Source organism: Ctenocephalides felis, unplaced genomic scaffold (assembly GCF_003426905.1).
Source record: "Ctenocephalides felis isolate EL2017-DRISC unplaced genomic scaffold, ASM342690v1 CF-g0.4_SCAFFOLD_00845, whole genome shotgun sequence".
Classification (NCBI taxonomy): domain Eukaryota; kingdom Metazoa; phylum Arthropoda; class Insecta; order Siphonaptera; family Pulicidae; genus Ctenocephalides; species Ctenocephalides felis.
The window spans coordinates 57,674,539-57,741,697 of record NW_020536999.1 but is presented as its reverse complement, the minus strand read 5'-3'; the positions used below and the strand labels follow the sequence as shown (position 1 = coordinate 57,741,697).

At 29.0% G+C, this 67,159-nt stretch overlaps 1 protein-coding gene across 1 annotated transcript; it reads left to right on the top strand.

Annotated features, from left to right (window-relative positions):
* Positions 1-6,636: 6,636 nt before the first annotated feature.
* LOC113386390 (putative polypeptide N-acetylgalactosaminyltransferase 9) lies at positions 6,637-39,421 on the top strand. Its single transcript, XM_026624173.1, has 3 exons — positions 6,637-7,410; positions 38,128-38,332; positions 39,337-39,421. The coding sequence occupies exons 1-3, from the start codon at positions 7,122-7,124 to the stop codon at positions 39,419-39,421; spliced, it is 579 nt and encodes a 192-aa protein (XP_026479958.1). The 5' UTR covers positions 6,637-7,121.
* The last annotated feature ends 27,738 nt before the right edge of the window (positions 39,422-67,159 follow it).

Genomic DNA, 67,159 nt, shown 5'->3' with positions numbered 1-67,159 from the left:
AATCTTTAACTTATAGATTAATTTTAGTATTATTAATAAAATTAAATATATATTTATAAATTTTTAAATTATTACTAGCTACTAATGATTGTACATTGATTGGGATTACCGAAACGTTAAATTTTATAATTTTCTCTATATAACATTTGTCCAAATTGGAACAATTGTTCCAATTGAATTTAAGGACAATGCTTTGTGGTGTTTGTATACGAGAAAATAAATAACATCACGAGTTAGCTTTTGATGTGATAAGAATAACGTATCGAGAAAACTTCCATAACCCGTATGTGGAAAGGAAAACAGTGCAGATATCTAGGTATGATATAGCAATTGTAGAACACGGCGGAAAACAAGTATTGGATTTTCACGCAGGCTTGCTTTCTGCCAAGACCGCGATGTCATCGAAAAGGATATCTAGCGACAATATTATACTCGTATTGCGAGAGTAGAATATTTCCTATGACAGCGTTATGCAGAAAAGAATGAATACATTGCTGTGCTATATGTAGCACATGGGACGAGGAGAAGACTACACTACGTGCACCTATTACGTATGAGAATTGCCCGTCGGAGGTTTACCTACGAGAATAAAGATGGGGAATATTTTTGAAGGCATTTTAGGCTCCTTAGATAGAAGTATTTGATTGGTATTTTGTCTCAATATCCATATGTCTATCTTGTCATATATTAACCAGTTGAATGTGGCGCGCGCATCAAACAGTAAGTCCTTAGTTATCGTTAGAATTGACCTCATGACGAGTATATTAGTCAATCAAAGAGCAAGTTGCCCTGCTAAGGTATGGGTTCAGTTTACAAAATTGAAAAACTTTATTACTACATTTTACTTGCTCTGTTAACATAAGCATATATTGCATGTCTATTGAACTCAGGTAGGACTAAAGTCATTGAATTATTATGTAGGTAAATCTGCAAATTATTAATAGTTTTAGTAAACAGCAACAACTGTTTTTATAGATATTACGACTATACTCTTCAATACACAAATTTTGCCAATCCTTCATGACGAGTATATTCATTAATCACACAACTGGTTAATACCAAGTAATACTTTCAAAACTGACAATTTGAAATTTATCACTGCTATATAATATTATTATTATTATTTTTAGGAATATTATTAACTCTCATTTTTATTATTACTACTAAAATAACACTATGGTTAGCATGTTGTTGTTGTTGTTAAAATTGTTGTTCATGTTAAATCAGAAGAAAATTAAAAAATATTTTTGAATATCACTAATAATGTTATCACTATTATTGATGTTCAATCCAAAAGTATGTTTATCTTATATTTTACTTTTTTGCTTATAGTTTGGTATTATACATTTGACTTATCAAATGGTTTCATGAGATTGTCTTGTACCTGAGCTTTCAGTTAGTTCACTGTATTTTTTCTCTATGAGTCGTCGACGATGAGTTTTTTCAGTTTCTTTCAATTTTAATGACATATGTTCAAAGCTTTCTTTTTCCAATATAGATCACTGTTTCGCTTTTCAATTAAAATCGTGTCTGATAAAGTTCATTCTTCTACCATTCCATGCATTTTTTTTATAAGTTACAATATCTGCCCCCTTTATCTTTTATATGTTGGTACATTGAATCTTAATACAGTTTGCATGAGCTTTGTCAGACATACATGTTTAATATACGAGATTTGGTAGAAAGAGGAAAAAGTTTCAATATAGCAAAATGTTAGTCATATATGTGTTTCTTCGGCATGTCTTTAACGAAATTATGTAATAAAGTTACCATGACCCATGAGAAAATTTTGCTGACATTATAAGATAAAAAATATAGTACAACTCAAAATAGCCCATTTTTCGGGTACTGTGATGTGAATGGCTATGGAAAATCACTATTCTTCCCCGAATCGATGTTTGTATATATATATATATATATTATATATATATATATATATATATATATATATATATATATATATAGATTCAAATTCAACATTTACAATTTATAATTCAATTCAATACAATTATACTATAATATAACTAAATTAATATCAGTTATGTTTATGAACAACTCTAAGATTATATTATATATATATATATATATATATATAATATAAATCACGATCTGTTACCTTAAGGGGTTTACCTATGGTGTTCGTGGCAACTCGTGCGAAAACACCTCAAAAATTGAAATATCAAAATGTGCCGACATCATGAAATATGTTGCGGATGATGCCGTTTCCTCACACAAAACAAGAACAAACAAAACCAAACTACGATATATTGTATCTGGCGACGGCAACCTTTACCTTAACTAAATTTGTTGTAACTATTTTATCTTTCAACGAAATACACGTCTAAATAAATATGGTTTTTGTAAATAATATTTACTATAAATGACTGTGTTGAATTTGGATTTCAGATAGAAACTGTGAATACCGTACTGCATGTACTATCATCAAAGTGCATATTATTTTGTATTATATGAATGCATATAAAATATGTTTTTATTTATATAATGCATATATTTTAGTATTATGATTTTATACTTATAAAGTTGAACTCTAAAGCGTAATAATATAACCCAGACTGTTAATTAAAAAAAACTCCATTCAAATACTATTCATACACTTTCGAAAAATGCCATTTTTGCAAAGTTGCAATTGAAATGATTAAAAACCATGTATTAATATGTTAATATGAATATGTGCCTTAATAGATATATTTATGTCAACTCTGTTATGAATAGACAGGAAAATTAAGTCCAAAATATATTTCCAAGATAAAGTAGTCATTCCTCGACTGGGCATTGAATATATAATATATATATATATATATATATATATATATATATATGTAGTATCATAAACTTTCAATTTGTAAAGTACACTTATAAATCGTTATTATGAATAGACTAATTTGATTTGATAATACTACTAAAATTTTTTTAATCATAATTTTCTCAATTCAACATCGATTGAAATTCAAAATATTTTATGGTAGTTATTAGATAGATCATAGTAATGTTGCTTACATAAATACATCACGTATCATGAATATATTATGATGAGGATTTAGAACATGAACATATAAACTAAAACTAGAACTGAGAAATTTAACAGTTTTCGTAACAAGAAAGGCCCAAAATATATGATGAGTAGGTAGCCAAGGTGAACCATCCCAAATATACTCGAACGCCATTAAACCGTGTAGAAAATTTTGCTGTTTTTTAAAATGTTTTCATTTTATCTCTAATTAGTCTTCATACTACTTGCAATTTATCTTTACATTATTTTACTTGTTTTTGTTTTAGTTTATTATTCAGTTAGAAAACTATTATAGAAATCTATCTCAGTATATGAATGAAATAGAAGTCCACTTTGGGGTTTCGTTAAATGCGTATAATTTAGAGCCAGGCGTAAAAGTAAAATACCTGGAGAACTAATATAGTTTAATTATCTATAATACTTCCATTTCACTACATTTTATTGTTGTTTCCCTTTGTTTTTAGTCTTTTTTGTTTATATTATATTAGCTTTAGTAGATACGTCACTGCGGGTATCTACTAATTTGTAAACAACTTGACAGCATTTTCTGCTAAATGTAATTCACGTATATACAGATTGCAAAATTAAATTAATTAAAAAAATAAAATTGAAAAAAATTAGAGCCAGAACAGATTTTTTCCTGCCATTGATCGAACTCACCATATCCACACCATAATCTTATATTGTCCTGATTTGTGGGATGGTCCTCTCTGGTTACCAACTTCTAATTCTTTTTTATTTTCATCATATAATTTACAACTGTCTTTACTCGAAATCCAGTAATTCTAAAAAAAAATCTATTTAAATCATATATGGCAAGAAATTGACAATAGTAGAAAACTAGCCAGTGTTATTTCTACTTAAAATACATATTACATTTGAGTTTTTGACTTCTCACTCATAAATAAATTAATTCAAGTTCTCAAAATTCACAACATCATTGTATTATACCTGCAAAGTGTTATGCAATTAAACTATTTTCAGCACATGATATATCTCATTTCATCCAGGGCAGAACTCGTTAACCAGCAGAGTCTGTAATTAGCTTCCCGTTACTTTTTAAACAAATGAGCATTCTGGAACAATTCGTTATCCGTTTAGTTTACTTCCTAAATAACTTTTGCCGTGTTCAAGAAGTTAATGCTACCAACTACCGGTTATAAGCAACTGCACTACCAGAATCCCCTGGAGTCCAGATTATACATAAAACTTTTAGTTTTACCGTTGTTTGAAAATGGACCTATATGCTTTATGAAAGCCCACACGCTCGGTGAACATATCCTTATTAGATGTTGCTGCCGGGTGCACAATACAACGGACCTTTGTTTATTATTTGCCCATTGTAAAATATCCAGAACAATATGTGCTATTTGATGTCATGTATTTGTTTACTCGTATTCTGTACAAGCTGAACCCTGTCATGCTTTTCGGTTCCATATTAATTTGCACTTATGTAAAATATACTGATGAATTATTATGTTCGCAATTATGTATCTCTTCTGGCTACATTTATTATGCAATCATCAATTTTATTACTAATTACTATACCAACTAGTGGTCCATGGCATCGTGCCTTAAGGCAAATTGCAGAAATCTCCCGTGCCTAATGAAATGTTCGAGAAATATTGCATAATTTCAAATAGATTGTTATAAATATTGTAACTTTCATTATTCGTTTATAGACAAAATATAAATTGAACGATGACGTTAAAATATGTTTATAAAAAAGTAAACATATTTAAACGTTTTAGAATTTTAGCTAAAATTAAAAAAATCAAATCATTTTTGATATTTAAAAAAAATAGATAATTTTTTTTTGAAGTAAAACTTTAGGGTGTTAATCAGAGAACATGCAACGGAAGTGCGTTACGGCTTACTGATTCGTCATTGGTCACGTGTGTGTGTAGTCTTGTACGCCAACCATACGGGTTACGAAATGTCAAATGTCAAATGTCAACCCTACTACTATCATTTAAAGTTATGTTGTCAACATTTAAATTGAATGAAAATCAAAAGCGTAAAATGAATTTATTTTTACTTGAATCGCGGAGCAAAAATCACTTTTTCCTCCTTATCTCTGAAACAGCTGGGCTTGTCTTTGCCAAAACCTAATCACACATCCTTTTGTATTTTGTATCATTTGTATGATTTTTGAATCATTCAAATCAGATGCTCTATTCAGAAACCTCTAAAACGTAAAAATAGCAAAAAATTTCATTTTCGATTTTTGAACGATTACAATAACCTTTAACCTACGGGAAGTTAAATATACATCAATTTTGGTAGAGTGCTGGGGATATATTCAATCAATTGACAAAATCGATTTTTGGACATTTATTTATATATTCAATACATACATTCGATAGGGATTTTTACACCAATATGTACTACAATTGAAAGAAAGTTTAATATTAAGAAAAAATATTTAAATGTGGCTATTATTATTTTGTGCCCGACTTGGTTAACTCATTTATTGCGCACGCATATGTTGCGTGTCAACAGTCAGACGTCAGATGTGTTTGCCTTCTTTGCACTTTAGAGTAGTGTTTTTAGTAAAATAAAATATTTGGTTTGAAATTTTGATATGTAATTATTTTAAATAGTGATATTTTTTCATTTTCTGCTAGGCATAATCCATGCAGATAATATGTTCTAAAATGGTTTTATTAATTTTTTTAAATTTAAATATTAGCACAGGGAAAAGTATAAGCAACACAAGGTTAGGAGTGAATGTGATTTTAATCCCAAAATTTTTCATTTCATTGTTTCTATTACTTCGAAGTACTATGATGTAACAATGATGTATAATTAATTATAATGTATACTGTTAATATTATATTAATTATAATGTAATTACATTATATTAATTGTGATGTAATTCATAATATTTCACATATTAATTAGTAACTGGCAATATGCACTCTACCCATATGAAATTAGGCCAATATCCAAATCCAGCAAGCCATTAATCAGGCCCCAACCAGAAGGCTCAAAAATAGCCAGAAGACCTACTAACTTAATTTAAGCACCGTATTCTTCTACTAACACAGTTCATTATCTGCAAGTAAATCTCCTCATTGGATCATTTCTCTAAATGATAAATTTAATGGATCACATAGGCTCATCGAAATTGGTATTTATAATTGTCTATAATAAATGAATGAAAAATAACTCAAGTTGCTCCATGGCGTAACTGTAAAACGCACTACTTTGTATGAACAAGGTCGTGAGGTCGAACCTCCGCTCCGGACTTGATATCATGCAGTAGTAATTACAATTTCCACTTGTAATTATACATCAATATTTCTAATTGAGCATAGCCTATTTTGGACACTGCGGCATTAAAGGGCAATGGAAAATCTCATACTATTCTTTCTTGAATCGAGTTGGAGTTTAACTCAGCTTACGGACCTGCCTCAGAGCAGTACTCCTCATCATTATTATTATTATATGTTTGCATAACTTTGTTTCTTGTTTTATAAACACATTTTTATGCGAATACACATTTATATATAACTATTACCTATATACTTTAATATAAAAAAATAAAGATTTGCTATATATGAATGACATTTTAATATTTTGTTCCCTTTTGTTTCAGATACACCGATCACATGTCAACGTGAAACATATCAGTATGAAATGACACATATCACAAAACACAAATGATATCAAAAAGAGGATTTTATATGCATTTAAACAGGACAACAACGTCATATTAATGTATTTGAATAAAAACTACCACATATCAATACAAGCAACTTCACATTTCAATGAATTACTCATATCTGTATTAGAAATATCACTCATCAGTATTAGAAGAGTATAAATGATATTGGTAAGCACAAACTTCTTCCCCAGAAAACTCTGGACGTGATTTAAAGTTTGTAAGTGGAACAAATTGCTGCAGAAACTTCAAGGAGTAAATAACAATTTTTAACTCGTTTGCTTCAGTGTGATATGAAATCTAAATGATATTAGTAGAAGTGAAAATATCAACAATATCAAAAGACTATATACAAATTTATCATCGGATCCTTCAAGTGATTAATTAGTAGTGTGTAAATAATAGTTATAAATTTAAATAAAAATGGGTTTCTTACTACGAAGACGTTCAATGCTTCTAAAAGCAGTTGGACTCCTGAGTGCGGCGTGGTTCGTGGTAGCAATTGTAATGTATGCCGATGACCGAGGTTCACATCCAAATGTTGTACATCATCAAGTTATGCCTCAGCAACCTCAACAATTAGTACAAGTGGTTGAACCACCTGCACAATTTGCACCAGTAGTTATGCCTCATCATAATAGAGAAAAAGGACATAGCAAGGAGCTGCCAACGCCTAATAAGAATGATGCCAAGAGGCGAGGACCAGAAGAAGGTAAGATATTGATTATTTTTTATATAATTGTTTACATTGAATTATTGGGCAGTAATTTTGTTTATCAAACTCAGTTTGCAAGGTGTTTGAGTAATCATTTACTATTCCTTAACTATCTCGCATATTGTTATATGCCGGCATCCACTTTCCTAAATTTCATTCCTAATTTAGCAATGGCCAACTATCAAGACTCTTTAATAAAAAGAGTGCACGTAAGGTTCACGCGCGATTGAAGTAAAACTTTTTTGCTTAGTACGAGATGGCATTTAAGTTAAAAATAAATTTAAGTTAAATACAGGATTTTTACACATTTTAGTAACGTTTATTAGTAATATGGTGACACTCGTGATGCACATATTTATTAGTGTCAACCATTATACACATTTATATAATGATAATTTATAAATCATATATTTATAATGGCATTAAAAATATGTATAATATTTTAAAGCAATAATGTAATTAAAGTCATACTTCAAATATGACATGGTCGGTTTGTCATTGTACTGATTACAACCTTCATTAGAGAAATGAAGTAATAGCCGATTAATTAATTCTATAATATTCGTTCACACTGTGGATTATGTTAAACGAGGCTTAAACAAATATTGTTTTCGCAACTTCACTCATCATGTAATTGTGTTTGAAGAACTTCATGTAATTAAAAGTAAAATACATTCATTGACTAATGGTATTTTTTTTACTTTTTCGCTGGCGATATAATCTCATTCTTTGAACAGCTGTAATATCTGTTTTGCCTAAAAAATATTTTCTATTTCAATAACTTCAAAGATTTATAGAAACCACGAATAATATAGAAATTATTTCAACAAACTTAAGTTTCTTACACGGCTTTATTATTTTTATTATAATTATTTACGGGGGACAGGGTAAAATATTTTTTTAAAGCAGGCATTTTTTATTACATCAAGATTTTTGTTACGATGTAGCCATAAAATCCAATGACATTCCTATCTCTTCGTTGATGTACGCCGATGCTCTCACAACGAATGATCTCGGGAGCGAATAACGAAGAGTTCGAGCGTAACGCAACTTCCGTTGCATTTTCAAAGATTTACGCCCGCTTCGCGTCTAAAGAAGTTTTACTTCAATAACTTGTAAATTTGTTTCTGGCTCAAATAGACTATAAAGGTTTGTAGTAAACTTACTCTATCACGAGAAGCTAATGTATTAATACAATTGGATTTTACTATCCTTATACATTTTCACACATATGTCGATTATTAATGAATTAACATTGTTTTTATGTGATGTGATCATATTTTAGTTTTAGATTGCGCAAACATAGTATAGAAAAAATATTAATTGTAATTCACAAAAATCAATTTATGATATGTGCTAGGGAAATTGAACATAAGACCAATTATAAAAAATCAATGCCCACGATATCGTAAAATCAATTTTTCACGAATTGATAAAATTACTTTAGCAACTGAAATTAAAACTTATATATATATATATATATATATATATATATATATGTATATGTATATATATTACATAAATACTGATACATATCTATGACTATATCTGTGTATATATGAGCATGTACAATTTATAAATTGATTATTTATTTAATTATGCTATATAAAATCGGGTTAAAGCATATTTTGTTTATGATATTAATGAAAATGCTAAGTACTTTTCTTCATAAACTGTTTTCATTAAAAAATTGCTTCTCATGATTATTCCAACAAATAAATACAATTATATTTGCATGTTTGAATCATATATATTTTTTCATTATGAATATTTTACAAATTTTAATAAACATTTTACACTATAAAACATTAGTTAAGATAAAAAACAAATAATTTTCAAACCTATATAAAATAGGGCTGAACAGAAATGATATTTTGCAATATTTTGCTCTAAAATTTGAATGTTTCTACTTAATTATAAAGATTATTAAATCAAAATTTCTATAATTTTCGGGGTTAATAAAAAAGTTTTCCATTAATAACATCTGATACATTTTTGTTAACTTACCTTGAATGTTTAGAATCATTTGAATCATTAACTAAAAGATTTGAAGCATTTGTTACATCAATTTGTAATAATTATTTTAATTCAATAATATTTTAAAGATTTGTCATTATTAAAAATATTTATTGTGGAATATCGACTTGCTCGTTAATTAACAGTTTTCACATGTATTAATTTATATCCATTAAACGTTATTTATTTTTAATTATTTGATTCAATCATTTGATATGTGAAAAACTAAATGAAACGATATCGAATCTATGTTATTTTAAATCTAATATTTGTTTTTCCAATAGCTCTAATATTTAATTTTACACCACATTTTCCAATAAATTACCAATTTAAATATCATCATGCCCAAGCATTTTCCGCGAGTATTTTCATTCTTGAAACCAATACTGTAATTCCATGTTTATTCTAGTTTTTCCTCTCGACTAGGTTTTTATTTTTCGTAAAATTCAATATCGTCGAAGAGAAAGACTTACATTAAAGCTGCAGGCAGGCTTTGCGCGTTCTCATCGTAAAACTCTGAAGCAAATAGTAGATTTTCTTTATAATTGGTTATAGTTTTCCCTAGGCCATTGAAGGATAAATTTGTATTTCTTTTCGTTCGAGTAATTACATTTCTTATGCATCAAAGAATATTCAGGAAAATATTCTGCGGTTTGTAATGCGCATCTTTATAGACAGACTTCTTTCTGACATTATTTATGCAAGACGTCAGCTCAAAGTAATAACTTTATGATAAGCATAATGCCACTTTGTAAACAATTATTTTATTTTATAAGTATTCTATATAATAGGATAGGACATGGCACAATTGTCCAATTTGACTCTGTGTAATTATATTGCAAAAACCAAACCAATTATACCATAATAAATAACACAAATCAAACAAACAACTATCTGGCTATGTTCAGTAAAACTCCCAGCTAATCCATCATTGTAGAAATTGTTCTTCGAAATCCTATCGCATCTTTTCTTTTAAAAATCAAAAATAAACATTACATAGTGTTATAAACAATAAGAAACAATAAATGTGAAGTATTTTGCCATTTAGTTAATAATCCTAAAAATAATCTTTGGCGTATCTCTAGTTCTAACTCAAATGCATGAATAAACAAATTTTTATTACCTGGTTTTTTTTTTCTCTATAGACAGGGTAAAATGGCATAGGCAGGAGATAAACAATATAATACAATCTAAATTTTACAAAATATTAGCTAGATTGTTCAACCAATGTAAACTTTACATTTCATAGGTACATTTTTTACAGAGATAATATTTACAGTATATAACCTTGATCTGGTATTTCATCAAAAATATTCATGAGCAGAGTTGGAATAACTATTAATTTGTTTTTGTAAAATTGTTATTTTTTAATTAAATTTGTTTTTATATTTGTATATTTTATCCTTTACACCTTTGCCAGGGTTCAAGTTCAGTTGTTTTTTTTTACCCTACCCACATGTAAGATATTGCAGAGATTATATGAAAACATCTGTTGAATCTAATTTAAAATTTACAGTATAGCTTATAAAACAATTAACAATTAACTTGAAATTTATATTAAGGTCTCGTAGACTAAACAATCAAAAAAACTAATGACCTAAGAAAATACTTATGTAACATAAATTGAATGAATACTACGAGTACTCGTACAATAAGGAGCTTTATTTTTATACTATAATTTCAATAAAACAATGATAATAAGCAAAAATATAAACATTCTATAAAACTGGAAAAAATATGATATAAAATAAGATGAAAGACATCTGAGATCATACTATGTGCTGAAATATAAATTTTTCTCTTTTTATTCTTAACTATAAAATACGATTTTAGCAAAGTTACTCGAATTAAAACGATGGTTGGTCATCCAACTTTTTCCCTTTACTTTCAAATATTGTTGTTAAAAAATTCTTATCCATACTTGTTTCTGAGATATTGGTGGAGAATCTTCTTACCCGCGTGACATGTGAGCTTCTATCTATCCTTGATATTATTTTAAAAATTTCTATTCCTCATTCAAAAAAGTTAATAAAGTTGCTATGGTTCTATTGAATATTTCGGATAATTCACATTCATATGATGTTGAAAAGTTCATATTGACATTCTTCTTTCAATAAAATTACCAATATTCATATTTCCAATTTCAAAACAATTGTAGGGTTCAGTGTACCGGTTTTAAATTGACAATAATCAATGATGATACCCGTTTGATCGTGCTTTGATCTACAATTGCATTGTTTGAATAATTCCTTCATGTCATAGTTAGTTAGCCGGATAATTATTTTCCATGCGTCGCGTTCGAGTAAATGCTCTACATTAATTATTTCCAATAAGCTTGATTTTAATTTATTCTAAACCTAATTTCGATGATATAATATATGATTAATTAATTAGAGTATTACATCTTTTTTATTACTCATCAAATTATTTTTTTAGTAGTAGTGTAGGGCAGGGCACAAAGGTGCAAATTGACTTTCGGTAATTACACTAGAAAAAGCAAAAAACTACATAACAGCACATACTGGACTATGTTCATTAACATTCCTAGTTAATAACATAATTATAAAATTATGTTTGTTACCTATTTTCTAGAAATTAGTCAATTGCCCCATTTCATATTAAAGAAGGGCTAAAAATGAACAGCCAGAGGGCAGCAGATCCAATATCTTATATTTCATTTTAAAGTGATTTTACAAAATAATAGATATGTTATTTAACCAATGCGAAATACTAATCTTTTGGGCATTTTTTTACAAAGATTACATAGTATATAACCTTGATCTGGTATTTTGTTAAAAGAAGGGTAGGGGTAGGGCACAGAGGTCCAATTTGATTTTCAGTAATTATACTGTCTAAATCAATTGAACTCTATCGCAAGATGTAACACATATCAAACAAACAACTATCGAACCATGTTCATTAAAATTCACAGTTAATTATTAATCACAGTATTGTTTTTTTACTATTTGTTCTAAAATTGGTCATCTGTTTCTATTACTCTTAAGGCGATCTAAAAATGGACAGCTAAGGGGCGAACAGATCCAATGTCTTATTTTTCATTTTATAGAGATTTTACGAAATAATAGCTACATTGTTATCCAATGCGAAATATAAATTTTATGAATACATTTTTTTACAAAAATAGTGATATTAGAGATATAAGAGTATTTTATCAGAAAATGGACACAAAAGTCTAACATGATTTTCAGTAATTATACTGTGTAAATCAATTGAATTACATCACAACATATAACGCATATCAAATAGGCAACTATTGAACTATGTTCAGTAAAATGCACAGTTAATTCCTAATTATAAAATTGTGTTTTTTTACTATTTTTCTAAAATCCTCAGTAAAATTTACAGTTAGTTCCTATTATAGAAAATTTGCTAGTTTTTCAACATTTGTCATCTGTTTTTTTTTCACTACATATGTAGGGTCAAGAGGGACTGCCAGGAGTAAACAGATTCAATATTAAATTTTCAAGAAATTTTAAAAATAATAGCTACATTATTTAACCAATATAACCTTGAACTGGTATTTCGCCAGATATATTATATATCATATATCAGTAAAATTGGAATAAATAATATTGTATCTATTGTAAATTTGCTTCTTTAACCTAATTCACTTTATTATTTACTTTTTTCAATTGTTTACACCTTTGCCATGGTAAAGGTTCTGTTTGTCCCTTCTACCGCACCCACGTGTAACCTTTTATAGAAGTTATATAAAAAAAACTGTTGAACTTAGCTTAAAATTAATAATACGTCTTACAAAACAAATAACGCATACTTAAAAAATATATTAACGTCTCGTGAACTAAATAACAACGCTCACAACCAAAAAAACTAACAACGAAAGAAAATTCTTTTGTTATAGATTTTCGAACATTGCCGTTTATTTCTTTATTGCGGCAACGTAAGAATCAAGGTGGTGTCTGGTTACACATCTTTTACCCTCTACTTTCAAATATTGATAAAAAATCATAACTACACTTGTTTTTGAGATATCGTTACCAGTGGACCTTTAAGCCCTGCTCTAACCTATATATATATATATATATATATATATATACTTATATATATACAAATATATATATATATATATATATACATATATAATACACAAATCAATTATATTAAACTAATCGATTACCATACATGACCTTACATATGTGTGAACATTCCACGGTGTTAACGTCACTATGTTTCTATTCTAATTACATTGGATAACGAATGAAAGCGTTATGCAATCTGATCTATGAATAATTGAGAACGCATTTGTTTCCTTGTTAGAACTAACTCTTTATCTAAACACCATTACCTGTTTAACAAACAGAAATCAATTTACGCTTGTGCAATCGCTGCGGTAATTAATGCAAGGGCGAAAACTTACATGAACATCCACCAACGTAACTTGCGTATAGAACACCCTTAACCATAGGCGGCGGGGGTTGAAATTCAATTTAAGAATAATTTTTATTATGTTTTTGCAGATACACATGTAAATTAACTATTGTATCATTGGTATATATTTAAAGTATTGGTATATTGCTATATATTTTTTTGGATAAAATAGTTATGCAACTTGCTGTTATCACTTTGATAACACTTGCGTAAAGTTGATACTAAGTTAATATTATGACGCTTGTTCCATTTGGCGGTTAAGTTTTATGTGTAAAGGTCTCAATTTTGACAGTTCGTATCTACCAATTCTAACAATTATTTACCAAAAGAGACCGGTAACATAACATCTGTTTTATTTATTGCCAGCGTCAAAATATTTTACGGTGTGTTACCCAGATCAAATTAGTAAAACAATGAGAAAATTCGAGTGTTCTAAAAATTTTTTGTAAAGATGAGGTGACGCTTTAACTTAAAAATAAACTATATAAAAACGATGGGCGTAAGACTAACTATATATTTTTTGTCTGATTTTAATATGTGCATGAAATATTCATCTTTTTTCCATAAAGGCAGACCTTAAGTATGGCCACGGTCAAATGGTGTGATGATATGTCTCAATTTCCATAGAAGTGATTGAAGTCTAGATTTTTATTTATATTTACCGATTATTATTTATATACATGTTGTCATAGTTTCAATAGTAAGTTTTCTTTTAAATAGTATCAATAGTAATAGTAATTCTTTTAAAAATAGCAATAAGCCAATATGCATTCATTATATTATATTTATTATATATTATTTTATATTTTTATATTATTTTATTCTGCATTATCTGAAGAATATATTTCTTTATTTCTGAATGCATATTTTTAGCAAAATTTGGTTGAATATTTTTCAAAAATTCCATGATCAATGTAAAATGTGATTGCGTAAATATTTGCTTTATGATGAATTTCAATATACTATATGGAATTTTTTCGAACTTCATTTAAATGTATCAATTTTAATTACAGTATTTTTTTAGTTTTTTTTGGAAATATAAAAAAATACTCATTTTATTCAAGTTCCTATTATTTTACATTTTATAAAACATTTCCGTGCAAATGTAATATTTATAAGCGGTATTCATCATGACAGTTATTTATTATGTTTCACAATAGCAGTTCATAATTTACAATTGAATTTTACCATTAATTTTCCAACGTGCCCAAAAATTTAATCACTTCTTTCTTCGGTAAACAAATGTTAAATGTTTTTTGAATAATTTAAACCAGATACTCCGTTGACTCTAAAACTAAATCGACATTTCTTGCACTTTTGCCTTACCTTTGTCAAAAAACTAACCAGCAAACTAAATATTTGTATAGAAGAAAGAATATCTATAAATTAAATTTATATAACATTCGCAATTCTTATACGATAACCCCTAATATCATGAATTTCTTTTCGCGTATGTGTATCACTTATACCTAAACCATACCTAAACATTACATTTTACGTGGTGGTTATACGCCTTATAACTACTATATCGTACGTTCCTTTACCACACAATTAATTAGAAAATGAACCAAAGAAACAACAGTGTGTGCCATAATATATTTTCAGTGGGGGACCCGATAGAGTAGTGGTTAAGATGCGTGACTGTCACGCAGAGGAACCGGGTTCAATCCCCGGTGTAGGCAATAGATAGGTAGAGATAAAACATAGGGCGTAAGGTAGAAATATAACACATTGATATTAAATAGGTATGTAGGGTGTCTGATATGTATATAAAATATATATATACATATATCTATACATATATATACACATATATACACACACACATATATATATATATATATATATATACGAGATATATATATATATATATATATATATTATATATATATACGAGATATATATATATATATATATATATAAGTTAGCAAATAATAATCTAGATGTAACAGATTATTTGTATGGATAGAGAAATTGATGGCATAGGTATTTTACGGTATAATAGATAATAGTTAAATTATCTATGATATATAATAGTATAGTATAATATAATAGTATAATAATAGTCATTTTCATATCCCAAATTTAGTCTTACATTATAATAAGTTTTATATTATAATAAATAAGCGTAGGTATTAGTATTAGTAGTAAATCAATTTATGTTATTAGTGGATATAAATTATGTACTCAATGATTTCCTTATACTTATAATGTTTTCACAATATTATTGCCCAAAGTCAAATTGGACCTTTGTTCCCCGCCCTACCATACATTTAACTTCCCGTAGGGCAAGTTATAGTAATTGCAAAAAAATCGGAAATGAAAATTTTTATAAATCTTTACGTTTCAAAGGTTTCTGAACATTTTGGCATACCTTACAAAAAATGGATGTGTGTGTGTGTGCAGGAAGTTCCAGCTATTTGCCTTAAGGCACGATGCCATGCGCCCCACTAGTTTTTCATCTTTTTTGCGAATACAGTATGAAATCAAAGAACATTTGCTTCAATAAGCAGTACAAAAACAGCCATTTTACCTAATTAGCTACGGCTAATTTATTTCAGCAAATCATGACTTTCAATTGCAATATTAATATATACTAAATATGATTTTTAGTCGATGGGCTTAGAGATGTGCAAGGTCAACAAGTATTCCATAATACTAGCATGATCATCATATGTATTTTTTATGTGATTTAACCGCCGTCCTTGCACAAGATACCTACTACCACATAATCGTTCCTAAAATCAGAAACGAACGTACACACCTGTGCGTTTGTAGCCGAGTCTTTTAGTTTGTTCCCGAATCGATCGTTCCTCGACCAAGGCCCCTTTTACACCTGCACTTGCGCGCGCTAAACTATAAATCCCGACGCGGCGCGCTAGTTAGAACAAAGCCGCACGGTTAGCAACTAACGCTAAACCCGACGCTGACCGCAAATCTAACCCACTGACACACTCGAACACTTTGCTCATTCGTCTACGTTCTACGTATTCTCAACATCGCAGAACTGGAACGGAAACGCACCAGGATAATTGACAGACACACCTGGTTGGATTAAATTTGGTAAGGATTAGGAGGTAGAGCTAGGAAATTTGGTAATAGAGGTTTTAATAACATCGGGCTTTTAACAGCTCCATTGTTAAGAACTATTTGGTAACATTACCAGAATATGGTGTTTGGTGAAGAGTAGGCGGTATTAGAAATTTGGTAAAAAAGTTTCATCAATATTAAATGCTCAGATTTAGGAATAGATTACTTACTTTGTTGAATGTTGAATTTTGTTTTTCATTGCTCACGCATTAGTAAGAAAAATTTGCGTAAATTAGCAATCATCGACAACACCAAAATGTGGTAATTTGGTAAGGATTAAGAGGTAGAATAGACGAAATTAGAGGTTTTATCAATTTGAGATGTTCAGGTTTAGGAATAGATTTATTAATTTTGATAGAACGATTATAAGGTAGAACAGGAGGAAAAAATGGTAAAAAGGGTTTTACTACCAGTAAACGTTCAGATTTAGGAATAGATTTGCTAACTTTCATAGATCATTCCAGAGATATTACGCATTTGCCAAAAATGGCCATTATCAACATAATGGTAAAGAGAAGGAGATAAAAAAGGAGAAAAAAAACTGGTAGAAAGGGTCCTATTAATTTTAGGTGTTCAGGTTTAGGAATAGATTTCTTCATTTTGATATAACAATCAAGAGATAATGAGCATTTGCATAAAATAGCCATTATCAACATCACCAGAACGTGCTAATTTTATAAAGATTAGGAAATTATCCAGGAGAAGAAATTTGGTGAAAGAAGTTGTTTAATTTTCGATGTTCAGGTTTAGACATCTATTAGTTAAACTTGGAAGATCGAGAAGTAATAAGCATTGGCATAAAATAGCTATTATCAACATCACCAAAACGTGGCTGTATGATGATTAGTAGATAATTCAGGAGAAGAAATTTTTTATTATTCTTGGATGTTCAGGTTTGGGAATAAATTTGTTTATTTTGATATATCAATCAGGAGGTAATAATATCAACACTATCAGAACGTGGTAATTTGGTAAAGTTTAGGAGCTAGATCAGGATGAGGAATTTGGTAAAACAAGTTTTATTAACTTTAGATTAGATTAGAAGGTAGAACAGGAAGAGAAATTTGGTAGAGGAGGTTTTATTATGCATTGGTAAGAACTATTTGCATAAAATAGCCATAATCATCATTACGAGAACGTGGAAATTTTTGGTAAATATTAGAAGATAGAACAATAGGAAAAAGTTCGTAAAAGAGGTTTTATTAATTTTAAATAAATGTGCAGGTTGATAAATAGATTTCAGAATTTTGATATATCAATTAAGTGATGAAAAGCAATCAATATGTTGAATGTGGTAATTTAGTAATGAACAGAAGGAAGTTGAACAGGAGTAGAAAATTGCTAAAAGAGGATTTATTAATTTTGTGTATTCAGGCTTAGAAATGAATTTGTTACTTTGGATTGATTAACCAAGAGCAGAATTCCAATTATAAAAGCTGAATCGATGTCCATCTAAGCAATTTAGTCAACAAAATATACTCAAAAAGTCAGTCCGCCGGACTAAAGTGCAAATTAAGTACTCAACTCATTTAGATACTTTTTTAGTGTTTTTTTCTTCACTATCATCGTTTTCATTACCAGAATTAATGAAATGAAATAAATGCAAAATAATTCTCACACCTTCGTACTCCGACAAATTTTCACCATACCATAGGTATATCTATATATCTATTGCAATAACCATGGCTATTCTTTCCGTGATTTTTCATATTCTGATCTTAATTTAATATATAAGATAAGAATATGCCATCTCATTGTTAAACAATATTTCTGAATTTATTGTGGTCTTATTGCCTATTTATTAGCCAATTAACACACAAAAAATTGATCAGTCATTGCATGTAGCAAGTAATTATGAGCTTTCTCATGTATTTCAAAGTAGCTGTTCTAGATACTGTTTTCTTCTTGCACTCTAATGAGTCTGGGTTAACTTAAGGGTTAATGAGTTTGTCAAGTGGCTGTTATGTTCAATCTTCTTTTGGGTCAAAATTTAATGAGTTAATATTTGAATATGGTCTATTGAGGTAGCGAAATAAATTTTCAACAAGTTTATGTTGAGTTGGAGATTTTTCTGGATCAGCATATTATCTCAGGATTTTAACCTAAAAAATTCAGTTAAAGTATTGGTTTAGCTTCGCGATTTTCTTGTCACAAAATTCCAGCTTTTTGAAAGACAATATGATAATACAGAATATTGATGGAATCTTTGTTATAGTAGTATCTGTATATACAACGACGTTTTGTTGTAGTTTTCTTTTTGTTTTATACAGGTTTTCCTTGCAGGTCAAGTTGCAAATTGCCATTACTGCAGTAATATAATATTATATAATAATACAGACTTACACACTTTTTGGTGATAGTTTTTTTTTCATATAAATTCTTCACAGAAAATATATTCACAAGGAAATATCAACGGAAATTGTGGTATTTACTAGTTGATTTTAAATTGAAATTTTGACTATGATCATCAGTTATATGAGCTAAGTTAATCAGAAATTAGTGCACGTTTTTATTGTCAAAAAAAAGTTACTAGTAAACGATTTGGTCTCTAATATAGAGGTGTGTTCAAAAAGTACCCGGAATTACTAATAATTAAATTTCGCGGGTCTGGAGTGTCTGATTGTCAAAATTCTTTTTTATTGTGTTGGTATACATGCCCCTAAAGTATGATGAAATTTTCAGCTATATTCACTGTTTACTTTGTCTGTGGTAGTCGCTAAGGTTCGACGTGTTTTTCTGAGCTCGGCGATTTTTACAATGGAAGAATTGAAAAGTCAAAGAATTTGTATTAAATTTTGCGTAAAAAATGAAATAAAGTGTTGCAAAGTGCAAAAATTCACCAGATATGGCTCCGTGTGACTTTTTCCTATTCCCAAAGTTGAAGAGACCCATGAAAGGACGGCGGTTTTCCTCGATTGAAGAAAATCGCTGAGAGTGCTCAAGGACATATCAAAAAGTGAATATCAAGGGTGCTTCGAAAATTGGAAAAAACGCTGGCATAAGTGTATTATATCTGGGGGGGACTACTTTGAAGGGGACCACATTAATGTAGACGAATAAATAAATATTTTTTTGAAAATTCCGGGTACTTTTGAACAGACTCGTAGAATGTAAACATCGATTCGACCTAATTATACGTTAAGATTCCGGAATCTTCTGGTAATTACACCGTATAATGTAGTAATTATAGGTACAGATGATCTTGTTTGGTGATTTCTCGGGCTCTTGTTTCGTCGTTAAACGTGTCGTACATTAGATTTATGTATGCCCCGTGTGGTTTGTCGTCGTTTGAGGTTCGAGGTTTGAGGTTTGCTCTCCCTTGGAGCATATCTTGTATGTAGTGATTTGCCTCACAATTAGCACTAATTGTGGCCGGAATTCCTCGCTTTATCTTCCCTTTCTCAAACTTTCAACTGGCAACCTCTGACGAAACTAAACAAGCGTATGAATTGCAAAGTTTCAACTGTTGAATGGCCCTATACAGAATCGGTGTCAGTGTTACGGGAACTAAAATTAATTGCTTCTTGGGCTCTGTATGGGGAATGGGGGAGTGTCTAAATGTTATGCCATCTTCCAAAGTACTGAACTGTATATATTGCGATTTTTGCACATCTCAATGTGGAAAGCAAATTTGTTTAAATGTTATAACATCTTCCAAAAGACTAATCGGAATACAATTCGATTTTTGCACGTTTTAATGATAGCTAAATATATTTTAAATTGTTTTATGTTTTTTGTCGCGAATAACGAGATTTTTTGTCAGAATTTGATAATCGACATAATTTAATATAACATGAGTTTCTTTTTTAATCTTGCCCTGGTTAGTGTTGTGGTGTAGTTCTCTGGCAAGTGTCTTTGGATGATTCTCGAAGCGGCTTTTGTAATTGTCTGAAGTGTTTGAGTTTGTGTCGGCGTCTTTATTTATTAACCAATATGATACATACTTCGGGCATTCCAAATTTTTTTAAGTTTCAAATTTTGATTTTCTTCCGATCAGTCAGTGATATTCGAAATTAGATATAAAAATCTGAACTTGTTTAGATATCACTAAACTATTAGTTATAGTTTATTTGGCGTTCTTTATATATTTTTCTAATTTCATGTGCTACCATAAAATATCGTCTATCAAATTTTTCATTGCTAATTATAAAGTGTAACTAATATTTAGCATGTGATAACATAATTAAAAAAAATAACTACAAATTGATTGGTTTATATTAGCCTTGGATCCCATGAGAGGTCTACTATCGAAATTGTTCAGAACTATTAATTTCATTTTACTTTTGTTAAATTGCCATGCCTTTGCCAAGATGAATATTGAGTTGGTCCTTTTTACTCCGCCCAGATGTAAGTTTTTACATTTACAAAAAACTTAACTTAACCCTCCGTCGGTCGGCGTGGTCTGGCCAGACTTTTTTCGACTTCAATTAAAAAAAAAAAAACTTCTAGTAATCCTATCGACTTGAAATTTCTTGACTTTTCCTAAAATTTCATTAGCTGTTCAATGAAAAAATCAGGACTAAAAAATGTACAGAAGGATTATTATAAGGATATTAACTTTTTTATACTTCTAACGGTCGGAAAGGTCTGTCTAGACCACCTATACATTTTGTATGAAATATACGCTTTTTGATATATGTAAACCAGTATTTTGTCTTTTTTCATGGCATTTTCTATTCAAACTGCGTTGTATATATTCTTTGCTATGTGTTGTAACATGAATGTTAGTATTTTCATGACGAGAGTTCCTTGAAAACCTACCAAACTTATTGGTAATCGCAAACACTGAAAATCGGATGAGTAATGCACACATTATCAAAAAATTTTCTACCCGTACTGCCTTCGAAATTTTTTTTTGCAAACATGTAGTGAAATTATATTTTCACTTTGATTTCAAAGGCGACGCACCTCATTTCGTTTTCATTTGAATTTCACATTCATTTCGAAGGCGCCGGAAAACAATAAATATTGTTTTTCATTGATATAAAACAGAAAAATTAACAAAAAAAACGATTTTTTTATATTTCTTGATTTTTTTTTATATAATATAATATGTAATATTTTTTATAACACCAAAAACTCATTTATCCCATATAAATGCATGTCAAATGAATGATGGTCCAGCCAGACCTTTGTGACCGTTCGAAGGTGAAAAAAATATCCGACCGACGGAGGGTTAATTTTGCAAAACAATTAAATAACGTATACTTGAAAATTATATTAAGGTATCGTAAACTAAATAACAGCGCTCACAACCAAAAATATTAACAACGAAAGTAATATTTTTGTAATGGATTTTCAAACATATAAGATTCCAATGGCAATGTCGTAAGAGTCAAGGTGATGGCTGCTTTTACATATTTTCCCTCTACTTTCAAATATTGTTGTTAAAAAAAATCTTAACTTTACTTGTTTTTGAGATATCGGTGGTGGACCTTTTTACCTGCGCACCTTTAAGCTCTGCTCTAACCTATTACCAAAATAATTGTCGTAATTTCTGTGAAATGCACAGAAATATAGTGAAACTATTTTTGAAGCTTCTTAACAAATATTGTATGTCTTGAAATGAGCACCCTCTCCAAATTTTTACGAATTTGAGAAATAAAATGTAATGTTTATTAAATATCAATTAATGATCGAATTGTCATAAAATTTTTGCTTTTATTTGTAAATATAATTATTTTTGGGACAATTTTCTCTGTTATCAAAAGTCTTCCAACTATTCCTAAAGCAATGATAAAATATTTCTACCTGCATATGTGCATAATGAACATTAATTTGTATGATACTAATTATTATTAAATATTAATTTATTACATTCAGCTTAAAGCATATCAAATTATAATTTGGTTTCCGTTAAACGTTTAGGATGCACTTATATTTTAATTGGTTCGACGGCAACTCGTTTAATTTTATGCAAAATTAAGCGCCATTCGCGCGAATAACGTAGCCATCTCGCCGAGATATAATATTTTGCCGCAAAGGCAGAATACAATAAGACCAAAATGAAAAAACTGCCCGCTTGATAATCAAGAAATCTCAGCAAAAATCTTTTCGTCAATTATCCGGCAAATGCAAATAAGTTCCGATCGAACAACGCTTATGCAAATACCCAGGAAACATTCAATTAGCGATATTGCGCTGCCTTCGTCGGCCGATTCGCCTCTCGATAATTTAGCGCTTATTAAATAGAATGATGAAATCTTGTAATCCGACGGATGAAAAGGAACAAAACAAAAATCACCGTACTCTAGTGAGAAGGATTTACATAAATTTCACAGTCTGCTAATAATAACTTGCAGATTTTTTAAGATTTCCATACAATCTTTCCTCGTCTTCTGACTCTTGCATAATCTCTTTGGAATACATTTTCAATCAAATTGCAGATTTCGGTTTAGTTTATGATAACTGACATAAAATTTATTTATAAAAAAAAAAATTCGATATATCGCTTTAAAAATTATTATATTGTGCTTTGAACATGGAATCCAAAATAGTAATAAAAATTTTAGAACGCTTTTTAAAAAATATTATTGTTAAAGCATACAGGCTCGTATATTTAATATATACATCAATGAAAAATGTGTAAGTAGGTAATACTCCTTATTAACTTTCCGAAAGAGAAGTTTGTTTTTGCGACAAAACCCGATTTGCTAATTTTTTCGACGTTTCAAGCCATTCTAAATAGAATGAGTATGTGTGGCTGTGTATATATGGATGGATGTGTATGAATGCAACAAGCCGATTTTCGTCTACGTTTTATTTACTTAACCTAATAATACGATAGATAACCTATTACCTACCTTACTATACTATATTACTGTATATCATAGATAGATATCTATTATCAATCATACCGTGAGATAACTACACGTCATTAACTTATTATATACCTACATACTTTTCACTTCTTATAAATATTACTATCTAATTTATATATTTACCTATATTATATAGGTTTACCTTACGCCCTATGTATTATCTCTATCTATTGTCTATACCGGGAATTGAACCCGGGACTTTCGCGTGGCGGTCGCGCACCTTAACCATTACCCTATCGGGTACCCCCAACAATAATATAATATGGGACGCACTGTTGTTTCCGCGGCTCATTTTCTGATTAATTAGGTAATTAATACTAAGGTGGCGGGACGACACGCAAAAAAAGACGGTTGATAGTAGCGTTACGGTGGTTTAGTGGTTAAGGTTGTCGCGTGCCACGCGGCGGAGCCGGGTTCGATTCTTGGTAGGGTTAATGTATCGTGTAAGGAAAATTATAGGTAATAGGATGTATAGTAGATATAGGTTAGGTGTGTTCGGAATACAATGTAGGGATTCGAGAGTATATGATGAAATATAGCGTACAGTATAGATGTAAGGCGTGTAGTATAGAATACAACGTATAGGCATACGTAAGGCTATAAAAATACACGAAATACTATAATATGATATAGGTGTTAGCGTATAAAAAATGCGAATGAATATAAGATTTAATTTATAAATATTATTTTTTCTATGAGAGTTTTTATCTCGGTATTAAATATCTAAAATATCCAAAATATCCGTTAAGGCATCGATTACACCTCACTGCTGCCTTTGCCGTTATCACTTCATAGAAAATTAATTACAGCACTTTTAAACGATTGTGTGCACTGTGCAACAATAGACATAAAACTATAAATTTTATTAAATGTTTGAGTAACTTGTGCGAGCTGATTTTCTTAAGATGTTCTTAGGCTTGCAACTTACTGAATTCTAAAAATTCTAAATTTAAAAATATAATATAAAAATTATTATGCCGCTGTCTAGAAGGGATGGCAATTTATAAATATACAGACTAATACATACAGAATTTGGAATTTTTCTATAATCCGTAATATTGAGAAAGTTTGCATTAGACCTAAAAAGGGATGCTTATTTACCTATGCTATGGAAATATATATGGAAAAATTATATGATTTGCACATGCATCCTGTGCTCACTTAAACTAAACAATGATCATAATATATTTAACGAATTTTTAACAGTATTTACAAATTACATTCAAATCACCCAAAGCAAGTAAGTTAAAGTCGTGTAATTTTTTAATTTGCCTCCCCCCTTTGAATTTAAAAATTTATTTTTCTGTGGGGCGTGTGCCCCACGTTGGGATTTACTAGTCTAGGAGTACAATTTTTTAATCTACTACCAGGTTAATCAATAATTGAGTGATTGTCAGTTCCACAGCACCTTCATCAGATTTTCAAAAGATCAAAGTTTCTATGAATATGCATACAAATCTCAAATTGTATTTAGACAATAAGTCTATTGAAACATCAGGTTAACTCTTTTGCTATAAATTGTCAACTAATTTACCAATAAATAAATGTTAATAAAACAATGATTAAAAAAAATTACCAATTAATGTTGGACTGTAAAAATTTACAAGGGATCGAACGGCTTATATTTTTGACTTAGATGGCAAAAAATTCATCCAATTATTAAAATATTACATTTTTTGCAGTTCTTATGCTTTTATATTTATAGAATTGCTTTTTTTGCTACAATCAATTTCCATTATATGAATGTCTTAAATTATTTATTTTATTCGACTAACGCCCGCTATGTCCGAAATAAGTTCAACTTATATCCGAAATAATCGGGCATCAGACACTTTTCGGTCTTAAAGTAACATATGTGAAAATTGAAATACACTACTGTGTTGTAATTAATATTTTAGTTCATACACCTCAATTTGTAACTAAATTAAAAACGACTTTGATAAAACCAGTGGTGTTGTGCTAATATCTTTTTGTCGGAAAGCTAAAATTCAAAAACTGGTACATAAACCGGTTCAAAGATCGTTTCTCATGTTTTTTTCCGGTTCCGTTCGAAAAGGAAAGAAACAAAAATTATTACAAAACCCATTGTGTGCACATATATGTATGTTTATTACAGTAATAAGAACATTTAATAAAAATTAGTTGAATAATAATTTATAAAATTTACTTATTAAATCATTTTGTGTATGTAGCAATTTTTTTATATTTTTTCTTGCCGTTCCTTCCCAAAAATGATTTGCCGGAACGACGTTCCGGCGCGTTCCGGCTTGATATCACTGTTCTTAAGTATGCGGTGTCTAATTGTTTTATGAAATATAATGATAATTTTTGCTAGTTTAAGCAATTTTTATTATATAGCCTCTATAAAAGTTTGCGGGTGGGTTTTGTAAAAAGGACCAACTGAATCTTTATCCTGGCAAAGGTTTAAACAATAAAAAATAATAAATAGAACAATTCAATGCTTGAATTTAAAATGCTTTAATTTAGTACATCAAATATTTTTTGATGCTGTTAATGTTTTTTTGACATTGAAATTTTAACTTAAATGATCATTTTGACATACATATTGTTTTGTGTAATCCGTAGATGTAATCCTGTATTTGAAAACCTTTAGTTCTTATTAGTTTAAAGCACTGAATTGCCTCTATTATACATAATAAATTAATTATTTCACATAAATAACCCGAATATAAATTTCGAGCGTGGAATATCGAGTTTGTTATTCCTCATTAGCATAACATGGCGAAGAAGAATTCGATTAAAATACATCAATTTGATCATCCTCCATCGTTACATAAACATTACATTTATTGGCATTCAATCTTAACGAAATTACATTTTTCGTTATCGGAACATTGAACAAACACTTAATTAAAACGCTCTTCGACCCTTTGTTTACAATCGCCATTAGCGAATATTTTTCATGGGGTGCTTTCTAAAGTAAACTTTTTAATTTGCTATAAATATTTTTTTATTGTTCGCGGAAGAAATTGTTTGAAAACGCTAATTTCATCTTGAGTTTTGAACGAGGGCGACACTCTGTTTTGTTCACTTGGAAAATATAATAATCACATTTTAGGTTTCATAAACAGTCTTGAAGACTTAGGTTTCTAAAACTTGCGGGCAACATTGGTTATTGATAAATTATTACCAATGTCATATTTTAAGTCTGATAAAATAGTTCTGTATAAATTTTATGACATAAATAGCATTAGATTTTACAGAGCAAAGAAAGCATTCATAGTTAATCTGATTTTGAATATAAATGGACATGTTCTATTATAAATTACATTAACTAATGAGTAAGGATGCTATTTACACTACATTTATTTATTATTTTCTTCAAAAATAACAAGTAATTAAAAAGTACTTTTATAACACAACGTAGGACCTTTAAATTCTGATTGCTTCAATTAAATAAAAAATAAAGAATTACTTTGGTCAAGATAATACTATTTCATAATCAAATAGGGTGTAATAGTCTAATTTTCCTCGATACAAATTTTCGTTGACGATTTCGGGAACACCGATCAACCGATTTGAATAATTTAAAAAACATTCGATTTGTATTGATAAGGAGATGTGCTGATTAGTTTTTGGCAAAGGCAGGTCTAGCCGTTCCGAAGATACAGGGCAAAAAGTGCTCAAAACGGTAACTCAGTTGTTAAGAGAACGGAGCGTCCGATTTTAATAATTCAAAAACAGTTTACTTGTATTGATAAGATGAAGAACTGATTAAATTTTTGGGAAGACAGGTCCAGCGGTTAAGAACTCTGAATAAAAATAAGTTAAAAAATGTTATTTGGCGGTGAAAAATGTTTATGTACATCAAATTATCAGATATTTTATAGAGATTTTGCTAATGTGTACAGATTTTGTGTAATTTTTTTTGGGTTCCAAACCAAGATTTTTAATTACGGTACGGAAAGTTTCAGCAATTTGCCTCAAAGCACGATGCCATACACCCCACTGGTTTATCTATGAAAACATCTTCTAACAAGAGTATGTAGTCTTTATCTTATATAATTTTATACATTTTATTTGTTTTACTATTTGAAATTTAATTATACTATATTTTCTAGTTTAGATATGTTTCGAGTGTCGTTCTGTTATTTGACAATTCACAACCACTAAAATTGTAAGTGTAATTGTATTGGAACTCGTTTATGTTTTTTCTTGAAGAAATATACAAAATAATAATATTAGAAAAAAATAATTTTTTTTATGGTAATTCTAATATATTTCCAATATTTTCTAATATATTCTAATTTAATCTTTGATATATTCGGATTGGAAACATATTTACAAGTAATAATAGCCTTAGTCCTACAAATATAAGAGAAGTTTCATTTATATCTATTTTTGAAACTATCGTACTCTGAATGATTGAACAAAAATAGCCAGACCGATTCGCTCTCAATGAATATATAGTTTTCTCGATAAGAATTATTTTTTCATTTGCTACCTACCCTTGTCGGAGCTTTTGTTCATATGGCATGAAACACATAATTGCCAGTATATATAATTGGCTCGTTTCTAAAGAAATGTTTACGTCACGTCTGCGGAAACAAAACAAATGATCAATAACGTTCTCGTATTATAGTTTTCGTTTTTGTCATCCGACCATGCGAAAACAGCGCGAGTATTAATTATTATGTCTGAATAAACACTGCTACCCTGTTCGACCATAAATATACATAGAAATAATGATATATATAAATATATATATATATATATATATATATATATATAGTGTTGACATATTTATTTTTGTTTTTTCTGCCAATAGGTTCCAAGTAAACATATCAAAAAACGTTCTGGATTTTTGTGAGCATTTTTTTATTATCGAACATTTAATAGTGATATCACATGTTAAACTAAATCTAGTTAGATTTTTTTTATTTTCGTCTAAACTACAACTGCCTGAGAAGGCAATCAATAATTGTTGTGAATAGTTATTAAATAAGATTTTAAAATACTACCCATTGGTAGTATTTCAAGTCAGTATAATAAATATAAATATGTGACAATAATTGCCAGCAAATAATAAATATAAATATGTGAGAATAATTACAAGCACTATACTAAATATATAACTATACTAAGTCCAATGGATCTAATCTTCTTAGTTTCTTGACAGTAAAACTTGTTAGATAAAGCAATGAATAGGATATAGAAGGGCACAAAGGTGCCTTTTATCAAATTATACTATGAAAACCAAACTAACTACCTCAAAACAAATAACACATATCAAACAACTATCTAATTATGTTAAGTAAAATTCACAGCTAATTCATCATTACAAAACTATTTTTCTTTTGCTATTTTCAAAAAAAAAGGTTACCTTTTCCTTTTTATTCTCTGGGCTGGGTGAAAGGGACAATCAGGGGTTAAAAGGAATCGCCAATTTATTTTTAGTTTCAAAGAGGTTTTATGAAACAATAGTTATATTTTTTATCAATGCGATGCAGTTTAATTTTTAGCAAAATTAAAAATCATATTCTTAATATGTTACTACTATCAAAACATCCTGATTTGGTTGGTGTTTGTGTTTAATTTATCATAATCAGACTTTATATATATATATATATATATATATATCTTTATAAATATGTATTAAATTTTAACTATCACAAATAAAGGGAATCCAACTTTTGCTTGAAATATATATTTTATGAGCGCATTCTTTATAAAGATCTCACTCGATACATCCTTGATATAAAACTTTGTCCGAAGAATTTATCATCAGAGTTGAAATAAATATTAATTTTAGGTAGTTTATTGTATGAAAAATGCCGTTTTTAACTCATTTTATATTTTTCTCCACTAGTTTCTTATTGTTAACATTTCAACTGAATAAAAATTTTGATACAGAACCACTTGTAGGCTATTCTGTAGGTTATATAAAAGAACTATTAAATTTAGCTTAAAAATAACCATACATCTTATAAAACAATTAAATAACGTATACTTAAAAATTGCAAAACAAAAAGACTAACAACATAAAAATACTTTCGTTACGAAATTGGTAATGTGGCCTTTTATTTCGTCGTAGCCAAATCGCCCGATTTGTGGCGATATTTGGTTACACTTCTTTTAGCCTCAACTTTTAAATATTTTTTTAAAAATTCAAATTTTACGGAATATGTCAGTCCAACATATGAAATTGTAATTAGTGATAAAAACTGCAATACATTAGCTGCCTTTAAATCAAGTTGAGTCATCTATAAAATACTTAAATATACTAATAATTATAAAAATATATTGGTTAAATATTCTTATAGTTTGCTGTAAAGTTTTTAGATCTATTCCAAAGCAGACTAGGTGTAAGTGGTATTGCGCATTAATCAATAGTAAAGATATGCAAAAATGTTCATTTTCAATTTTTTGCGAATACTCTTACTTACGAAGTTCAAAAATAGAGTAATACATAAATATCCTAATTTGCTATATTCATGTATGTAACAAATATAAGGAAATAACTAATTTAAGCTAATTCCCGGTGGTAATTCTCATAAACTAGTCTAATCATCAATTTTTTTATGAAACCTGATTCATTTATAGTATGACAGTGCAATGTAACATATATTTTACCAGAAAAATATTTATTTCTATACCCCAAAAAACACTAGTATTTTTAATTATTTCTGGAACTCTATGTACAAATATTATCGCAAAATTGTGATGTCATTGAAATGTTGTTTTTTAAGAGATCTGTTCCATTTCGTGAATCGCGCTCGCTTTCGCATTTCAAAGAACGTTTTTCAGTGTAAAACATAATCCTGCCTTATTGCAAATTTTCCACGTGGAAAAATGACATGCAGTTCAGCGTTCCGTAGTACATATTATACGTTACATTCATTTCCATTACGAGACGCTTTTCATTTCGCATTCGATATTACACGTAGTCGTAGTCCCGTTCGTCGTGCATTTGTTCGACTTGACATTCATAAACACTCTAAGCCTGCGAATGCAAATCCCTCGTACGTTCGCTCCGAGGAGAAATGTGTTCAATATTGAGAGTGTTTCAGGGAGAAAAAACATTAGATGTACTTCCGTGAATCTTCAATGAACAAAACATCTTGTTATTGAACATCTTTTAGGTTGCTTTTGTAAAGCGTTGGATATTTGCGTAGTTTTTCAGCTTTTCTGATCTAAGAATTAACTAGTGGGGTGCATGGCATCGTGCAAAGGCAAGAGGCAAATTGCATTAAGTTCCCGGTATGTACACAATTAACGTGATAATTGAGATTTTGATAGTTAGGTAAACTGTTTTTTTCGAAGATAAAATTTTTGCTTTCACTAAAAATTAATCAATGCCTAATTGTGTCCTTTCTAAAATACTTATAGTATCTATAATTGTACATTAATTTGTTTAGCACTTTTCATTTGATCCATTTCCGTTTCAAAGTACGTATTTTTCAAAGTGCCGACGTCAACTGTGATCAGTAACTATCTACGAAATACGTATCCTACATAAGGATAGACAAAGATAGATTCTGATTAAAATCGCTTAAGCGCAGGCCGCAATTACAAACTATGATAACTTTTTATAATTTAACCGAAGGCCTATAATATTTAATGATATTTTAGACTATGAATTATATCGTTATACAAAGTTTCATCTAAATTGTCCAAAAAACCAGCATTTCATTGCGAAGGAACGGTCCGCCCGATTTTTACCAAAAACTGAACAACGCGATTCCCAGCCAATATCTTTCGAACAGTTTTTGAATTTTTAAAATCGATTCAAGATTGTGTCCTAAAACGTGTACGAAAAGTTCTGAATTTTTCTGTTAATTACAAAGAAACGGCCTGGCCGCGCAAAACTCATAGACTTAAATAGGTCCAGCCGTTTTTGAGAAAACGACGTCGAAAGGTCAAAAATTGGCTGACATACACATACACACTAACTTCTTCCGAATGTGGTGTCATTCGATTCAGAATGATTTAAAACATCGAGAAAACATAAAATAAGTAAACAGGTGTTCTTTGCGAGAACAAAGTTCTCCTTCAGGAATTCTATATATTGTTCAATCAATTACATATTATACTTGAAAAGATATTTTGCGAAAATACGACCAATTTTTAATTCTGAAATGGACAAGTAAAACTGTAGGAATAAAAAAAAAATTATTATATTAGTATTTGTCAATTTTCAAAATCTCTAACAATAATCACAAGATTTTATATTTTGAAATTTTTTTTTAATAGCAAATATTATATTATTATAACAAAATTTTTAACTTTTTATGTATGAAACTTTCATGATGTTTTTTTTTTCAGTAGCATTCTTTCTCCTAAACGAATAGCTGAAACACTCAAAAGGAAAAATTAGTATAGATTAAAAATAACCACAAAAGTTATTGATTGGTCTAATTAATAACGTTCATTTTTTTGGGTTTATTATATTCCAATACACATTGTGAAAATAACTGAAATCGTTGATTTAACATCTAAAACTAATAAATGTTAATTTTTATTTATAAACGAATATTTTAAATATAAGTTAGTTATATAATAACAATGAATTAACATATCTATGACTTTAATGTTTTTTATTTATAATTAGTCATTAGACTTACATTAATTTATTTAGACACCACACTTTTAAAACGCTTAAAATAAATAAAACTGATGAATATAGTTCTTATGTTTAGTTTTGTATTATGAATTGAACGAATATTAACACGTTTGCAGTCGTGAATTCTATAGCATTCATTTTCACAGTGATGAGAATCACTTAAATGCTATATCATTCATATTTTGGAGTCAATTATTTTGAATTTAATTTTATATAACAATTATTTTAAATTTAATTTTTGTATATATTACATCTGTCAAAAAGGTAATGACTAATTGATTCTTTAAGTATTTTCCTATTATCTTTTTCCGTAGTTATTAATTAGCTTGGACGGGCTCCTTGCGTAAAATATGAGCATAATATTTGACGTGGATATTATAGCATTCATTGTATATAACGATTAAAATTTGATATTTTGACTACTCTTATAAACGGTTGAAATATATACTCTACTAAATACATTGTAAGTGTATTATCAAGCCTTGTAACAAAAAGTTGATAGTTTATTATACTTTAACATAATTTATAATTATTATTTTATAAGATGTTAATATACGAGTATATATTTTTCACTAAAAAATTTACATTGAAGATGAGACAAATTACGGTCTCGAAACGTCTGTAATTTTACAAACTAAAGTCTGTGCAAAAAACTGAGTGTAATATGTGTGTTCATATTTATATCTTAATATATTTTTATATTTAATACAAAAAAAAAACAAAAACAAAATATATTTGTATTTTTCACTACATAATGCGTGTGTATTATCCTTGTGAATCTGTTCCCAAGCTATTTCTGCTGCCGGTATTCTGTAGGTACCTTGGGCGGTAAATTAAAGCAGCGCCCGCGATTATGCGTTAACCGAGCGGGCCACGATGCCACGAAGGGGTTCCTATGTCACATTTTTGGGATTAATTTCACGTGGTATTACACACTAACAGGTTACATGGGAATGATATAAGTATAATGTCAGCAGAATATGTGATTCAAGGAGATAAAACAAAGGAGTTTTGCATTCTTCCTGGAATTGAATTTGACGGGAAAATAAATTGATTGCTATTAGGAAAAAATAACTGTAGAAGGAATATATTCAGTAGATATTTGTTCACAAACTTTAGTAGAGGGGTTATATTTTGTCATTTACTATTTTTTCAAATCTACCAATAGAACTACTACCAATTGAATTAATGATAGCATTTCAGATTTAAAATTTAGCAAATTTAGATTTTTGAATTAATAGTTTAACTTCCATAATTTCTGTAGTACAATATTGGTATTTAAATAACTTAGCTATTAACTTAGCCTTCATATAATCGAGTTGCAGATTTTTTAATTTAAAAGATCTGCGTGAAAATAAGAAAGGTTTGGAATGAAATTTTATTTAGAACACATCGTTTTTTGAGAAATTGTTAAGGATGATTTAGTTGCTATTTTTTTAGATTTGTTACTGTTAGTTGAAATTACATACATGAATAAAATTTGATTCTAATCTTTTGTATTGCAATTAATTTTTGTATGAATTAGGTTTTGTACAAATTTAATATTCAACATCGTTACATTCATTTGAAACTAGGATTTTAGATTTATTTTATTTGACTTACGTTTTTGGTATCTGCAATAATTAAAAGTTCAGATATAAGGAAATATATAATATTCATCTATTCTGGTATGTAGTACTAAGTTTTAATTAGTTGTAAGTGGCATTTTGCCTTCTGGCAGCCTCAAGAAACTTGAACCGATATGTGTTTGTATGTTATATTTTTACATGTATATCTTTAGATTTTCTCAATCTACCTGTCTACTTGCCTTCCTATTTACCTGTTTATCTGTCTACCTATTCACGTCTTCATCAGTCTACCAGTCTACCTGCCTACTGCCAACTTTTCTACATGTTCACCTGTTGATCTATCTACCTGCTTACCTGTTTACCTGAATACATATGTACCAATAGTTGTATTAGAATCAATAATTATAACTATTAGAGTATATTTGACCGACAAATGTCAGTTTATTTAATTTTTATTTGTATCTTAAAATTTCTTGACCTTCTCAGAAACCTTTGAAATGTCAAGATTCAAAACAAAAATTTATTTCAGATTTTTTTGCTTTTACTATAACTTAACCCACGGGAAGTTAAAAAGAAAAAAAAACATCAAATGGCAAAACTTAAATTTTATTCTGTAAACACCTCAACTGCCGTCTTGTCTTTAAACAAAACAAACAAAAATCACTTCAAACAAAAATCACTTCAGGGTTATGTTTCTTTAAGGGTTGGCTTTTATTTTCATATTTGTTTTCTTCTATTTATCATAGTCTGTTTTTATAGCGTTATAGATTGATTTAGCACTGCATATTTTTTATTACACATTAGTCAATATACTAAACTATTTGTATTATTTATTATATCTATATATACCCACTTCACTAAGTAAGTTATTCATAACAATATTTTTAGAAATGATCTAATATTTGCATAACAGCGCACATGTAAGAAATATTAACAGTAGAGCATATATGCGGCCCAGTGGTATTAAATGTGGTGAATTAGACTAAAATGTCAAAGATTACTTATTGCTAGTTTTTACATAAGCATTATGAATTGTCGAAACATAAATTTTAATTAAACAAGTCGTATAAGCAACATGTAGAATGCAAATCTCTCAAACTTCCTAATTCTCCTCGCCTTTCTATCTCTTTGCTTGTTTTTAACATGTGCTTAAACATCCGTAGTCCGGTTGTAATTTAATAATACAATAATGACCAGATGCGAGTTTTATCCATTTTCGGGTTTCCCCTACATGTTGTCAACCCCATGTTCACTTTGTTGGCCTGACTCCGCTCTTTATTATGTTTTACTTATTGTCGGCCGCCGTTGACCATCCCCATTATGGGGCTCCGTTAAATGATATTTGGCCAGGTAACGGGCATCTCATTTTACAATTCATATTTACAAACCACGTTGAATCAACAAAAAGGTCGTAATGTATATTTTGCGCAATCTTGAGTAATGGATAGACTTTGCTTTTATATTTGATGGGCTAGACAAAACATATTAACATGGAAAGCACATTGACTTTAAGTTCAGATAGGATGAATCGACAAATATCTTTTAGATACAGAAGAAAACATATTTTATATATGTGTTCCATTTATTTTCAGTTTTTCCACATTCATTCGGGTAATAAATAGGTGTTACAAATATGTATAGCAATATATGAGAGACACAGGGTACGGTCGTGCTAATACTAAATTAGTATAATTTATATTTGTATATTTACTTGGATAGAGTTTTGATACTCATTAAGATAATAAAAACTAGTGGGGCGCATGGCATCGTGCCTTAAGGCGAATTGCTGGAACTTCCCGTATCAAATATTATTATTTTTTTAAAAACGATTAACATTTTTGAAAAAATTTTACTTCGAAAAAATTAGATTTTTGAGAAACTAGGACTTTGACAAAAAATTACTATTTTTGGAAAAAAAAATGTTTTCTTTATTTTGACATATTTTGGAAATTCTGAACTTTTTTCAAAGCAATCGTACTGCTTTAACTGCATAGAGGCAAAATGTAAAAGCGCGTAAGCGCCGCGTCGCCGTCTAACGGATAAACATTGGTACGGAACCCATAGGAAAGCAAACAAAATTTATACTTATTGTTAAAATCTCTATAAAATATCTGATAATTTGATGTGCATATGTCTAATGTTCATTTTTGACTGCCAAATGGCATTTTTTTTACTTTTTTTCTTAGATCTCCGAAACCGCTAGACCTGCCTTCATGAAAATTTGATCAATTCTTCATCTTGTCAATACAAGTAAAATGATTTTCGGAAATCGGACGCTCCGTTCTCTCAAAAACTGAGTTACCGTTTTTGGCACTTTTTGCCCCGTATCTTCGGAACGGCTAGACCTGCCTTCGCCAAAACCTAATCAGCACGTCTCCTTATCAATATGAATCGAATGTTTTTTGAATTATTTAAATCGGTTGATCGGTGTTCCCGAAATCGTCGACGAAAATTTGTTTTCCGCACACACACACGCACACACACATACACACACACACACACACAAACACACAAACACCTATTTTTTCTAAGGTATGCCAAAATGTTCAGAAACTTTTGAAACGTAAAGATTTATAAAAATTTTCATTTTCGATTTTTTTTGCAATTACTATAACTTGCCCTACGGGAGTTAAATATATGGTAGGGCGGGGCACAAAGGTCCAATTTGACTTAGGGCAATAATATTGTGAAAACCTGATCAATTATAAGTATAAGGAAATCATTGAGTACATAATTTATATCCACTAATAACATAAATTGATTTGGATATTAACTTTATTAATACCTACGCTTATTTATTATGATATAAAACTTATTTAATATAAGACTAAATTTGGGATAAGATAATGTTACTATTATTATACTATACTATTATATATCATAGATAATTTAACTATTATCTATTATACAGTGAGTTATATATATATATATATATATCAGACACCCTACATACCTATTTAATATTAATGTGTTATATTTCTACCTTACGCCCTATGTATTCTCTACCTATCTATTGCCTATACCGGGAATTGAACCCGGTTCCTCTGCGTGACAGTCACGCATCTTAACCACTACTCTATCGGGTCTCCCCACTGAAAATACATTATGATACACACTGTTGTTTCTTTGGTTCATTTTCTAATTAATTGAGTAACTAATACTAATGTGACGCGACGACACACGAAAAAAGACGGTTGATTGTAGCGATACGGTGGTCGTGTGGTTAAGGTCGTAGCCTATCACGGGGCGGACCCGGGTTCGATTCCCGGTAAGGGTGAAAATAGTATGTAAGCGAAATTGTAGGCGTAAGATAATAAATGTTAGGCGGTTTAGATATAAGTATATATATATAGATATAAGGATTGAGCGTATACGGTGTGGTGGTAAAGGAACGTATGATATAGTAGTTATAAGGCGTATTACCAAGTAAAATGTAATGTTTAGGTATCGTTTAGGTATAGGTGATACACATACGCGAATAGAAATTTATGATATTAGGGGTTATCGTATAAGAATTGCGAATGTTATATAGATTTAATTTATAAATATTTTTTCTTCTATACAAATATTTAGTTTGCTGATTAGTTTTTTGACAAAGGCAGGGCAAAAGTGCAAGAAATGTCGATTTAGTTTTTGAGTCAACGGAGCATCTGGTTTAAATGATTCAAAAAACATATTAAATTCATTTACTGAAGGAAGAAGTGATTAAATTTTTGGGCAGGTCCAATAAAAAAAGTAAAATATTCTCTGTTAAAAATATTATATCGGTACGAAAAGTTCTAGCAATTTGCCTTAAGGCACGCCATGCACCTCTTATTTGTCTTATATTATAAGAACAAAAGCGGTTTTTAAAAACCGACAAACTCTAGTAAATACTAACACAATTACAAAATTAGAAAAAAATCTATAATTCGTTTAATTCGGATGAGAGCTGTAAACCTTGTTCATTTCTTTGGAAAGGTAAATGAATTTAAAACCAAGATAAAAATATTGTGCAATGATCAGTATCATTTCGCATTGAAATAATAAATAGATAATGAAAGAATTGAAAAATACGAATTTACTGAGGTTATTGTAAAAAAAACTTAATATGCAGTAATATCTGGTGTAGTAAATAATATAACAATTTTAAAAGTATTTGAAACGAATTCTGAACAAAAATGATAATAAAAGCATTTCAGTATAATCCTTAACAATGCTTATGACTATTTATATTCTCTTCCAGGTGACGGAGGTGTTCTGCCCGCCCCCGCCGAGAATCCCAACCTGGACGCCCCCGGCGAGATGGGCAAGCCGGTGCAATTGCCGGCTAATATGAGCGCCGAGATGAAGAAAGCCGTTGATGACGGATGGGTGAAAAACGCTTTTAATCAGTACGCCAGCGACCTCATCTCGGTGCATCGATCGCTGCCGGACCCCCGTGATCAATGGTAAGTGATTTTACTTCATTATTATACTTTAATGAAGGAATTAATTGGATTTGCTGCTTCGACTTTAATATTCGTCGGGATTAAAAGGTAAATGGAAATTAATTGATGTAAGAGATTTTTTTAATATGACGAACTCGAGAATTTATTTAGAGTTTCATACTTTCTAAGGCATGTTGATTATATTTAATCAATATGTAATTTTGACGTCAATCTAAAATTATTAAAGCTTTACCAAATGATTGCAAAAATAACACAAAATGCCCGTATAAAATTAAAGAAAGTGCATATAGCTGCATACATTGGAAGTTGGCAATCAAAGTGGTACATCCAAAATATACCTGTACGCCATTATAAACCGGGTCGAAAAATGTTATTTTAAAAATGTTTTTATTTTATCTCCAATTAGTTAACATGATACTTGCCATTTATCTTCCCATTATTTTACTTGGTTTTTTATTATATAAATAAAATGGAAACCCCATTTTATTTATATGGTTTTTTGTAAACGTGAAACAACTTTTAGAGTCATTTAACTACAGATATAACTTTGCAACATTGTTTAATATAAAACTCATCATATCCTCACCATATCTTAATATGTCCCGATTTGTGGGATGGTCCTCTTTGGTATATATTTATAGAATAATTATATAAAGGCGTCGAGGAATTCTGAATATTTTACATTTTTTACTTCAATAAACCACAGCATTATCATAAAATAGTTAAACATTTAATTTATAAAATACAGAAATTATCAATTAAATATAACCGTAATTTGGGAATGTCACTTTTTATGAAACCAAAAAGCTCTTGAAGTATAACTATTCGTGAAAATTCGATTTGAGTAAAGGGAATAAACCTTTTTTTAGAAAATACTTAGAAACACAATTGTTATAACAGGGATATAACGTAAAATTATATATATCTCTAGTGTATCAAAACGTATTTTGCGCAATTTATGTATATCTGGAAACTATTTATATTAATACTGTTTCATGTTTTAGTAAAGGTCCTAGGGAGGAAATTCCCAAAAGTGTTATAAATCATTTATTTTTTGGCCTCATTTATGGTTTGAAAACTTGTCGATAATAATTGCAATATTTTGCCCTAGAAACCGATAATAATTACAATATTTTGTCCTACAATAGTTTGTTTCTGTGTAAAAACTCAAATTACTGAAAGTATTCAATCTCAAAAAGGAATAGAGCAAGTTTTAGAGTTCAATATTAAATATTCGGAGTGTTGTTTGTGTGACATAATGTTTTTTTGTTATTCTTATTTCTTTACTCGATTTTTTTTTATTACAAAACTTGAAGCATATCACTATTTTACAATCGTGATTAAATGCACCAATTTTTGACGAAACTGGCCAATACTCTTCAGTGCATTTTTCAAAGTAGGTCCCCTAAAAGTCGATCAATTTAGAATTTTTTAAATTCATAGTTTAACAAAATTTCATAATTTTTTAAATCTTTAGTAAATCATTATTTTTGACTATGGTCAAATATAGTCATATTTTTACTAATGCATTTAAAAGCTCATAATTTTCAAACTGCGAAAGTTTTTTCTCTATTTTTTTATCATGATAATTATGATGAGTAGCGCTTTGGCTTGGCGTTGAGTTCTAGGACACCATAACAGAAAAAAAACAAAGTTGTTAATTTTATACTGTCTTACATTATAATATACCCTTATTTATAACAGTTTATCGCTTTTTATGTAAACAATTCAGAATAATTCAGACCCTTCAAGGAAAGCTATTTTTCCTTCCATATATTTATCAAATATTGAAGAAATTTATAATAAATAATTCAATTCCTTTGCATTTCTCAAATAATCGTTATTAAAATACAAATTTTATAATAACAGACGAACTATGTGAACTCTCTCATAAGAATTTTCGAAGCGGACGCATGACGGTTTAATATTCCGACGGAATATGTACTAGATCGAAGTTTCTGCATGTTTTAACTTCGGGCGAACTATTATCATTATTATAAAAAAGTTTTAATGTCAAAAATTAATGTATAAGTATGAAACAGTTGCCGTATATTATGGATAAATTATCTTTTGCAAGAACGATAAAGCTAATGCACATCAGTGTCACGCTAGATTAAAAATACTTAGGTACTGTAATTTAAGAAAAAAAGTTTAGTAAAAATTATCATTTTGTCTGTCCATTGCATTTTTTAGACTTTGTTCTTTTGTCACATTTTCTCTGCAAATTTTGCATAATTCTGTACATTCAATGGGACAGCTGATCAGACTTTAATTAAAATTATACAGTTGTCGAATTGCATAATTACATTCTATTCAAATATATTGATAGAGCAATTATTCTTCAACTTAAATAGGGTAGGGGGGGCACAAAGGTCTAATTAGATTTTGAGCAATTATATTGTGAAACCCGAACTGATTATATCACAACAAATAACACATATCAAACAAACAACTATCTAACTATGTTCAGTGAAGAAACTCCTAGTTAATTCATCATTGTAGAAAAGTATTTTTTGCTTTTTTTCAAAAATTTGTTACCTGGTCCTTTTTACCACATAGGGGGGCAAGATGGGACAGCCAGACAGCAAATAGTCTTATGTCTTATTTTTATTTTAAAGGTATTTTACGAAATAATAGCCACATTATTCAACCAATGCAAAATATAAATATCATGGTTACATTGTTTTAGAGATAACACAGATGTATATAACCTTGATCAGGTACTTTGTTAGAAATACTCATAGGCAAAATTTAAATAATTCAACTTATCTATTGTAGAATTGCCTTTTTTACTTAATTTTTTTTATTCACTATTTTTTATTGTTCACACTTTTGCCAGGATAAAAACTCAGGTGGATCTTCTTACCCCACCCACATGTAAGCTTTATAAGTTATATAAAAAAAACTGTTGAATATAACTTGCAAATAACAATAATTCCTATAAAAGAAATAAATAAAGCATACCTGAAAATTATATTCTGGTCTCATAAACTAAACAAAAGTGCTCACAGCCAAGAAAACTAACAACGAAAGAAAATACTTTTGTTGTGGATTTTCAAACATTGTCGTTTTCTCTTGATATCGACATTGTAAGGATCTAGGTGATAGTTGGTTATACATCTTTTGCCCTCTACTTTCAAATATTGTTATAAAATTCCTAACTTTACTTGTTTACTTTTCACTCGTGGGCCTTTAAGCTCCGCTCTACCCTATAAATTAACTTTTTCGAATTGAAACTGAATTGTATTATATTGATAGAACTATTATTCTTGAACTGATACAATATTATTAACCTTACGCAATTAATATTTTAGAAGAAATGCTGAAACAGATCATGCCTTATAAAGTACTGTAAAAAAACTTACATTTACATTACAAACTAACAAACAATAATGATAAATTAATATATAAATATTTTACTTAAATAATAGTTAGTCGATTGAATACATTATATAGTGAAATACATCTATCTGATATAATATTGAAGGTATAATATAAATGAGCTTCAGTTTATTTTAATTTTATTTACCTGATCATATACTTCTGTTTCCCATTTTTATCTACCATAACGATATTACTATACCGTTATATTGTTATATAATGATAATTATCTTTTTCCCTTAATTATATTTTACTTTCATAGTTCGTCGAAATATTTCATAATTAAAGATTTTAATTACAGTCAGAAGCTGTTGACAAGCATTCTTATGAAAATGTTTGTTATTTTTAATTAGTCGTGTAATTAATACTCATTTTCTATCTTGAACCATAGTTGCTTTTAAATTAGAGTTAAAATGTTGAAGCTATAAGTTTTTACACAATTATTAAAAGTGTACAATAATTACCGTAGTAAAATCAAGTTGAAAATTTGATTATGAATATTTGATATTTTATAAAAGTCCTAATCATAAAATAAGTTACAAAATTCGCTCGTATAATGTAAAAATCTCGAGGAAGAACTTCTAGTAGTATATTCCAACATATCATATAATACAAACTGTCTAGCTTTAAAGTTTCAGATTTACAAATGATAATTACCACGGAAGTTTTTCGACACGACTTTATGACAATTTTGTAAAACATTATCTTCCCGACGTCGTTAAACTTTAAGATATTCATAAGTACTCGGGAAGAAAGAACATGTGTCATCTCTATAATGGTTAATTCCGGAATTGTGCAGTTTCGGGGAAACATTTTCAGATGAACGGATAGAAATATACTGGATATAATATAAATAGCTTCTGGTAGCATACTATTTTCATTCTATTATATAGTGTTTATTAAATGCTCGATTCAATTACAGGTAATACAATATAATTATTTTTTTAATTTTTTTTTTTTTTTAAACACATAGCTCACAGAATAGTTCCAAGAGGACTTAAAGATGCAAATAATACATATAATACTGATAAAATACAATATAGTATAACACATATTGCACAAAAACACAAATAGGCATAATACAGAAAAAAATATATGAAAAAACATTGAGTAAGATTAAAAAACAAAACATATAATATTTGAAAAGAAATATAAAAGTTAACTTGAGTAAATGGAGATTATTTGATGTAGTGTAGTGTTACGAATATCAACATCATTATTTAAGTTAAAGGTAGAAGACATTATAACAATTATAAAATCTTCCTTATTTATTCAGAAAGTCAACCAAAATATTAACCTTGTTATAACCAAATTACCTACAAATTTTTACTTTAATGACTTTGATTTTGGTAAAATATCAAATTAAATATTCATACAAATGCTTAGCAAATGAAACAAATGCATATTCAATGCAGCAACGTTTTCGTAATTATAATAAAAAAAATTCAACTACCATAAAAATTTTAATAATATAGGTATTCGACATACTGTTTTCGATTTAAAATTTTAAATATTATTAGCAAAAAAGCACTTTTTGTGCTCGAATCTCAAAGCGTTCGTTGTTTGTGTTCTTAACTATTTTTTTATAGAAATATTATTTAATGCAGATTTTTTCTATTTTTTAACTTCCCGAAGGAGAAGTTTATGTTTTCATCAAAAAATCCGAATGGCTAATTTTATGTTTTCTCGACGTTTCAAGCCATTCTGAATCGAATGAGACCAAATTTGGAAAAAGTATGTGTGTGTGTGTGTGTGTGTGAACAGATTTTTTGCCGTAAATCGACGTTTTCTCCAAAACGGCTGGAGCGATTTCAAAAATTTAAAAGCCATTTGATGTATCTCGATGAGGACTATCGTCTCTGAGTTTTGTGCGGCGATCGACCGGGCCGTTTCTTTGTAAATTGCAGAAAAGTGAAAAATTTTTCGCCCACGTTTTAGCCCGCAATTCTGAATCGATTCTGAAAATTCAAAAACCATTTGATAGATATTGGTTGGGAATCGTGCTGATTAGTTTTTGGTAAAGATCGGCCGGGCCGTTTTCTTGTAATAACGTTTTTTAAAAAAAAATTCGACGATTTTTATGATTTTTTTTTGACGGTAGATACCATAGTTTTCTAGGTCATACTAAAATATCACGGCCCTACGACAACTCGTTTAGCTTTAAAAATTCGTCAAAGTTTGCAAAAATTGGCATAGTTTTTTTGACATTTGTCAAAATTAGACTTTTGATCGACGTTTTCTCAAAAGCGCCTGAACCGATTTCAGAAATTTAAAAGCCATTTGATGTATTTCGGGGAAGACTATCGTTTGTCAGTTTTGTGCGACGATCAGCCAAGCCGTTTCTTTGTAATTTGAAAAAAAGTGTTAAACTTTTCGTCCACATTTAAGCTCATCCTACCGAACCGATTTTAAAAAATCAAAAACTGTTCGAAAGATATTAGTTGGGAATGATACTGATCAGTTTTAGGTGAAAATCTACCGAGCCGTTTTCTTGTAATTAACCGTTGAAAAAAAAATTTAAGCCGATTTTTATGGAATTTTTTTTAGCGATATATACCATGGTCTTATAGAACTTACTGAAATATTACGGCCTTAAGACAAATAGTTTGATTTTAAAAATTCATCAAAGTTTGAGAAAATGAGTAGCTCTTTTGACATTTGTTAAAATTAAAATTAGACTATTTACTTGGTACAATGATAGAGTACTTGGTCTTGAACATAATAAATCATTAAAGTCCTGAAAACTGGTTCAATTATAAAAATTTTTGATTTTTGAAAATTTGCTTTTAGAAAATACTCCGAGTTCGTTCGTTTTCAATTATGTGTAATAAATCCACTCGGAATACTTTTAATGACTCATAAATTAATTTATTTTTTATTGATTAAGTCGATTATTTAAATATATCGGGAAGTTCATGTAACTTGCCTCAAGGCTAAATACCAAACCAACTAGTTTATCATTAATACGGTGTCATCTAAATGCATTTAATGTATCATAAGTTGTAAATTATATGTTTTAATGATTGGACTTATTTCAATTGAAGATTTTTTGAACAATTAGTTCCAATAATATGAGATTGACTCTTGATGTGATTTTGTGTTCTTGTTAAGCAAATACTTACTTGCAATTAATTGTAATATATTGTATAATTGTACTTAGGGAATGCAATACCGGTATACAGGTGTATCTAAAAACCGGTATACCGTCTAATTTTTCGACGGTATCATACCAATATTTCTTATCTTAAAAACATCGGTATTTTTTGTATTGAAACATAAGTGCTCACTTGAATTCAATTTTCTTGGAACCATCTCAACTTTAAAACAAATAATCCCTTGCAACAGATGCCTGTTTAGATCGTTCTATTGTATAAACAAGTGTCAAAGTAATTATTTTTGTAAGAATAATTATTTTTTCCAAGGGGCTCTTGATGGTTTGCTTAATGAATTAGTTTTTGATGGTTTACTAAATCCAATTGAAGGTTCCTTGAAGAAAATAGATTCAATAGTAATAGCCCTTAATATGGCCTTAAGACTACAAATCTTTTTAAGTCAACATTTATCTGCAATTAATTATAATATGTTTTATAGTTATAGTTAGGCAATTTAATACCGGTAGTTAGGTATATTTGAAAACCGGTTTACTTTAAATATATCGGTATTTTCGGTTTCTTGCGGTACTTTCAGTTGATTTATGTCTCACTTGAATTTGAGTTTCTTTGAACTATTTTAACTTCAGACTCATAACAGATGTCTATTTAGATCGTTCTATTGTATAAACAACTGCCAAAGTATTATCTAGACTTGTCCGTAATTTGAACAATTATTTCTTTCCAAGAAGCTTCATATCGTGTCTCTATAAATAAAATCGGACTAATAGTTATAATTTTCTTATATAAAAATGTAACGGTTTTTTAAAGTGACATAAGCGCCAAAATGAATATCGCTGTAAAAAAAAATAAAATTATTTCTATCAAGTCAAATATAGTTTTTAATGATATCGTTGTGACATTCACATATTATAGATTAGAGAAACACTGAATCCTTTCTTGTCGCTTATTATAAGTCATTAAAAACTAAATAATTCACGTTTATTCGAGCTTACTAAAAACACTTGATACAAATAAAATTTACCGATCGCATAAGATTTGGTATAAAATTGAAAATAAGTAGAATACAGAGACTTAATAAATTAGAAAAATGTAGTAAAGTTATTGTTTTCGCTTCGAACATCAAGAAGAGCTTTTGTCCAAAAGCGGAATTTTATTTTAAATACATATTCAGGATTATTTTTTTTAAAGGCCGTAATTGACAGAACTCTGAAATATATTAGTAAAGTTTTATACAATCTGGATTTCTGTACCATACAAATATTTCTATCTAAAAATATTTCCTATCGATTTCGTGTATAAATTCGGCAGTGCCTTGATTATATAGAGCGCCAATTCCTATATAAAAAGTCTTCATTTATATCAATATTTTCAGTATAGCTTATGGGATTTTGCAAAATCATTCCGACATCACGACGCTTTCAATTCCTTATTCGGCGGGTCTTTGTCCTCGGAACGATTTTTTCGTTTGCAATATGTTCGAATGGGCCGTAACACCCGTAGTATGTGTTACACAAAACGACTGAGAAAAGTTGCGAATAGATAGGAAAATGATATACAGATTTTACTCAAATGCAAGTAAAAATTGCTTCCAAATAGATCAAAATACGTCACAATATTGCACTTGATTACATATATTGAAATTTATTTGGATAAGCTTTTGGACCACTAATGCGACCGTGAAATGTAAATGGTAGCTGGACCAGAGTGATAATTAGGTAGAAAGTAAAAACATGATTTTTGAGATGAAAATACTATTATTGCTCACTATTGTTCTAGGCACGATTTAATAATTTATTGATTATCTTTTGGTATAAAAAAAGACTACATTTTACTAAACAACTCTGACTATCAATTACATCCTATATATTAAATTATTGTTTACAAAATTTCGAAATCCAGCGGCTCTTCAATTAATAGCACTGTCAATTTGTGTTCAATTTTGTTTCATTTATTTTTATGTTTGAATAATTAATTATTGCCAAAATTTTTCTAGTTATCAACTAGTAACATATATTTTGCGTTCAAAAATTTATATATTTGGAACAAATCTATGACTGATTATAATTAACACTAAACCTATCAACGCCTGTCAAAATGACCATTTCAAACTTTGTGTATAACTTAGATATTTTTAAACGTTGAAATACTATTATCAAACTATATGATAATTTTAAGAACTTACTAATAATTTTTTCTATATTCTTTAATTTTAATTAATTTTTTTTTTCTAAAAAAGTTCTCATGTGGCCTAACTAGCGCGGCAGGTCAATTTGACCTATGTTAAATTATGTTATTTGAGGAGTTGTTTTCAACGAAATGTAGATGCAGATTCATACAAAATATACCAAATGAATCAGATAAATTTAGCATAAAGTTCTGGATGATGTAAGATTGTGCATTAAGCGCGTATTCCTATTTGGGAAATGACAATAGGAGATATTGTTCAATTCTTCAATTGGTTAGTTTGGTTCTAAAACTAATGAATTATATATAATGAAAGGTATATAAAAATATTACGAAAAAAACCTTGTGCCAAGTTTCAAACATTATTCAATGGAAATAGGAGAAAGCAGGAAAAGTGTTCCGAAGACTATTAGATTTTGTAGTAGTTCATTGTTTGGTAAAAATGAGGCAAACCAGAAGAAACAGAAATGTAATATGAAGTCGAAAACTTGTAGGCGGAAAATTTAGGCATATTTCAACATTTTGATCCTGGTTGGATAAATGCGTAAATTGTGTATAGAGAGACGAGTAAAAGTATCCACACACACACATACATCCATTTTTTCTAAGGTATGCCAAAATGTTCAGAAACCTCTGAAACGTAAAAAGATATAAAAAATTTCAATTTCGATTTTTTTGCGATTACTATAACTTGCCCTATAGAAAGTTAAAAACAAAATTGATTTTCCAAAAATTAATCATTTCTATACACTGTCAACACAAGCAAAATGTTTTTTAAATTACTTTAATCAGATGTTCCGTTCTCTAAATAATAGCTATTTTTTCACTTTTTGCTCCATATCTCCGAAACTAATTGCCTAAAATTGTAAGTCTGAAATTGCATTTGCAAAAAATTAATCGGTACGTTTCCTCGTCAATACAAACCGAATATTTTTAGAATCATTTTACTCGGATGATCCGTTCCCGCAAAAATCGAATTTCTATTTCTTGTACTTTTTGCTCAGTATCTATGAAATGACTGGACATGTCTTTGCCAAAAACTAATTAGCATGTCTCCATGAAAAGCATTTTTAGGCATGAAACTTTGGTTTTAGTTATTACGTACAGTTCAAAATTAAAAAAAAATTACCAACACTGTCCATAAATTGCGTGGACGAAAAATTTGTCAAATAAAATTGAAATTGAAACGAAACGAAAAAACGAAACAACAAATATATTTGCGTCGTATTTGTCATAATTTTGTTGAAACTTAATAATTTTTTTTTAATTTTATATACATTAAACAATGAATCAATTATTATCTGAATGAATTAATAAAGTTTTTATTTTAATTGTAGGTCTTTTTTTTTAATTGTAGGTCAATTTGACCGCGCGCGGTCGGTATAGGTATAAAAGAATTGTCGATAGGTTTAGTGTTAATAATTTAAAGATTGATAATGTTCGACATTTTCACAATGAACAGCTCTGTATCTATTATTTCCGGCGGCAACAGCAGAGCAGCAAATTTGATCGCGTACACAAAACACCTCGTCAGTTTATGCATATGACGCGCTACCAGCGCCCCCCAGCCCCTCCGGCTATTGTTATTAAAATGTTATGTCATTACGTTATCGGACGCCACTGCGTTGTCCCGAAATGTTTATCGGGCGCTTGTGCACACGCTGATTTAACACAAATCGAGCGCAATCGAATACACAAACATTCGATATATTCAGGAGCGAGTACGGAAAATGGGCTCCATTGATGTTTGCTTTACCTAATGTTATGGATTCGCCTGGAATATTTTGAGTATGAATATTTGCCAGTGCATAAATTTGCGGTATAGTTTAAAATATGCCTCGCCGCTTCCGCATGAATAGAGGATAGCGTTGTTTAAGGCTTCACATGAACAATTTAATGAACATAGATAATTTGGTATATGGTATTAGTCAATATTATAATTTATGGCAAAGGAAAGTAAACCAGTATAGAACAATATTTTGATAATTTACTTTCCGTAGGGTAAGTTCTTCGGAATAATTCAAAAAACAATAGTTTCCTATTGATAGGAAGACGTGCTGTTCAGTTTTTGGCAAAAACAGGTCCAACCATTTCGCAGATACTGAAACAAAAGTGCAAAAATAGAAATTTGATTTTTGCGAAAATTGGACATCTGATTAATATGATTCTAAAAATATTGTGTTTGACGTGGAGACGTGTCGATTAGTTTTTTGCAAAGAGAGGTCCAACACTTCTAAAGATATGGAGCAAAAAATGCAGAGATTAGAAATTTTGGGGAGAACGTAGCATCCGATTAGAATTATTCAAAAATATTCGGTTTGTATTATTGACGGGGAGACGTGCCGATTAGTTTTTAAAGGCAGTTCCACCCGTTTTGGAGATACATAGCAAAAAATGGAAAAATAGGAGTTATTGAGAGAACGGATCATCTGATTAAAGTGATTTAAAAACATCTTGTGTTGACAGTGTGAAGAAAGGGTTAGTTTTTGGGAAAGGCATTTTTTTTAATTTCCGAAAAAATAAAGTTTTAGGATATCCAAAATGACTCGAATTTTAATTTTAATTTAGGCTAAAAACGTTTAAAATGTTCGACTATTTTGTTACGGTAAGAAAAGATCCAGCAATTTGCTTTAAGGTACGATGCCATACACCACTAGTTTATTTTAATATTCAAGTATTTCTTAAAAAAAAAAAACTTAACTGCAAATGATTTACTCGAATTGAAAATTTAGTTTCTGAGAAAACAAAATAAAATTACACGATTGTTTTCTTTCCGAAGTCAACTTTCCCGAAGTAGAAGTTTATATTTTCATAAAAAATCCGAGACGCTATTTTTTGTCCATATTTAAGCGCATACTACCGAATCGATTTTAAAAAATCAAAAACTGTTCGAAAGATATTAGTTGGAAATGATACTGATTGGCTTTAGCTGAAAATCTACTGAGCCGTTTTCTTATAATTAACTAATTGAAAAAAAAATGAGTCGAATTTTATTTAATTTTGTTTGGCGATATATATCATGGTCTTAAAGAACTTACTGAAACATTACGGCCTTAGGACAGATAGTTTAATTTTAAAAATTCATCAAAGGTAGAGAAAATGAGTAGTTTTTTGACGTTTGTTAAAGTTAAAATTAGACGATTTACTTGGTATAACAAAAGAGTACTTGGTCTTAATGAACATAATAAACCATTAAAATCCTACGGAAACTGATTAAATTATAAATATTGATTTGTGAAAATGTGCTTTTAGAAAATACTCCGAGTTAACGTGTTCGTTCGTTTTCAATTGTGTGTAATATCAGAATACCACTCAGAATACTTTTAGTCACTCATAAATTAATTTATTTTTTATTAAGTCGATTATTTTCACATATCGGCAAGTTCATGTAACTTGCCTCAAAGCAAAATACCAATACCAACTAGTTTAATTTTTTCAGTCATGTACAAAAATGTTGAGTATTGAATATAAAATTATGTCCAGTTATTTAAGCAGTTAACTGTACCGCTCACACAAAATATATCTTCAAAACGTGTAAAATAAGATTCTCTAAGATCATTTTTAATTGATGTTATGCCTTCCAAGGTTTCCTAAATATTAAATATAATATATAAAATGTGTATATGTATGTATCTACGTATATATGTGTATGCGCATGTGTGTACATATATAGAAATAAAAATGCCAGTGCCTTTCCACCAGTAGGTATATATTTCCTCTATAATGTATAGTCTGTGGCTGTTTCCTACCATTCTTATATTAAATCACGAGTTATTGGCTCGTTCGAGCTTAACAGAGAACGTTTCTATTTGGACCGTTGAATAATCAATTCGTGCAATACGAGGGCGTTTAGTGCTTTGCGATTAGTCGAGTTTGAATCGTACAAGGGATTAAGGGTACAATAAAGTGCATAGGGATAAGATCTGGCCTTATATCGTCCTTACGATATAAAGTACCGACGACTAAAATCCTTGACATAGGTTAGAATCTAACATTGCAGTTGCATGCGAGTGTGTGCGGAGATAAATGGAGTGAGGTCTGATTAAAAATCCAATATTTTACGAACACGTTTTATAATAAGAAACTTAAATTAAGCACTTACTAAAGATTACGCAGCTTTGTAAATTCAATCAGAAAACAAAAATCTAATAATGTTTAATACAGTAATCTGTTTATATATATATATATATATATATATATATATATATATATATGTACAAATTTTGATAAGTTATTTTAATTCGGGCAGTAACAGCAAGTAAAACAACTAATGCAGTTACTTCATTTAACCAATCGTTTCGGTCTTCGTCAAAACCGTCATTCCAAAAACAACTAAAAGATTTCATAAATAATGTAGAAGGTAAATTATATAAAATTATAGACTTATATATATAAATACTTACAAAAAATTTATTACACGAAAATACACTACACTATTACACAGTAATAAACCAAGCTATTAATAATTCGAACATTTAAAACTTATGATTTTTGACAATTTTTTTGTTACATTCTATTGTGCACAAAGTTCTTGACGTCTAAATAATGAATGAATTGTTTATAAATTTTTTTGTGAAAGTGTAAAAAGACTGGTAACCATACGTTTTTGGTAAAATAATAAAATAATAAAATGCACGCTTCATTCACATTCGATGGTGCTTTGAAAAATGGTCAAATATTATTTTATAGTCATTGCAAAGCGAATTGTTGTCGGTTCTTTTATTTATGGCTTATATCATTGTGTAATGATATTAGGCATCCTTCAATAAATCTTATTTTAAATAAGTTATTTTCGGAATATAAAATCGTGGAATTGAAAAAATCTATTTAAGTTTGAGGTCATTAATGTGTTCTGTGAGCATTGTTTTATATTGCTTTTTGTTATTGGAATTATTGCCAGGGTACGGAAGAGACAGTTGCCATAACAGCTGACAATCTATACAGATTTTGACAAAGGGTCCAAAGAGAGAAGATATATCATGTTTGTTTAAATATATCCCAATTATTGCATTCAGTAAAGCGCATTGCTTTTAAAGAGCCAAGAAAAGTTTATTGTTCGATTTCTTTTAATAGTAACTGTTAGATTTTAGAAAGATCACAATATCAATTATTTTGCCGTGAGTTAAACATTCGTAGTTAATCGTCAGCAATTAGTTTTTGCGTAGATAATTTAACTAAGTTAATTTGTTCTCAAAAGTCTGACAGGCAAATATGTCGAAGGAATTATAAATAGCTAAACACAAAATTTATATCATTTAATCGTAATCATTAACACTTTAAGTTAACATTAAAGCCATCACTAAAAAGTGTTATTTGGTAAAATAATGTTTAAATGATATTTATATTGTTTGCATATGTTTGTTATTTTCAATGTTCAGCATTTGTATATAGTGTTTGGGGTTTTTCATATGTAACTTACACACACACACACATATATATATATATATATATATATATAAATCTACTATACGTAGAGAAAATTTCGATCGAGAAGCGAAACATTTAAAGTGCAAATACCTGTCATGGACTAAAAGCATTATCGAAAGGACTTCGGTTTGAATTGAGGTGGAGAATCTGCACTCTAGAATAATTTTGTAGTAATGTGATAGGATATAAAATGAAAAGGTCCAGTGGTTGGCAGTTATTAGCGATGGCTTTCAATGATTTTTCAAAAAAATGTTGTTTGTTTGTGGGATTAAAGTTTGAAAGTTAATTGTTTATTCACGAGAGGTAGTTGATATAGTAGATAAATGTAACAATATAATTGTGGTGGTAATGGTGTTCATAATTATGATAGCAATAAATAGTTCTAGCTAATTATATCAGATTAACAATTTTTTAATTCATTTTTATTCTTTCCAGTTATCAATTTTTAACGCTTTTTTATCCTGTGCCCCGACCAATGTAATTGTCAAAAAATGTATCATTCATATTTTATTCTCCAAACAATTCATTTTAGTTATTCTATTTTACTATTTTTCACAATGTAGATCAAAATTTTATATATCGTTGATAATCGACATTAGTTTTTTTCATTCTATATCATCAGTACTTGCTTCGTTCTAATTATGATGGTTCGTTTTGACTTTTGTATCGCACTTTTCAAACTTCTTTAAATAAAATTTATTGCTCACTTCTCCGATACATATGTATTGTTTTTATTTAAAAAAGTTTTCTTTTTTTAAGCGATGATTTGTAATAAAATTAACTAGTTCTCGGAGCTCATGCCAAAAAATTAACAACTTGTTTAATTTATTTTTATTTTTATTTTTATATTTATTTCTAATTTTAATGTTTTTTTATTTTGTGACCTAACCAATGTGTTTCTCACAAAATGTGTGATTTATATTCATATTTTCTATCCAACTTATTTTCGTTATTTGATTTTGCCATTCTTTACAATATAGATCCAAATTTTATTTATCTTTGGTAATCGAAAAGTTTTTTGTAATATCCCTCATCAGTACCTAATATTTTATAATGAGAATGATCCTTTTTGGTTTACGTCTCCGATACTTATATAGAAAGTTAATTCCTTTTAATAAATGACAATTTGTAATAATAATAATTAGTTTTTTGAGCTTATTGTCAAAAAATTAACAATTATTTCTTTATTTTCTATTCTTATTTGATATCTATATTTAATGCGTTTTAGTCTTATATTCGACCAGTGTGTTGCACAAAATGTGCCATTCCATTCATATGCATATTCTTCATTAAATTTATTTTTGTTTTTCTAATTTGTCATTTAACATAATATAGATCTAATATATGATCATCTCCGAACTAATTTCGACAAAGTTTTATCATCCATCATCAGTACCTACTTGCTGATTTCTAATCATTATGGTCTTTTTTTATCGCGCTATTTACCTTTTTTCGAATAAAATTTATTAAAGCCGTGTGTTTGATTTTAATATATGGATCTTATTCAAAAAGGGTACTGTTCTTATAAATCAAAATATTTGGTGATAATTGTGATCTTAACTAATATATTTAAAATGTTTGCCAGTTAATTGACCGCCTACTTTAGGTTCCTGATTTTCTGCTCTTGACGTCTTTTCTTGAAGTCTTTCAAAAACTTTTATCTTCAGATATATTTCTATATATAAACATATATATATTAATATATACATATGAATAATAAATAAATAAATATATATATATATATATATATATATATACTGAAGTCATTTATTTGTTGCTGAAATGAGCAGAAGTCAGCCAAAAATGAGCAGAAATTGTTAACAATACATGAAAGTACTGTACAATATTTTGATCAGAATTTTCAGATATTTAGGTTTATTTTTTAATTAAATTTATTTCAAATTTTATGCTATATAAGCATACTATAATTTCATGTTTTTGCTGGAGTGTTTTCCTGAATTACTTTTTTAAGTATAAAACAATTTCCTCCCATCTCATTTTCCCACCTGTTCATATTCTAGATTGCACGTGTTTCTTGGTGCAATTTTCATTGTGTTTTCTTTTATTTCAAATATTTTCTTGCAATATAATAATTGTAGTAATCATAGTAAGTACTTTGGAGTACAATGTACCTGGTTACCTTAGACTTTTGCCATGGACGTCGTACTCAGTTATTTTTCTCTTCCGTTGTTTATTTCATTGCTCTATCTACATTGTGGGGCATCTGTTCATTTCACATTTTCCTCTCGTACTTTTAACATATGGCCCATTGCAAAAATATATATTACATACGTACATGTGTATTCTACATGGGTTTGCATATAGTACTGCCACTGGGATGGTTTTTGAAACTGGCGAACTATTTTTGATGTGAATTGTCCGCATAGTTCCTGTTTTATATATTAAAAAAGTTATTGCGTTATGTTATGTATGCTATTTTGTGCAATTATTTTGGTATATTATAATTTAAATGTTGCCAAATGATACCACACCATTATTATAAAATGTGGTATTAAACCATAAATATTCAACTATATAATAATTTTATTTATTATAATTAGAATAGAATTAAATTAATCAATAAAATCAAATTCAATAAAAATCCATAGGATTTTGAGATATATAAAGAATAAAGTTATTTTATGAATCATAAATTATTATGCTTATATGTATGTACATATAACCATACTAAATAAAAATTAAAGTATTAAAAATTCTCTTTTACTAAAGCTACAATACAATTTCTTACAATACCAATTGTTCCGAATTGCGAATCTCAAAGCTCGAAGCGCTTTATTTAAAAGTTCTGCATTTATTATTTTACTACTGCTTAAGACTATTTTATACTCCATTACCGTTCATTGTTAGTGTGCGATAAAATTTTATTTAGTAACACTTTTGATTGGCTTTCAAGTAGATACTTTTATGAGATTTTAGCTTTAACCCACTGCTCGTAGACTTGTTAATAGTAGTATTATTGTGGGGTTAAATGCAATGGGAATTAATTGCTCTAATTGTATTATATTTGCCTGTAGCTTAGGCCATTTATGTTTTATATTACAAAACTGCCATATTCCTGTTCTAGTATTATATTTGCCTGTAGCTTAGGGCATTTATTTTTTTATATTACAATACAGCCATATTCGTGTACATTATGTAAATATATTACGTATATACTTTTAACATTCGTGAATTAATGATTCTCAATATTTTATAATAATGTATATAAACTAGCACTTATTAAATCGAGGATATAAGATATAGTATATTATATTCCAAAAATAAATTTTTATATTAATATTTATAGCTCTGATCAGTTTAAAATTGAATCATCACATGTAAAACAAATTAATATTGTACAGAGCTATTGTAAAGTAATTATGCAAATTGTTAAGTTGCTGAGCAAGTAATAAAAAAGTTACTCGGTATGTTAATGAACATCCGTTGAACTCGATCAAGATATGAGATGTGATTTATTAGGTTTTTTTCAAATCATTGTAACACATCTTGACTTATATTCGAACAAAGTAACTCGTATAATATGGCCATTAATATTAAGAGGTACTTAGGAAAGCCATTCTGCCACCTCTAGAAACATTGAAATAGAATATGGTAGCATTATACGGATAATATACCTCGGGAGCAGATCACATATACGTTAGGGGCATCGGACTTGAAACAATCTTCTTTGAAATATATACATTCTATTCACTTAAGAATATTTTGAAATCGTTAAATTCTCTTAAGTTTAATAATATATTCAGGCACTAATCATAATCTCTTAAGACAAATCTCATTATTGACGTGCATTTTATATACGAATTTCACTTTTAGTCATATTTCTTAAAAAAAATTAATTTAAACATATTCTTTATTACAAAGTTACTTTTTGCAAACTTCATAAAATTTGCACAATTTTCATTGGTGCTTCCATAATATATCATATCTTCAGAATCCTTAATATGATGTTTCATAATGTTTTACGATAAAATAAAATGTTAAAATAAGGTGGTTACAGCAATGCCAAGAGTTTATTACATGAAATGTCCATATTTTTATATGGATATATTGTTATATAAAATTAATATATTATGTGAAACCTTAAATATAAATATGTTAATATTATAATTAATTGTTTAATAAATCTAGTTAAATTTAATCAAGTAGAAAATAGGAAGATAGTCATATAGATATATAGACAAGTTGAGATATGGACATGGGTATAGGTAGAAATTTAGGCAAGTACAAAGGTACAGAAGTAGACAGGTAGTTACATAAACAGGTGAGCAAGTAGAGAGGTAGATCACTTACAAATCAAATATTTATTGATTCAAAATAAAATAAAAAATTGATCATTTTCATATAACGAGTTCATGGAATTTGCCTTCGGGCAAAATTTTACCTACTTTATTATTTTTACGTTTGGTTGTTATTTTTAATAAATTTATTATCAATGTACCTACATTATTATTTCATGTCACGATTGTTAATTAATAAATATCAATAAATATATAAATCAATATAAATAAATTAAAATAAATAATTAATTAATTATAATAATTAATATATACTTATCACCAATACCAATAATATTATTGATTCAAATTATTTATTTTGATTACTCCAAAGCAGTATCAAATTACAAACTGTGGCTGTTGGGATTTAAATAAGTAGTCAACTGTCGCTTAAATGTGTAATTACTTGAATTAAATTGAAATAATTTAATGATATCTGCAAATGTTTTACCAATTAATTAATTAATTAATTAAAATTTTGCTAAATCTTCGTCGATCCTCATTAAACGAAAATAAACCTGCTTTCATCGTTAATCGGGGTTGCTCGCCATCCTGACCCCTAATAAACTGGGAGCTTGTAATAAAGAAAATAAACAAAACATTTGTTTTAATTCCACATTGTTTTTGTTCAACTAATATCAACAAAAAACTAGATTTGTCATTCTCGAGTTTTTTTTTATTATATCGATCAATTATGTTATGTACATGTGAAATACAGTGTTGATTATCTAAATTTCTGTACATAATTTGTGTTCATATGTACAATATATGAACAAACATATAAAATACACAATGAGAAATTAGTCGAAAAATTTATTCGAGAATTTATGAATCTCTACAAAACGAACAGGGCTTTCCTAAATTACCTCTGAATCTCAGTTTACAGATTTGAATTTTGATTACAAATTCTTTAAATCTCATGTCAAAAAATCAATATATATTAAAATCAAATTTTATTTTTTTAAGTAAAATTCGCTGTTTTTGTAGGTGAAGTTTTCAGAAATAATCATTTATTATTTCAAACAAATATAAACAAAATTGAAAGTCAACAGTACAAATATAAAAAATTATATATACAACTACAACTATATTCAACTAAACAATAAAATATAAGTTTTTTTTTTTTAATAATAATTTAACAAAATTATATACAATTCAATTAACTCATCTTCATCTTCAGTATCGAGTATATCGAGTACTTTAAACCAGAATCAAACGTATGAGTAAGAATGACTAAAAACTCATCAAAGATCATTTTACATTATTATAATAAATTGTATTGTCTGTATCCGATGTGCAAAATAGCATAATTTCCAATATTTTAAAGATTTTGAAAAAGTAATTTTTCTGTACTAATTTAAGACACAATACTTCATCAAGATAAATAATAACATACTATAATTGTTAAGTATCTTTTCTTAAACCAATATAATGATCTTCTATTATTTTCAAACTGTGATACGTTTTACGTAAAATAATATTTTATGATTGTAATAAAATGCAAAAGTATTTAGTAATTATTATTATTAGTATGTGTAAAGTTAGGAAAGAAAAAAAATTATGAAGTCATAATCTTTATTTTGTTAAATGCGAGCATTTATGATATAAAATGTTTTAGCGCACATGTCACTTAAAAAAACCGTTACATTTTTACATAAGATTAAATAAACATCATTATCTATTCTATTTGTGGCAACACGATATGAAGCCCTTTGTAAAGCATTAAATATTCAGTTCAATGACGAGTTGAGATAATATTTTGACTTTTGTTTATACCAGAGAATCACTAAAAGATATGTTTGTTTATGCCATTATGGAATTTAAAGATAAATTTGTCCCGAGAAATTTAATCTCGAGTTTAATATGTATGCATTTTTAGGGTAAATATCGGGCAGTATACTGGTATTCCGGTATAGCGGTATACCGGTATTACATTCCTTAGTCAGATAGTTGTTTGTTTGATACGTGTTTTTTGTCGATTTTGTTTGGTTTTCACAATATATATTCTCAGAGTCAAATTGGATCTCTGTGCTTCGTCCTAACCTTTGTGAAATTGTAGGATTTTGTAATAAAGCGTGTGTAGCAAAAATTTTATATGAAAGATGCACAGATATTTTTAGATAAATTGAAAAATTTTCCTATTGGATCTATTACTATCGTTAGCTCTCCGTGGTCCTCGTTTCGCATCGGCCGGCGGATTAATGTCGCATCACCGCTACGAGTTTCCGGGCGAGGGGCGACGGGTCGCCAGTTCTTTCCGGTGGTCGTTATTAATCGCCGGAAGCCAGGATAGCGAACGAGCGTCCATGAGAACACTTATAACTATACGACGGGACCATTCGTGCGTTTAATCCCGATGTTAGCGCGTTTGCTACTTGCCAACGACATAGAAAAGTTCTAAGGAACTAACTCTAAGATGCAATAATAGAGGCTGGTCTCAACTGGTCAGGCTTTATTTGTTGGGAAATGGATTGTGAATTTACGCTGTGGAGCGCGAAGCGTTCTCAAATATCCTGTTAATACACGAGGAATTTGAAATTGTTTACTGACTAGAATCATATAAAGCACTTACTACTCTATTTTGAAGGTATATTTGATTTACCAAAAATAACTTCAAACATTATATAAAAAGATTTATCGCAAAAATTTCCGTAGGGTATGTTATAGTAATCGTCATAAAATCGAAACTTTTTGCATAGTTTCACGTTTAGAAGGTTTTTGAACAATTTGGCATACCTTAGAAAAAAATGGATGTATGTGTGTGTGTGTGTTTTGTGTGTCCACAATTTTTTGTCCACGTTTTCGAGATCAACCGATTTAAATAATTCAAACAACGTTTTCAACTACATAACCCTCGGATTTACGTTTAGATTTGTTCAAATACCACCGCCGATAGATACGAACTTAGTAGTATTTTTGTCGGCTCGTATTTATAATTTTATTACTTGCAATATGCCTAAATACAAATAATAATATTAAATAATATTGTGTCTGAAAGCAGGTCTATGTTGTGATAGTATTACAAATCAAAGATTTTCTTTCCTCTGCTGTCTAGTTTATCTTAATACTATAAATTTAATGATATTGTGTTATTAATGAAGACTTTTTTCTCCTCTGTCTAGTTTATGTTAATACAATAAATTGAATGATATTGCGTTATTAATGAAAACTATTATAGTTGGTCAACAATGTTTAATTTTATATTTATACTGATAAAGAATACTAACTTTTTAATGAAATTCGATAAATTGTATTGTTGTGATTTAGTCATTCTTTTTAATTATCTCTATCAAGCGTCGAATTAATATTTATATATCAACTTCAATAGCTTGTTCCTTTCATTTTATCCATTATTTCTGTAATTGTTATATCGAATGATTGGTAGTAGGTTGTGTGGGTTTTAAAAAACCTGCTTTCAAACTTTTATCGGCTAGTCATCTAGTTTTGTATATATATTTTACAAGTTCATATCATTATTAATCATATTTCATTAAACAAAAAATTAAAAAGAATATTTATACATGTTGTAAATTTACTCAAAAGATTAAGTTTAAATATTTTTGAACTAAAATTAACCCTTCGACTCGGATGCCGCCGCTCCGGCGGCATGGTCGTTTTACCTTTCCGCTTGGATACCGCCACTCCCGCGGCATGATACGTTTTACCGTTCCACTCGGATGTCGCCGCTTCGGCGGCAAATCGTGTCGTCGCAAACTAAACTTACAACATGTGATTTTTTTCATATTTATAAAATTAATTCACTATTAAGTTCATTAATTGATTAATTTTTAATTATTTTCATAAATAAATATGATAAAATTAATTTAATAGCTCATAAACACCATTATTTTTTAGATATAAATGTTACTAGAGATTTCATTTTATATATTAATTATATATATACAATGTAATGTATTATACATATGCATATTATACATACATAAACACATTCACGTATATATAAGCGTAATAAAAAAAAAATAACGGTATTATTGGCCACGATAATATGCACACGATAACCGTATCTACTCTCCAAGAATATTGTTTTTTTTAATTGTTTTATTTAGTTTTTATTCAGAATATGTTTGATATAATTTTTATTATTTAATTTTAATAAACATCTGTGTAAAAACGATTTTTTAAACAATAACATGGTTAGTATCATATTTTTATTTTTTTTTTTTAAATTTTCTGTTTTATTATCATACTAACGGTATTTAAAATCATAATTACCACATTTAAAAAAAACGATACAAAAAAAAATTCGAGTTGAGAGATATGTATAGCACTATAATATACCGAGCGCAGCGCGCCGTCGAGCAGTCAGACTCCCGAGTCGAAAGTGTTAACTTAAATGTGTATATAAAATTTATTGTCAATAAAATGGGACAGTATATAATTTCAGTCAAAAACTGCTTCAAACACTTTATTTTTTTTAATTTTTGGCTCGAATTACACGATAGATACCATTCCAGCAATAATTTATTTCAATATATGAAAATAAAACAGGTATTCTTGGAAAACTACTTTTTTGTATAAACCCTAATTGGTAGGTACTATTGCTTCACGTAAAGTTTTGGTAATAAAGTGTAGAACTTTCTAGATTGCGTTTTACAATATCATTATTTACATTAACGGACTCACGTGCGCATTTTATATAGTATGGGATAAAATAATTATGTAGACTTACTTTCAGGCTCCATTATGACAGAACGTAAATGTGTTTTTTTTATGAAATGTGCATCTAAACCAGAGCTAGGCTATTAATGCAAAATTGAATTTGATTGAGTTGATAAAAAATTTGTGGAAAATTTTGATTAGATTTCTAAAGTTAATTATATTTTATTAATTATTGTGCCTTATTCAAATTTCATTAATTTCTTGGCATATCATTTATAATCAATTTCACCTTTATATTATTTCAATATAAACCGTTTTCAATTGTGATATATCGAACTCCCATAAGTTTTCTCTTTATTAACGTATTTCGAAGACACTTATTAATTAAGCATGCGGGAATTTCAGAACAGTCGCAAGTAATTCAATAATTAAATTTGACTCCCCATCGAAATTGTTTGAAACTTTATGAGTATGAAACATTGTAGAATTCGAGCAATAAGAGCACTTTCTTGCATTCAGTCGTACATTATCAGTAATTAGAATTCCAGTTCGACGATACGTGTATAGTCTAATATAAACTTGGGCACATACGCTTATGTTGTTAGCTTAGGCAATGCGCGCCGATATTTAGGGCGACTCTCTAAGCAAAGCGAGCGTAATGCGCTATCAAAGTTTGCAAACTCCAAACATTGCTCTGCAGATTTTAACGTACTTGCCTTGTGTTGAGATTTCTTGGAAGTAATGATTAACTTATTATACAGATTATGACGGATATGATAATACATATATGGTGTACATTTATAGAATCCAGATTATTATATTTGCCGTAGGCGAATGCGTTGCGTACGGTGGAGACGCCTTGTACTTTTCGCCTTGTAAGTCGACGAGCTTAGTTGTCTTTTCTCTGATTAAAACGAAATGCGAGCATACTTTAGTGCTTTGAGCTTGCTTTAAATAATAATATTAAATTTAATTTAAATACATTATTCACTCAGTCGTAATAAATTTTTTATGCACCTATACATAAAATGTGTTTAGAAAATACAATTTTCTTAATAATTTTATTGTACTGTGACGACTGAAATAAGTTTTGAAATAAACTATTAATTATATAACTAATTATTATGCATGCTGTAAAGAACACTAAACGAAGTATGGTATGAATCTAGTCTCAACATTGTAGTTACTGCTATATGGTTATTTCTTTCTCTTCTCATTCACTCTATTGTGTTCAAACATATTCTAGTTTTCTTATCAATTCTTATCAAAACATTTCATCATTGCTAGTAGTATATTGATCTTTTCCATGTCGAACATTACATTGACTTCTTTCATATTATCAAAAATAATGGATTTAATATATTGATATGGCAAATTTATCTTATTGAAATCATTGTTTAATGCTTAATAATTTTTTTTTGCTACTACTAATATTTAGATTAAGACATAAGTTAGGACTGAAATGCCCCAACCAACCGATCAATATAAACGCTTTATTTAGAAAATTTGTATATTTGTGTCACGTATGTCATTTGTAGTTTAGGCTGTATTTAAGAGAAATTATTATTAATTCACCTAGAAGTTTGCGGTAAATTTATGTCCGTCTAAATAACTCGTTTTAGTGGTGCTGTGTTTTATTGCCTCCACACCGTGGACGACGCTAAATTTTATCGTACCTATAGTAAATGTATTAGTCATGGGGCTAGATATTTTATTGCATTTATTAAATTATTAATTATTTAAATTAATATTACGATAATCGTTAATTAAGAAAGAATGCATTGCCTATAAATTTATTTAAGTGATGATTGAATCACAAGCCAACTACGTTGTCAAAGTTAATATTGAAGGTATTTTTAAAAAAAATGTGTATTTTCTCAGACTTCGAATAATTATATCTACTTTTTCATTTTAAGCTTTGTGTTTCATGTTTTCCACAGATTTAAATGTCAAAGTTGAAACAATATCCTTAAAACAAAAATTCATTCCAAATTCCATTTCAAACTGTACCTTCATTTCATTAAAAACTGTACTCTAGTATCATTTTTGATAATTGTTTTACTTAATTTATAATTTGTTCTTTGTTATATTGTTAAAGTGTTTTGAAAAATATTTTGAAAATATTAAATCCTGAGTTAATTTTAGATTTGTTCAATTGAAATACAGCCGTAAATAGAATATGAACCTAGTGGTTTCATATATTCAATAAAAATTATTGAAATATTTTGACTCTTCGAGATTATTATTATTGGAGAGTATTTAGAATTTGATTCCTCGCGATAAATCTAAATACAAATGGAACGTATTTTCTGAAAATAGAATAGCTTTTCATTCATTCATTCATCATATTTTTATTATATTTTATTAGTATTGAAATAAAATCATTCTTATTTGGAGGGTCTTAATTACTTGATTATAATTTGTTTTGTATTGAAATGCATAACGTTTTTTGAAAATTAGTTCGATCATATTAAGTTTGCTGCAATTGCAGAATTGTTCAGTTGAAATAAAGCCGTAGATATATACGAATTAAGCAAACTTTATTGAAATGTTTTGATACTTTAGAAAAGTATTCAGAAAATTATTCTGCACAATAGACACAAATACAATATAATGCAGTTTTTTTATTGGTCCCGCTCACTTAGAGCATTTAACCGCATTTAGCACCTACAACATTTCTGTTTAAATTCCAAACGTTTTTTGTAGATTAACTTGGACTATTTTGAATAAATACAAAAACATAATAATGACAAATTCCACACCTATCCGATTTATATCAATGCAATCATTCAGGTTACATACAAACTACAATATACTAGACATTCCATACTATTTTTATTATATCTTGTACATTCATTAATAGATAACACTATCATTATGGTATTATATACTATTTTGATACATCCTATACTATCAAATTTTCTTAATAAACTGACTTTATTAATCCTCCTTTATCTTGTATCTTTGCTTCTTTTTTCTTAGCATTTAATTTTTTTCAATTTTAAATCAGCAATTCAAATTCTTCTTATTAATTTCCCCTGGGGTAAGTTATAGTAGTCGCAAAAAAAATCGAAATTTTTATATATCTTTACGTTTCAAAATCTACTGAACATTTTGGCATTACTTAGAAAAAATGGATGTATGTGTGTGTCTGTATGTGTGTGTGCGGATACAAATTTTCGTCGACGATTTTGGGAACACAGATGAAGCGATTTGAATAATTCAAAAAACATTCGATACGTATTGATAAGGAGGCGTGCTGATTAGTTTTTAGCGAAGGCAGGTCTAGCCGTTCCGAAGATATGGGGCAAAAAGTGCCAAAAACGGTATCTCAGTTTTTAAGACAACGGAGCGTCCGATTTGAATATTTCGAAAAACATTTTACTTGTATTAACAAGATGAAGAACTGATGAAATTTTCATAAAGGCGGTTTCTGAGATTTAGTAAAAAAAGTAAAAAAAAATGCCAATTGGCGGTTAAAAATGATCATTAGACATATACACATCAAATTATCAGATAATTTACAGATATTTTAACAATAAGTATAAATTTTGTTTACATTCTTATTTGTTCCGTATCAATGTTTATCTGTTAGACGGCGACGTGGCGCTTACGCGCTTCCATATTTCGTCTCTATGCAGTTGCTTTGACAAAAAAGTTCAAAATTTCCAAAATATTTCAAAATAAATTTTTCTTCAAAAAGTTTTTTTTTTTTTAAATAAATTTTTGTCAAAAATTTATAGTTTCTCAAAAATCTAATTTTTTCAGAGAAATTTTTTTTCAAAAATGTTAATCTTTTTAAAAAAAAAAAAATTTGGTACGGGAAGTTCTATCAATTTGCCTTAAGGCACGATGCCTTAAATTCTACTTAATTTCAATCCAGCAAATCAAATAACAATTAGAATCCTTGTGCTGACAATTATATATAACTCAGTATCTCTGCCGTGTGTCGGGCATTTTCCTGCCGGAGCTATTCTAGCCAACAAAAAAAAGTGACAAAAATATGTGATAAAATCAAAATTGTACACCTGCTTCCATTCTATAATAAAATCGTGCTACGACCAGAGAGTCGTTCGTTATACAGGGCAAGGACTGCTTCTACGTTACAGTAGACATATATATCAAAACTAAACTCGTATTTCACCACGTGCATGGACCCAAGAGCCACTGGCAGAGCACGGGTTCATATTACTATAGAAGCCACTGTTCCTTGATGTCTTCGGTGTGCGATTGTGCTTTTCATATGCAACGCTCGGTCGGATATGTGACGCCACTGAGGAGCTTTAAGCTCGCTTCGGACTAAATCTCGGCTAATTCAAGGAGCGTCAAGCTAGTTAGGTTAAATTGGAATAACTTTGTGATTTACATCATACACGATTGCGCAAACGATAATACTGACGATACACTGACTTATAATAACAAATTCATTTCTATGGATTATAGTGTTTTTGTGGTTGTTTTTTAACTTCTCAAGTTATTTTTATCGTTCAAAAATCAAAATTGAAAATTTTTGCATAACCTCACGATTTGAAAGTTGCTGAACATTTTGGCATACCTTAGAAAAAATGCATGTGCGTGTATGTATGAACACAATTTTTTGGGCGCATGGATCAACGGATTTGGATGGTTCAAAAAATATTCCTTTCGTATTGATAGAGAGATGGGCCGATTAGTTCTTGGCAAAGGTAGGCGCAGCCTTTTCGATAAACCGGAGCAAAGAGTGCAGAAATTGGTAATCGTATTTTTGAAATAACGGAACATCTGATTTGAATGATCCAATTAATTCGTAAATATTTAATTCGTAATGGTAGGGAGAAGACTTGATAGATTTTAGTAAAGATAGGTTTAGCCGTTATTGAGATACGTAGTTAAATATGCAAAAAATGGCAGTTTTTGAGAGAACTGAGCATCCGATTTAAGGGGGGCGATACATGTAACAAGAAAAAAAAATCGATTTTTTTTTTGCATAAATTGTTACAATAACATCTCAAAAATATGCCTGTAAATATTCAAAACAAAATTATCATTATTTATACAATAAAAACTCATTTAAGTGCCACGCCTCAACTCGACGCTTGAGTGCTATTGTACTCTTATCTATTTCTGTGTCAAAACTTTAAACGCGTTTTTCTCAAAACGACATTTTTGAAATTTGCGGGCGGGATAACTCAAAAAGTTCTCAACCGATTCCAATGAAATTTTGCACACATCTACTTTACAGTAATAGCTTCTAGTTAAACCTCAAACATTCCAAAAAAATTTCAAAAATTAACCCTTTACCAAAAAAAACCATTGAAAAAAAGGTGAAAAATCGAACTTTTTTTTCTAAGGTGTGCCAATTTACGATTTTGTGACTTTTTTAATTTTTTTTGGTTTAACTAGAAGATATATGTTTTATGAACACGTACAAACTATTTTTTTTAAATTCAGATTACCGTACGAAAAGTGAGAACGCCCGCAAATTGATGGCGTTTTCCGAGATGAGTCTTGGCAGATTTATTTTTACGGCAGCCATTTGAAAAAAAAAAATTAAAAAAATATTTTTTTTGTGTATTTTAATATATAAAAAATAACCCTAAAAAAGTTCAAACAGATTCAATCATTCCTTCCCAGTTTAAAAAGTCCTCAAAAAATGGTAAAAATTAAGGCGATTACATGTATCGCCCCCCTTAAATGATTCAAAAAACTTTCTGCTTGTGTTAATAGGACGATTGCTCTTGGGGAAAGATCTTTATAAAATCTGCTTTTTCAATTTCCAAAACAAATGTATAACTAAATTTTATTATTTGAATATTATTTATCATGGT

What these genes read in the sequence shown, in the direction of transcription:
- LOC113386390 (XM_026624173.1), top strand. Translation starts at nt 7,122, where the DNA reads ATGGGTTTCTTACTACGAAGACGTTCAATGCTTCTAAAAGCAGTTGGA. An exon ending in GAGGCGAGGACCAGAAGAAG is followed by an intron (nt 7,411 to 38,127) that starts GTAAGATATTGA and finishes ATTCTCTTCCAG; the next exon opens with GTGACGGAGGTGTTCTGCCC. An exon ending in CCGGACCCCCGTGATCAATG is followed by an intron (nt 38,333 to 39,336) that starts GTAAGTGATTTT and finishes TTCATGTTTTAG; the next exon opens with TAAAGGTCCTAGGGAGGAAA.